The following is a 72,089-nucleotide window of genomic DNA, read 5'->3' on the forward strand; positions in this document are numbered from 1 at the left end:
ATCCTTAACTATTTCTCTAGACACTTTTACAGATCTATCAGCAAGTAAGAGAGTTACAGTGCATAGATCTTTCAAAAATTTAACATAAGAAGATATTTGTGTAATAGCATCCAACAAAGATATATTCATCCTTACCTGTTTGAAAGTTTCGAAGATTTTAGAGTTGTGATTGACTTTCCTTTGTTTCGGCATGGCATGAGGAAATGGAAGTGCTGGCAGGGAATCAGTCTTTTCTTTGCAATGTTAAGATTCAACCCCTTCCTTACCCTTAGAGATTAACTCATCATCTTTCTCACAAGGTTCAAGAATGAGTTTTTCAATAACCTTACCACTGCGGAGAGTAATGACTGATTTGACTTGATTCATGTGTTGACTTCCGGAGCTACTTGCATTTGCATTGTATTGCCCCTTGGGATTTTGTTATGGTTGAGATGAAAACTTGCCTTTCTCTTGAAAACTGAGAGCAGATGTGAACTTTGCAAGAGTATCTTTAAAATCTGTCATAGTTTGAGCAAGTTGAGTGTTGATTTTCTCTTTCTTTTCAATGAATTCATGCAATGTTTCCTCAAGATTTCTTCTAGGAGGTGGAGCATAAGTAGGTGCATATCCATGAGAATTTTGGAAATTATTGCGTGCTTGAAATGGTGGCTGTGAAATTTGTGCATTATTATGATTGGGCCTTTGCAAAACTGTTTAAAGCGTAGGCTTGTTCATGGAGGCATTCCTTGAAAGAAGGCAAAGTTGGACAGTCATTGGTTGCATATTCATTCATTTTACAAATTTGACACACAATGTCTTGAACAGATTTTAATTGACCATTCTTTTTAAATTTTAGTGCCTCGACTTTTCTAGCTAAAGATGCAAACTTGGCTTGGAGGTCATGATCTTCCCTAAGGTTGTACATACCTCCACTAGATGTATGAGGTTGAGTTTCACCCAGTGCCTCATAAGTGCCCGTAGTGTCCCAATTTTGAGCATTTTCAGCTAGCAAATCTAGGTACTCCATTGCTTCATCAGAGTCTTTATTTTCAAAAGTTCCATTGCACATCAATTCCACCATTTGTCTATCTTTAGGTGTTAACCCTTCATAAAATTGTGAAACCAATCTCCATGTTTCAAAACCATGATGAGGGCAAGTATTAAGCAAGTCTCGATACCTATCCCAACATTGGTAAAATGTTTCATGTGGTTTTTGAGTGAAAGTGGTGATTTGTCTTTTGAAAGAGTTTGTTCTGTGAGATGGAAAAAACTTCTTTAAAAGTTGTTGCATTTCATCCCAAGCACGAATGGATCTTGGCCTAAGATTTTGTAGTCATGTTTTAGCTTTATCTTTTAATGAAAAAGGAAAAGGCTTTAATCTAATGGTATTCATGCTACAATTTAAGTCATTATAGGTGTTACAAACTTCTTCAAATTCTCTCAAATGCAAGTATGGATTTTCGAGATCTAAGCCATGAAAAGAAGGTAAAAGTTGAATAATGTCTGGCTTAAAATTAAAATGAGATGCATCAGGAGGAAAAACTATGCATGAGGATGCACTTGTTCTTGTGAGATTCATGTGGTCTCTAAGTGTTCTAACACGGTTATTCTCATTATGAAGTGATTGGTTATCTTCTTCGATCATATTTTCTGAAAATGATGAGGATACCTTACAAAGTCTACCACTTAATGTACGCGACCAAACTCTCATGCACATGACCAAACTCTCATGCACGTGTAGGAAGAGAATTAATGGAAGAAGAAAGCAAAAGAAAAAGAAACAAAACAAAAGAAACAAAGTTAGATACACGAAAAGTGAAAAGAGAAAGTAAAATAAATATTATAATACCTCCTCGGGAACAACGCCAAAAACTTGATGTTGTTACTTATTTTTTGAGCCATACGTGCTAATGGAGATGGTGTATATCCCCTTTAAATTGAAGGCAGGAGTTTAGTTCAAGGTTGCTGGGAGATTGATAAAAACAAAGGAGAAGGAAATGTTTTTCAGACCATGTTTCAGCTGGCATCTGCTCTCCTTATCCTTCCCCTTTGCTGCTGAAATTGTCAGGATTCTTAGGCTAATTAGGAGTCTTTAAAATGCTAAATTTGTTCCTTTGTTATCTGGTCTCTAAGGTTGGATAAATCCCTCAAAAGTTGCACTAAAAAAAAACTGGTTCTGCCGTTGTCGCAATTTTTGGTTCCAACTTAGGCTTTGATTCTAATATGGTTTCGTGCAATATCCGACCATCCCGGCTATATTCTGTCACTCATGACATGTTAAATAATTGACCTACACATTTATTGGGTCCTAGGGTTCACTATTCTTATGGAAGACTCTCAGTCAAAGTAGGATGCTTGGCATCGTCAGTTTCTTGAATTAGATCAGAAGATCCTTTTTGACCAACCAAGTTGCAGCCAGTTTCTGTACTTCAAAATGAATTTAACTCATTCTTAATCCTGCATGAAAGTTGTAGTCCTATACGCGTAGATGAATTTGGGCTTTTGAATCGCTTGATTTCGATATCAGAAGTTCAAGATATCCCCGTTTGAATATCTCAACGTGAAAGTAGAGAATTTTACCGCGAGCAGGATTCTGACCCGAATTTTGCACTAAAGGCTTTGCTTCCATCATGATTGTGCTGGTCTTTATTCTTAGGTTATACTCTCAGTCATATCAGGACGCTGGGCATTTGTTAGTTTTTGAATCAGATCAGGAAATCCCTTTTTACCAACCAGATTGCTGCCAAATTCTGTTCTTCAAAACGATTTTATCTCATCTTGAATCCTTCATGAAAGTTGTAGTCCTACATGCGTAGATGAATTCTTGTTTTTGAATAGCTTGATTTCGATATCAAAACTCAAGATATTCATGTTTGAATATCTAATGAGGAAGTGAAAATTCTGCCGCAAGAAGGAGTTTGCCCCCCAAGTTTGCAGGACTGAATTGAAAAAATAAGGGAGTTAATTGCAGATAAAGATTGGAAGACACTTGGCTGGGTTTTGGGGAAAAAAAAAGAAAAAACAGGGATAGGATTAGAAAATGACAGAAGTTTTGCCACGATGGGTTGCATTTCTGCTGCCTTTCTAAACGACATCGTCTCTATCTTTTTACATTAATCCACTTCTTTAGCTAGACGGTGCCGTATGAGAACAACCCCATCCTGAAGATATAATTAGCATGGTACTGTACCCCGTCTGCTTTCCCTTCCCTCCTCTGCAACCTGTTCCTGCTAGTTTTTGAAATCTCTCGTCTTGCATCCCCTGCAACCTGGCGTGTGCAAGTCAGGATTTCACAAGGGAAACCGTTGCACCTCACTGTGCCAGCTGTGAAAGAAGACGCAAAGAGGAGCCTCATCATCATCTAAGGGCTGGGATTGTTTCCCTAAAACATACGGTAGAGATAAGAGAATGTGAAGGTGGTCTTCAGTTCTTGCATATATAATAGACTGCGTTGTAACAAAAGAAGAAAAGAAAGAGAGAGGAAAAAAAGAGAGAGAACAAGCATAAGGCTGAGGTTAGAGAAACAAAAAAAAAAGGAGGAGGCAGAGAAGAGTATAAAAACAGAGAGCTAGCATAGAAAAACAAAGAGAACAAGAGGGAAAATTATCCACGGTCTATCCTCCATTGCCAAAAGGAGTTCATCAAATCTAGGGGTTTTCTAAAACTCCCAACGGTAAAAAGAGGAAGGCTTTCTTCAGTTTTAGGAGTCAGAAAAGCAAAGGTTTTTTTTTTTCCACCTATCTACACCTCATCCTCTGCACTCAAACCAGCAGCATCCGCAGGTATAGTTTCCAGTTCTTTTTTTTATTCTTTTTTCTTCCTTGCTGTATTTAAACTTGGCATCTGTTGCTTAGTTCTTTTCCAAAATCTGTTTCCCGCTTTGCTCTAGATGTTCAGTTTTTTGGTTTAAACAAAAGGACATATGCTTGCCCATGGTTCATGCATGGCTTGGAGTTGAGATTTTTTTGTTCATGTTAAGGTTACGTTTCTTTCTTATTCTCCTGCCGTGAGGAACCGTGAGCTTTAAAGGCTTTCATTATCTTTCCCTTTCTTTGTCCGAGTGTCTCTTTGCCTTAGGATGCAGCGTTAGTTTGAGTTTGGCTCCTAAATAAAGCTCTATCTAGAAAGTGAAACACGAGGGAAGTCCCTTTACAGTCAAGGCGGTCTTTTAGCAGACTTTCGGTTCACGTTTTCATTTTGATTGTTTTTTCTGACAAACTAGCTGGCCGTTGGTTTGTGTTTGTAGTTCTGTAGTTGCTTCAGTATAAAGGTATTGCTCAAGTCGTTTCCTTTTGCATGAGATTAACGAGTGTGACAGTCTTTTTTTGTGATGCTTGCTTTTTAACAAAAAACAAATTAAAAAATATTTTTATATTTTGCACACGGTTAATATCCTAATATGTTTTTAACTTTTTTTTATATAAAAAAACAAATATTTGAAGTTTCAAAAATATGTTTTCCCATGGATTTCTTAAACACAATAAAAAATTTATTTTCTTACATTTCTAGATTTTACAATATGTTTGTAAATTCCAAAGGGTGTTGGTCAATATTCCAAAAATATAAAAATCTTATCTTTGAAAATTCATTTTTATTCACTATTAATGTTTGGATAAAGAAATCCCAAAGGGGTATATATCCAAAATATTAATAGGAATAATTTTTTATTATTCACTACAAATGTTTAGATAAAGAAACCCCAAAGGGGTTAATATTCAAAATATTATTGGGAATAATTCGTCATTGTTCACTGTTAATATTTAGATAAAGAAACCCCAAGTGTTAAATATAAAAAATATTTTTCTAGGAATAACAAGCCATTATCCCTTAATAATATAAGGGCAAATAAACCTATGAAAGGTAAATGTCCAAAATATTGTTAATAGGAATACAACTTGTTTATTTTTAACATAGTGGACACATTTATGCCTAAACTTTTATTTAGAACAATTTAATTGCATATCCTTGAAAGAAGCTTAAATTATAATTAGGACATTTCAATTTTGATTCCACAATTTATGAGTCATGAAAAGATGAAATACTAAGGCAAAAATAGGCTTTTAAAGCTTCTTGAATTTTCTTAGATTTCTAACATAGTTTTTTCTTTTCTTTTCTTTTCTTTGCGATTTACGAGTCGCGAACACTTGAAATACTAAGGGAAAAATGAGCTCTTAAGCACATTGAATCTCCTTAGATTTCTATCTTAACTGTCTCTAAATTCATAAATTCTGAATTCAAGCATAGACTTCAAAAGATCTGCACCGTTTCTCTTTTGCACTCTATAGACATATCTAAAGGTATGATCCATATTGGCCAAGGGTTCTTTCCCTTAAACTTTGAACCCAAGCTCGCACATCATAGCAGACATATCCTAGGAAACTGATGGGATTAGAGAACGTCAACACCATAGTAATTTTAGGCAAACCAAACACCAAGCAGCTTAACTTAGGTAGGGCGTACTAGGGATGCTAAAACCTTCTCTTTACGCAACCAGTCCATTGCCTTAGAATCTCTGAAAGACCAGTTATACCATATGGTTGGGCTATGAAAGTGCCAAGTATTTATTGTACCAAGGGTTATACAATATAAATTTAGATTAACCATTTAACAAGCAAAGTATTAAAAGTGAACAAGATAACAAATATAAAACATGTTAGTATCAAACATTAAGGTCCATGTTGAGTTTATATTATACTTATTCTTACACCATTAATGTAACCTTTTCACCTTGACATGATAATCTTAGCTAAACATAATGAAAGAGAGAAACATAAATAAACAAGGAAAGGAAATGAAAAGCATAAGGAAGAGATTAATATAAGCAAAATTTAAGCATTACAAAAATATAAAAAGAGAGAGAGCAAGAGCAAGATCTTGATCTGAACCACCCAAGCTCCTAAATGCATGACAAATGCCTCCTTTTATAGGTCAAAATTCAAAACTATTGATTTGTTAACTAGTTGTTGAGTGGGTGGCCGCATCTTAACTTGGTGACAATCCTTATCTTCTTGTCTGCCAAAAACGTCATAATTTGAACAGACTTAATTCATGAAAGTTCTAGGAAATTATCTCAGCTTTCTAGGAAAAAACAGCTGAGGTCATTTAGACTTCTAGAACTCAAGATATGGGTTGAACACTGAACAGTGTCTAGGCTGCAGGACAGATTCAGACTTCTCCGTTGTTGCTACAATTTGGACTTGAAAACAGCCTTTTTAAATCTTGGACTCCACATGAACGTTTTAGGCTTATGTCTTAGCTTTCCATCCATATAAAGCAGACCTAAATCCAAGATCTACAGCTTTAGATATGACCCGATGACCGAACAGTGTTCAAGTTTGGACTAAACTAGCATATCTTTTCTAAGCTTAACCCTACTCTTTGTCTTCTCAATTTCAGTAGTTAAACTCATCAATCAATCTTTTGATTTATATGATAGGCTTGCATTTAAAATGAACATTTACCATAAATTAAAGGTATCTTATATTATCAGACTTTTTATTATAAAATATGCTCTAGTTAAGGAGCTATTGATACTTCAAGTGCAAAATGATGATATAAAACCTTGATAAAAATGCACTTTTAAGTACTAATCAGTTTGCAGGAAGGTAAATAGGCAATACAAACATAATCTTTCATGCACAATGCACGATCACCGACGTCCATACTAACAAATTACAGTCCGTCGGCATTTCACAATAGCTTCACTAGAAATGCCACCATCATCACCTACGACTTTGCGGATGGATTACCGTCCATTGGCATTTCACAGTAGCTTCACTAGAAATGCCACCATCATCGCCGACGCATTTGCAAATGGATTATAAGCCGTCAGCATTTCACAGTAGCTTCACTGAAAATGCCACCATCATCACCAACGACTTTACGGATGGATTATAGTCCGTCGACATTGCATAATAGCTTGGCAAATGCCACAATCACCGACAACTTTGCAGACAGATTACAGTCTGTCGACCTTTATGGGCAATTAACCATTACCGACAAATTCACCGATAAACAATATGAATTTCAACGGACGGGTATTAAATGCATCTCTAACCACGTGCCATTGCCAACGAAATTACCAATGGACTGCAAAAAATCTAAAGGGTAATTAAAAATCCTGGTGCAAAATTCAAAATTTACCGACGGATTTTCGAAACATCACCGACGGAATCATTAAAAATAATATTATTTAAATTGGTCGTCAACAAGTCCGTCGGTAAAACTATGGTATAAATCCCAGCGACCGCCTCTTCAGTTCATTTCTTCATCTCCTTCATCTCATTTTCGCTTTTTTTCCTCTCATTTCTTGAAATCCCCTCTTCTTGATTATAATCTCTAGCTATATCTTTAACAAATTAAAAGGTATATATATCCTCTACTTCATTTCTTCAAGATTTTATTTTTTTTATTTGTCCTTTGTTTTAGCTATTGTTATTTTTGTTATATTTTTTTTGTTTTGGTGTATTTTTATAACGTAGATAAAGTATTGAAATAAACACATTATTAAGGTAAGCATTGTTCATTTCTAAAGTCTATAGTTTTTTTTTTTAATTTGTTCACTATATTTTGTTGTTTGTATTGCCATAATACTTGAACGCTTTGTTGAATTTTAATTGTTATTGTTGAATTTACCTTGTAATTAATAATTGAATATATAGGAATAAATGTAATTATTTTATCGCAATTTTATTCTATTATTGCATGATATGTGTTTAGGTATTTCCATTAATTTTAATTTTTATTGTTGAATGTAACTTGTAATTAGTAATTGAATATATAGGAATAAATTTAATTATTTCCATTAATTTTAATTGTTATTTGTATAGATATTAGGTTATATACAAGATTTTTTAATGGGGTCCATTGGTTGTGGCTATTGTCAATATTTGTAGGTTTGAAAACTTTAGGTAGTCTCTCCAATATAGGGGAGGTGCTGCTGAATTTTTTTTAACAATCGAATTTAATTATGTAATTATTCGTATAAAATTGTGTAGATGCATAGAACGAAATCAATAGCTCGTCGCTCACATAGGGTTGCAACTAGTTCTTCTAGTAGTGAGGATGACATGTCCTTAGGTGCCGATCAAGAAGAAGCAGCTGCGGCGACTCGTGATACTACCTCTTCAAGCGCGATTTCAGAGCGTAGAGGCGGTGTGCCTTCACAGCGGAATGAATTCACCCACAACTACGAGGCACATTGGAAGGAAGCCTATCAATGTAAGTTTGTTTCGGTTTTAGTTTTTTTTTAATTATAACATAATTTATGAACAACTAATCAATATTTCATTAATTTAATTTATTTTCAGGTTCACAAACATTGAGGCCACCCGAGTAATATCATCGGTGTTTAAATCGTCCATGAAAATTCTATTATTTCAATGGAGTCAGGTATCTAGACATCCTGAATGGATACCGAATATTGATACATGGTTTGGCAAATTTGAGGTTGGTGTTAATTTCTAATTTCCAGCTTATTTTTAATAAATTATTAATATAATTGTAAATAAATTATTATTTTTATTTTAAATAAATTACTTATACATAGCACAAATTCGAGTGGGATAACGCGCATGACAATGTTGTAAGGAGGGTGTGGGAAAATCACGCAGCAACTAGGTAACATAGAAAAACAATAAGATATTTCTTTTTAAATTATGTTTTTAAATCTAATTTGTCACTATGGAAGTAGGTTGCGTGATTTTTGGTATGAAGCACAAAAAAAGACAAAAAAGGTGAGAGATAGAGGTCTCCAAGGCTGAAACTACATTGCAGTTTGGAGGGATTTCAAACCGCTACACATCCCGGAAGATATTTGGCCATAATATATTGAGCACGTGATGCCTTTGCGGTTCACACGATGCTCACGGTCCGGTGTTGGCAACCGTAAACAGCAAATTCATGGTTCGCTGACAACGCATATCGGCGGCTCTGTTCTGTTTGCTGCACATGCGAAATAAATGGTAAGATTAATTGAAATGAAATATATCATTAAATAATTTTTTCTTACTTGATTTTTTTTTCTTACAGACAACGTCTCTTGGACGTAAGCCGAGCCCAATGGAGCTGTTTGTAGAGATGCACATGTGAAGTCAAGATCGCCAAAAGGGGGTGCAACAGTTCGTTGACAACCGCGCTCAACACTTTGTGGTATGTTCGTTCAACCATTTTATTTTGTAAGTATTATTTTTATTGAATTGAATATGATGATTTCTTTTTTCATTTTCAGGAGACCTATAATAACCGGTTGAAGGAGAGATATGGGGAAGATCTTTCGACCCATCTGGATTTCAATCCGGATTTATGGATGAAGGTAGGAACGTCTGGTGGACCCGATAAAAATCACGTGTACAAGTTCTCCAACACTACGGCTGAGAACTTGCGGGCAACCCATAGTGTCTCAACCATTGGGAGCTCCCAATCAATATCGAGCATCCAATCTAAGGAGTTCACGGCCTTACAGCAACACATGACTCATCTCACCAAGAAATACGAGCAACTATCGGCGAATTATGAATAACACATGGCTCATCTCACCGAGAAATATGAACAATTCTTGACAAATTATGAACAACTTCGCCAAATGGTCATGAACTTCACATCACATAGTGGTAATACATGTGCGCCCCCTTTTTGGTCGTATGGTCCCAGGAACAACCAGCCTCCTCCTCCTCCTCCTCCTCCAACTATGCCATTGTGCTAATTTAATATGTTTTTGGAAACACATTCAATTTGGAAATACATGTGCCACCATCACTGATGCATTTACAGACGGATAATGTCCGTCGACATTTCACAGTAGCTTGGTGCAAATGCCACAATCACTGATGACTTTACATAAGAATAAAGTATGTCGGTATTTCACAGAGAGTGGTTGAAATGCCACACTCTCTGATGACTTTACAGATGGATATATTCCGTTGGCATTTCACCGAGAGTTGAAAACTATTTACTAGATATGCCACTATCACTGATAGTATAAATCTCGGTATATTTCCAGTGTGAATTTTTTTTTTGGCTCCCATTTTCCGTCTGTGAAACCATAGGCAATATTTTTTTTACTGACATTTTTAGCAATATAATTTGGTATTACCGATGAAAGGGATGCCGATGGATGTTATTCATCGAGGAGTTAGTCAGTAAAACATTTACCGATAGAGTCTAAATCTCACACCGATGGAAAGTTTTCGTCGGTAAAACTGTAAAATCTTGTATTGATAGTTGGTGTAGTTGTGCTTTTTTAGAAGGATGTCAGGTGGCAGTGTTGTGCTACATTGAAAACAAGTCTTGAAATGGAGGAGATAAAAGAGATGATGGGTGTAAAGTGGTTGTGATGGCTAAAAGAAAAGGAAAGAAAAGGTGGCAACTAAAGTAAGATTTTTAACACGATCAAAAGATTGATGTCTTATCCTAAGTGCAGGAGTGTCGAAGTAATAAATAACCCGGCAAGACCGGGGTTGAACTTTAGAGAGGTGAACTATATAAAATTATAAATAACAAATGAAAAGGAGTTAAAGAGATCTTTGGAGATGTGATATTCATATAAGGATTAAACAAGGATAAAACAATTATCAAGGTTAGAGGAACCACTAATGGTATTTTAAATAAGTATAGTATAAACTCTTTTTATTACTCAACTGGAAACCACACACAAAGGAGGTTCCAATTGGATTCTAAATTATTAACATGATTATATTAATTATCTTATTTGAGCAATGTCAATACTTGTAAATGTAGTCAGGTATTCATGGTGCTAACTTATGTTCACAACAAATCAAGTTCTTTTCATAGCACAAGTGTCAGTTATACCATACAGTAGGCTATGAAAATGTCAAGTATTTGTTGTACCAAGGGTTGTACAACACAAATCTAGATTAGTCATTTAACAAGCAAGGTATTAAGAGTGAGTAAGAAAACAAATACAAAACATGTTAGTATCAAACATTAAACTCCATATTGAGTTTATATTATACTTATTTTTACACCATTAGTGTATCCTTTTCACCTTGACATGATAAACTTAGCAAAACATGATTGAGAAGAGAAACATAAACAAACTAGATAAGAACATAGTTATGATGAAAATCATAAACAAGAGATTAATGAGAGCAAAACTTAAACATTACAAAAATAAAGAAAGAAAGCAAGCATATGATCTAGATCTGAAAACCAATATGCCTAAATGCATGGCAAATGCCTCCTTTTACAGGCCAAAATTCGAAACTATTGATTTGATGACTAATTGTTGAGTGGGTGACCACCTCTTGACTTGGTAACAATCCTTATCTTCTTGTCTGCAGAAAACGTCACTGCTAACATCAGAATTTGAATAGATAGTCTTCATGAAAGTTCTGGGAAATTGTCTCAGCTTTCCAATAAAACAAGAATGAGGTCATTTGGATTTCTAAAACTCGAGATATGGGCTTAATACTAAATAGTGTCTGGGCTGCAGGATAAATTTCAACTTCTCTGTTGCTACAATTTGAACTTGAAATGGTCATTTTGAATCTTGAACTCTTCATGAAAGTTTAAGGCTTATGTCTTAGCTTTCTATACATATAAAATAGACATAAATCCAAGTTCTACAGCTCCAGTTATGATCTAATAGTCGAATAGTGTTCCACTTTGAATTCAACCAGCATCTCTTTTTTAAGCTTAGCCCTCTCTTTGTCTTCTGAATTTTAGTAGTTAAACTCATCAATCAATCCTTTGATTTATGTGATAGGCCTGAATTTAAAATGAACATTTACCATAAATGAAAGGTATCTTATATTTTCAGACTTGTTATTATAAAACATGCTCTAGTTAAGGAGTTATTAAAACTTCAAGTGTAAAATGATGATATAAAACTTTGATAAAAATGCACTTTTAAGTACTAATCATACCCCCCAACGAGCTTATTACTAGTCCCTAGTAATCAAAGTGTTAAAATAGAAAAACAATTTGGAAGTTCCACAAAGCAAGACATTCATCATTCAACTTCCATTAATCTATCTAAATAAACAAACTCTCATTAAATTTATATATCTACTTCATACTGTTGAAACAAGATATTAATAAACCTTCTTTTTATGTGCTCAATGCATGAAAACATAGATGATGGGGCTTTTATTGGAAGAAAATAATATTCTATTCTAATGTTTTTCTAAGGTTAACTCTTTTGGTTGGGATTATTATTATCTTTTTTTATTAGTTTTCTTTTTTTAAATAAAACATAATGCATCCTTAACCCATATAGCGAGCTTTAGGCTAATGACTCCTAGACCAGTTGGTCTTAGGGCATTGAGTGTTGAGACACCCCTTCGAGCTTAGTAACTCGGGTTGCAGATACTAATATATAGATAGTTCAATGTTTGATTTCCTTAAGCTTTCTCCTCAACCCATGTAACAAGCACTAGGCCAATAGCTCCCAAGTCAGTTGACTTTAGGGTACTAGGTGTTAAAACACCCTTCAGGCTTAATTGCTTAAGTCAAGGAGGCTACAAAACCAAACTTATCTATTTTATTTATTTATTCAATTTTATTTATTATTATTTATTTATTATTATTATTATTTGTTTTTTTTCAAATTATATACTATCACTTTCCCTTAATTGTTACCTTTAACAAAAGAACATAAATAATGTAATAATCCAATATGCAACCCACAATCATATATTAAAGTGTGTCTGTGAAAATGAAGGTTTATGAATACTTGTTAGCTAGGTATATGAGCAGAATCAATTGATAATAATGCGAGAGTTTGTAAACCTGAATACTTCAAGAAGTATTCTGATAGACCTTGTTAAGAATGTTTACTAAAATGCTTCTTAAGAGTCACTAAAATTCCTCCTTTACTCTGTCATCCTAGTAACAACAATTTTGCAAATGGTTTTAATAATAGAAAACAAAGTTAGTTATTATTATTTTTTTAATATCAACTACTACCTTCTCCCGCCAACCTAAATGGGACATTGTCCTCAATGTCCTAAGGTAGAAACATAGAGTATAGAAGACATCACCTGAAACAACGAACACTGACAAACCTGAAACACACTTAAATAAATATAAGAAATAACAAAACAAAATAATATGCTATTAATAAAATCAAAAGACACAAGGTTTCATAAATGAAGGCTCAAATCCAATCTAAGCTTTTTACGGCTTTCCATAGTTGACCAATTTATGCAAGTCATGGAGGGATTAATTACAGGAATGAAAGATTATAGTTGGTCAATCAACTGTTCAGCAGCAGAGATTATGATTTGTCGTGTCAAAGATGTTAGAAATTTCTGTTCCACAGCTTGATCAAGCAAAGACAATAAATTATAATAAAAACCGTTAACATTTAACAAACCTATAGGTTTATGGTGAATGTGCAGTTGGGCCCTAGAGGAAATATGAAAGATCTCTTTCAATGTGCCAGACCACTTGGTTAGGTAATGAAGGCTTCAATATGGCTAAACATTGCATTCATTCAATCAAACATTGTGGAGACATATAGTTCCTCTCCAATTGTTTTTCCAATGATGTCCCCTTTTGCTAAAACTTTGGGGACGACCGCTAAAAACTTGACTGCATCCTAAAAATGCAGCTATTGACACACTCCCAATTAACCCAAGGCTGCCTCCCCCATACACTAAATGAATCTTTCTCTCAGCTAGTACCTGACCAAGATGATTTGCTGATTCTAAAAACTCTTTTTCTTTTCCAGGACTGGATCCACCAAAAAAACACAAATATTTTTTATTTGATGACTTGAGGAACCTGCCATTTCTACATACTTCTATGTCTATTGAATGTATGGGTTGAGTAGAAATGAAGGGAAGGAAGAGAAGATTTTATAGAAGAGAAATTGAAAAAGCAATCATACCACCTATATGTAGGCCGACTAGAGTCTCTCTCTTTATTTATTTATTTATTAACATGTGTATGTACAGGTAGTTGTGATTGTTTCTCACATTTTCCTTTGGTTTTACAAGAACAACTTAAACGCCCTCTATGGGTTGGGAATAAGCTTCCCATCCAATTTTCTTAAAAACTGACAAACAGGGTCTTTTTTAGTCGGATTCCCAAGACTAAGTCGATCATGTTCTTTATGAAAATGGAGCCATAAATCTTGAATTGAATGATGCACATCTCCACTAGGATGCATCTCAAGAGTTAATAGAATTTTATCTAAAGACTTCTTACTTAGTCCATCCTTAATGAATTGTATTTTATCTTCACAATTTATAGATACCATTCCTAAAGAACGACATTGTGCATTATAAGTCCATTTGGTACATCGATGACAGACTTTTAATCGTTTTACAAGACGTTTCTTTGCAAAAGTGCTTTTACTTGTCCCAGGCATGTATGAAATAAAAGAATTGGAAGACTCACCTGATAATCAAACCTTTGCTTTAATCATTGAGCGAATATCTTCAGGAATTTCATGGTTCATTAACAACTCAATCTTTCACACCTAGCTCGGTAAATTTTTGTAATCGCATTTTGAGGCAAAGCGGGAAAATACTTTTTCAATTTTTCAAGAGTGGTGTCCATTTTTTTAGATAAGAAGTGGAAAAGAGATGCAAAGAAAAGAGAAGGAACAAGGAATTGAATAAATATATACACATATATCAGTTATCATGGGAAACTGAAAGAACCGATTAAGAGTCACGGAGTATCATTATCCACCATTTGACCGGGATTGGAGAAAGACTAGCAAAACAAGAGTCACACAAAAAAAAACACAAAAACAATGTGAGAAAAACAAAATAATCAACCTTTATATACAAGATCATTCAAACCAATAGATTCATTTTCACTAGGAAAATTATCAAAGTAAGCTTTCAAACGATGTCCATTTACCTCAAAAACATTGTTATTATTTGGATTCTTAATATCAAAGGCCCCATAAGGATACACATGTTTCACAATAAATGGACCGCTCCATCTTGATCTTAGCTTTCCAGGAAATAAATGGAGTCGAGAATTATAAAGCAAAATGTTTTGACCAATATCAACTTTTTGATAATTTTCAAAAGTTTTGCAGAATGCATGCGTGTCTTTGAACATGGTGAGCCAATAAAATCCACATTGTAAGAATTTTGTAGTCGTCTTCTTTGATGATAAATGACCCCCACATGCCTCAGAATAACAAAATTTAATGACACTACTTACCTCATTATCAGGAATGCATCTTCAAAATATTTGATCAGGATAATATTTGAATAAGTAAGGATCATCCTAATAAAAGTTCTATAGTTTGTTCAAAAACTTTCTTTTGTCTTGGGTACTCCAATGAGCTGGCAAATCTCCTGTTGCAAGAAAATTTACAAAATTAGCAAACCAAGGCATTGAGCTAAGAGAAGGTAAGGATTTGTTAAGAAAGTAATCATCAATTGGTGTGATATCATATGTCAAATCTATTGTCAATTGATCCACGATAACATTTTCGGTGCCTTTCTTGTCCTTAATTTCTTTATGAGAATAAAGCATTTGCAAATTTTCAGATTCATTAAAGTTAGTTCTACTCAAAGTAGTTTTAAATTGATCATAAACTAATTCTACAATAAGATCTACTTCTTGAAAATCATTATCATCACCAGGTTGCTTGCAAATGTTGAAAATATTCATTTCCAGTGTCATGTTTCCAGATGATAACTTCATCAGTCCATTCTATAATTAATCAATGCATTAGAAGTTGAAAGAAATAGACGTCCTAAAATAACTAGAATTGAATTACATTCTTCAACAGGTTGTGTCTCTAAAACAATAAAATCCACAGGATAAATGAATTTACCTACTTGTACTAACATATCTTCAACTATTCCTCTTGGCACTTTTACAGATCTATCAGCAAGTAAGAGAGTTACAAAAGTTGGATTTAACTCACCTAGATTGAGACTCTGAAAGACTGAATATGGAAGTAAATTCACACTAGCTCCAAGATCAAGTAAAGCTCTTTCAATTTTATGTTCTCTAATAAAGCAAGAAATTGTAGGCTAACCAAGGTCTTTATATTTCAAAGCATTATTGTTTTGAAGAATGGCATATACTTGTTCAGTTAAAAAGGCTTTATTTTTCACATTCAGTTTTATCTTCACGGCGCACAATTCCTTCAAAAATTTAGCATAAGAAGGTACCTGTTTAATAGCATCCAACGAAGATATATTGATCCTTAACTGCTTGAAAGTTTCAAAGATTTTAGAATTGTGATTGACTTTCTTTTGTTTGGTCATGGCATGAGGAAATGGAAGTACTGGTGGGGAATCAGACTTTTTTTTTGCAATGTTCAGGTCCAACCCCTTCCTTACCCTCAGAGATTAACTTATCATCTTTCTCACAAAGTTCAAAAATGGGTTTTTCAATAACCTTACCACTGCGGAGAGTAATGACTTATTTGACTTGATCCATGTGTTGACTTCTTGAGCTACTTGCACTTGAATTGTATTGCCCTTTGGGATTTTGAGATATGGGCTGAACACTGAACAATGTCTAGGCTGCAGGACAGATTCCGACTTCTCTGTTGTTGCTACAATTTGAACTTGAAACAATAATTTTGAATCTTGGACTCCTCATAAAAGTTTTAGGCTTATGTCTTAGCTTTCTATACATATAAACTAGACCTAAATCCAAGTTCTACAGCTCCAATTATGATCTAATAACCGAATGGTGTTCCAATTTGAATTCAACCAGCATCTCTTTTCTAAGCTTAGCCCTCTTTTTGTCTTCTCAATTTCAGTAGTTAAACTCATCAATCAATCTTTTGATTTATATGATAAGGCCTGCATTTAAAATGAACATTTATCGTAAATTAAAGGATCTTATATTATCAGACTTGTTCTAATAAAACATGCTCTAGTTAAGGAGTTATTGATACTTCAAATGCAAAATGATGATATAAAACCTTGATAAAAATGCACTTTTAAGTACTAATCAATTTTTAGTAGCTATTTGTTTTAGAAAAAACTTGTTGGCAACTTATTAATTTTAACACTACAAGAGTTTTTTTAGTCCTTAAATGAAATATAGTGATAATCTCGTAAATATTTTATAATTTTTGTTGATTATTTTAGCATGCTATAAAGTGTTATGAATTCATAAATTTTAAAATGTAAATTGTAATTTTCAAAAGAATAGAGACAAAGGAAAAAAAAATAACTATTAGTTTTCCCAAAAGTATTTGACCAATTAATATTTTCAATAACTGTTTGGTTGCTAGAAAATTACAATACTATAGTTTTGGTTATACAAATCCAATTCTTTCATTTTCCCCTCTAACACTAAAACATTATGCTAACAACCTCTATAAACTCATTTTCAGTCTCAAAATACATCTTAAATGGCAAAAAAAACTTTCAAAACCCAATCAAATAAAAAAAACTCAATATATTATTGAAGTCTTGATCTTTTTTCTTCAGTCATGTTAAGGATTGTCAATTGAAGACATAAAAACCAAGTTTAACAATTTCATGATTGGAAAATACCTTAATTGGAGTATTTTCCTCTCCTTTCGTTTCTCTTACAACTATTTAAAGATAAAAACAAGAATATAATGAAATATTGTTACTTAATTGGAAAGATTATTAAAACTAGGAACTCAATTGCAAATATTAACCAGAGCTACATAGAAAACTTAAAAAATGGCGTAGTGAATGGATAGTATTTTAATTAAGGATGAGAAAAAAAACCAAAAAACTTATTAAACTAAAAAAACCAAAAAAAAAAACCGAAAAACCAAACAAAACAACACTTATTAGAAAACCAAAAAAATCAATTCTGTTTAGTTTTGGTTTAAAAAACTTGAAACCGATTGAACTAGACCGAACTAGAATTATCGAACCACAAACATTAAAATATTATTAACTTAACAAAAGTATAAATAGAAAAGTGTCTTAAAAAACTCAAATCCAAAAATTCACTCTCAACCTACACCTCCTTCCTCCTCTCAACCCTTTCTCTCTCGATGTCCACCAAAGCCCTTTTCATAGCCAACCCCGCTTCAGCCTCTCTGGTTGTCTCCCTTTTTTCTTCTCTCGCAAGTCTCTATTTTGAAAGCACGATTCTTCAAGTTTTTGGTTCTAGGATAATATAGAGTTATGGAAGGCATGTATAGTTCCACTTGTAGATATTCCCAAGCATGGAGAAAGAGCATTTTATCCAGCTGAGGGTCATAATGGACAAGTAAAGATTGGATTTTGAATATTTTTCTGTTTAGTGAGTGATGAAGTAAATGGGTATGGTTTAAGTGGAATCTTTCAGTCTTGGAGTGGTTTTTTATCTTTTATTTTTTCAATGACCGAAGTGTAAAAAAAAGGGAGAAACTTTGTAATTTCTCATACTATGTTACCTTCTCTTTTCTTAATGGTTTTTTATCTTTAAACCAAAGTGTATGAATAAAAATTTAACTGTCACCCTCACACCATGACTCTTGAGCCATGTGTTTGTCACCCTCACACCATCACACCATGACTCTTGAGCCATGTGTTTGTCACCCTCACACCATGACTCTTGAGCCATGTGTTTGTCACCCTCACACCATCACACCATGACTCTTGAGCCATGTGTTTGTCACCCTCACACCATGACTCTTGAGCCATGTGTTTTGAATATATGCATAATGGTAAGTAGTGGACTCGTTGTTCATAGACTCATGAAATGCATCCCTTTACAAAGATCAAATCATCACACTAGACGAGATCCCTCGCATTTTATCATCTAGAAGGTCGCATGGAACAATTAGACTAGTCGCAAAATTCTTTGCATTTTTTCTTTACCATCAGGCAGATCGCTTGGAATAATTAGACCACTTGTAAAATCCCTCACAGTTTATCATCAGGCAGGTCGCCTAGAACAATTAGACAACTCGTGAAATTTTTCACATTTTTCATCATCGGGCAGGTTGCTTGGAACAATTAGACCACTTGTGAAATCCCTCACATTTTATTATCGAGTAAGCCGTCTATAACAATTAGACCATTTCAAAAAAAAATAATCAAAAGAAAAGAAGAGGAAGGCTTTTTATGCTTATTTTTCTTTACAAAACTTATTATACAAAGTCAAAAGAAAATGATTTTTCTAATGCCTTTGCACCGTAAGCATTGTAGAAAGAAGACAACTGTTATAACTCAATTTTGGCTCATGAGCTTTTAATTTAGTTTTACGAGTGTTAAAATGTAAAATTAAAAGATAAAAGATTTATTTCGATGAAAAGTGTGATATGTCAACTTGCGTGAAAACTAGGGACTACAATGTGCTTTTGGCATTCTATCCTTATCATTAAGAAAATGTTAGTTATTCACATTTGAATTTAATTCTTAATTAAATTCAAATTTCAAAAAAAAATTGAGTTTGTTTGAGATTTTATTTCTTATACGCGATGAAACTCTTACATTATAAATACAGATCCCAGCAAGCACACATGAGCGAGACATTACAAGAAAAAAGAAACACATAAAAAAAGGGGTGGCGAACCCTAAAGAATCACTGTCTCTAAGACCAACCACCGCCCTTTGCCTTTTTTTTCTCTTCGAGAATCAACCAATACCAATACCAGCCAGCACCTTCTCTCTATGAATATCTTCGCCACTAACACCAAGAAAAGAGAAATCAGCTCCATCTTTTTTTCCCGGTAACCCCTTCTTAGGTTGAACTCTGCTACATGCTATTAAGTTATCATGCCTGGTCCTCATCAAGGTAAGATATCACTAAACCACCAGGCCAGAAAGGTTGCATCATGGATAAGTCTTCTTACCAGCAACAATATTGTAAACTATGTTTTCTATTTCATAAACCATTTGCAAAACTATTGTTACTAGGATGGCAGAGTAAAGGAGTTGTTTTTACTCTTGAGACGCATCTTAATAAACATTCTTAACAAGGTCTATCAGAATACTTCTTGAAATATTCAGGTTTATAAACTCTCACATTGTTTTCACTTAATTCCACTCATATACTTATTTAACAAGTATTCTTAAACCTTCATTCACATACACACTTTAACATATGATTGTGGGTTGCACATTGGATTATTATATTATTTATGTTCTTTTGTTAAAGGTAACAACTAAGGGAAGGGGATAGTATATAAAAAAAATGATGATAATAAAAACGTAGAAAAGTTTGGTTTCGTAGCCTCCCTAACCTAAGCAATTAAGCCCGAAGGGGTGTTTTAACACCTAATACCCTAAAGTCAACTGACTTGGGAGCTATTGGCTCAATGCTTGTTACATGGGTTGAGGAGAAAAGCTTAAGGGAATTGACACGACAGAAAGATTGATGTCTTCTACCAAGTGCAGGAGTGTCAAAGTAATAAATAACCCGGCAAGACCGGGGTCAAACCACAGGGAGGTTAATTGTACAAATTATAACCAACAATAATACAACAACAACAACAACAATAACAACCATAATAAGTTAAAGAGAGCTTTGAGATGTGATATTGATTTAAGGATTAAACAAGGATAAAAATAATTGTCAAGGTTATTGTTAACATGATTACATTAGTTATCTTATTCAAATAATGCTAATACTTGTAAATGTTGTTAGGCATTCATGATTATAACTTATGTTAACAACAAATCAAGTTTCTTTCATAGCTCAGGTGTCGGTTATACCATACCGTATGAGCTATGAAAGTGCCAAGTATTTGTTGTACCAAATGTTATACAACATAAATCTAGATTAACCATTTAACAAGCAAAGTATTATAAGTGAACAAGATAACAAATATAAAGCATGTTAGTATCCAACATTAAGGTCCATGTTAAGTTTATATTATACTTATTCTTACAACATTAGTGTACCCTTTTCATCTTGACATAATAAACTTAGTTAAAATAATGAAAGAAAGAAACATAAATAAACAAAGAAGCATAAGCAAGAGATTAATATAAGCAAAAATTAAGCATTACAAAATATAAAGAGAGAAAGCAAGAGCATGATCTTGATCTGGAAATCAAGATACCTAAATACATGGCAAATGCCTCCTTTTATAGGCTAAAATTCAGAACTATTGATTTGTTGACTAATTGATGAGTGGGTGGCCACATCTTGACTTGGTGACAATTCTTATCTTCTTGTCTGCCAAAAACATCATTGATGACGTCATAATTTGAACAAACTTAAATCATGAAAGTTCTAGGAAATGGTCTCATATTTCTAGGGTAAAAATTTGAGATCATTTGGACTTCTAGAACTTGAGATATGGGCTGAACACTGAACAGTGTCTGGGCTGCAGGACAGATTCGGTTTTCTTCTTTATTGCTACAATTTGGACTTGAAAACGGCCTTGTTAAATCTTGGGCTCCACATGAAAGTTGTAGCCCTATGTCTTATCTTTCCATCCATATATAATGGACCTAAATCCAAGATCTACAACTCCAGAAATGACCCAATTACCGAACAGTGTTCTAGTTTGGACTACACCAGCATCTCTTTTCTAAGTTTGGTCATCTCTTTGTCCTTTCAATTTCAGTACTTCAACTCATCAATCAATTCTTTCATTTATGTGATAGGCTTGCATTTAAGATGAACATTTACCATAAATTAAAGGTATCTTATATAATTAGATATGTTATTATAAAACATGCTTTAGTCAAGGAGTTATTGATACTTCAAAAGGAAAATGATGATATAAAACCTTGATAAAAATACACTTTTGAGTACTAATCACACCCCCTAACTAGCTTATTACTAGTCCCTAGTAATTAAAGCATTAAAATAGAAAAACAATTTGCAAATTCCACAAAGCAAGGCATTCATCATTCAACTTCCATTAATCTATCTAGATAAACAAACTCTCATTAAATTTTATATATCTGCTCAATATCTCTTAAACAAAATATTAATAAACCTTCCTTGTTATGTGCTCAATGTATGAAACATAGATGATGGGGCTTTTATTGGAAGAAAACAATATTTTGTTCTAATGTTTAAGGTTAACTTCCTTGGGTTGAGATTATTTTATTTTATTTTACCCTTTTTTTTCTTTTTTTTTTAATATCTATACATATAACTTAAAACACAATGCATCTTTAACCCATGTAACGAGCTTTCAGCTAATGACTCCCAGACCAGTTGATCTTAGGGCATTAGGTGTTGAGACACCCCTACGAGCTTAGTAACTTGGGTTGCAGATACTGATACGTAGATAGTGCAATGTTTGATTCCCTTAAGCTTTTCTCCTTAACCCATGTAACAAGCTTTGGGCCAATAGCTCCCAAGTCAGTTGACTTTAGGGTATTAGGTGTTAAAACACCCCTTCAGGCTTAATTGCTTAGGTTAGGGAGGCTACGATCTTATATAATTAGATATGTTATTATAAAACATGCTTTAGTTGAGTTATTGATACTTCAAATGCAAAATGATGATATAAAACCTTGATAAAAATGCACTTTTAAGTACTAATCAGGAATCAAACATTGCACTATCTACGTATCAACATCTGCAACCTGAGTTACTAAGCTCATAGGGGTGTCTCAACACCTAATACCCTAAGACCAACTGGTCTGGGAGTCATTAGCCGAAAGCTCGTTACATGGGTTAAAGATGCATTGTGTTTTAAGTTTTATGTATATATATTAAAAAAAAAAAGATAATAATCCTAACCCAAGGAAGTTAACCTTAAACATTATAACAAAATTTTTGTTTTCTTCCAAGTAAAGCCCTATAACTATGTGTTGATATATTAAGCACATAAAAAGGAAGGTTTATTAATATCTTGTTTAAGAGGTATTGAGCAGATATATAAATTTAATGAGTTTGTTTATTTGGATAGATTAATGGAAGTTGAATGATGAATGCCTTGCTTTGTGGAATTTGCAAATTGTTTTTCTATTTTAACGCTTTGATTACTAGGGACAAGTAATAAGCTGGTTGGGGTGTGATTAGTACTTAAAAGTGCATTTTTATCAAGGTTTTATATCATCATTTTGCACTTAAAGTATCAATAACTCCTTAACTAAAGCATGTCTTATAATAACAAGTCTGATACCATAAAATACCTTTAATTTATGGTAAATGTTCATCTTAAATGCAGGTCTATCACATAAATGAAAGGATTGATTGATGAGTTTAAGTATGGAAATTGAAAGGACCAAATTTAGAAAAAAGATGCTGGTTCAGTCCAAACTGGAACACTATTCGGTCATCGGGTCATATCTGGAGCTGTAGATCTTGGATTTAGGTCTGCTTTATATGGATGGAAAGGTAAGACATAAGCCTAAAACTTTCATGAGGAGTCCAAGATTTAAAAAGGCCATTTTCAAGTCCAAATTGTAGCAACAACGGAGAAGTCTGAATCTGTCCTGCAGCCCAAACACTATTTAGTGTTCAACCCATATCTCAAGTTCTATAAGTCCAAATGACCTCAACTATTTTTTCTTGGAAAGCTAAGACAATTTCCTAGAACTTTCATGATTTAAGTTTGTTCAAATTATGACGTTATCAATGACCTTTTTGGCAAACAAGAAGATAATGATTGTCACCAAGTCAAGATGCGGCCACCCACTCAACAATTAGTCAACAAATCAATAGTTTTGAATTTTGGCCTATAAAAGGAGGTATTTGCCATGTATTTAGGAGCTTGGGTGGTTCAGATCAAGATCTTGCTCTTGCTCTCTCTCTCTCTCTCTCTTTATATTTTTGTAATGCTTAAGTTTTGCTTATATTAATCTCCTGCTTGTGCTTTTCATTTCCTTTCCTTGTTTATTTATGTTTCTATCTTTCATTATGTTTAACTAAGTTTATCATGTCAAGGTGAAAAGGTTACACTAATGGTGTAAGAATAAGTATAATATAAACTCAACATGGACCTTAATGTTTGATACTAACATGTTTTATATTTGTTATCTTGTTCACTTTTAATACTTTGCTTGTTAAATGGTTAATCTAGATTTATGTTGTATAACCCTTGGTACAACAAATACTTGGCACTTTTATAGCCCAACCGTATGGTATAACCGACACCTGTGCTATGAAAGGAACTTGATTTGTTGTTAACATAAGTTATAATCATGAATGCTGATAACATTTACCAGTATTAATATTATTTGAATAAGATAACGAATGTAATCATGTTAACAATTTATAATCCAATTGGAACCTCCTTTGTGTGTGGTTTCCAGTTGAGTAATAAAAAGAGTTTATACTATACTTATTTGAAATACCATTAGTGGATCCTCTAACCTTGACAATTATTTTATCCTTGTTTAATCCTTACATCAATATCACATCTCAAAGCTCTATTTAACTTCTTGTTGTTATTGTTGTTGTTGTTTATAATTTATATAGTTAACCTTCCCGTGGTTCGACCCTTGTCTTGCCGGGTTATTTATTACTTCGACACTCCTGCACTTGGGAGAAGATATTAATCTTTTGGTCTTGTCAGCTCTCCTCCTCTAGATTGTTGCCATGATTTCCTCTCCTCTGATATAGCAGCAACACTAGTTTCAACAATTTGATTTCCAGTCACACCATCAGCAACAAATGCCAGCCGCTCCTCAAAATTAGCTGCCACTATGAGCAGGAGAAATCCTTTTCTCAGTAAGATGCCATCGTGAGCAGCAGAAGGTTTCCTCTCAGACATGCAATCTTTCATTTTACAATGAACAAGCAATAGAAGTCTCTTCTTTAAGTAGTGCAACAGCAGCATCAACCGTCCTATCTTCAACTGAGAGCATAATCCATCAGAGGTTCCCATTGCCAGCTGAAGGTAAGTTTCAGTCCAACCCCAAGTAACATCGAGTAACTTTTCACAACACCGACTCTCCTCCTCTAGATTGTTGCTGCGATCTCCTCTCCTCTACACCAGCTGTGAATAGCAGCACGCAATAAGCTCTAACAGGCGCTCCTCTCTCCCTATCGTGCTCCTCCGATCAACAGCTCCATTCCCTTTCCATAACAGAGAGGAGCAACAGAACCTAGAAAGGAAAAGGGAGAGAAATTAAAAAAAAGGAGACCAGAGAGAAAGGAAAAACACATAAGAATGAAGGGAAAGTCGAGATGTTTGCCTAGCCATCGATCTCCAGCGTCATCCAGATGTCTCCCTCAACTTCGCCTCCAGCAGAAGCACATCCAGGGAAGTTTCCTTCCTTGCTTGCTAAAATAATTAACTAGTTATTGTTGCATGCATAAGTGAACCATTCACGCATGCGTGCAACAGTGGCCAGTCGGGTTGGGTCGGGCCAATGACTAGGCCTGGCCATTAGGTCTAGCCCAATCCGTACAGCTGGGCTAGATCTAGCCACCCAAAAAACAAATAATAAAAAATACAAATAAAAATAGCTTTAAAAAAAAACTCAAATTTTGCGGGTTTATTCACTAGCGTCAAAGTCATGAGTTCTATATTTTTAGGTTGTGCAATATTTACCAACACCAGAGTTGATAATATTTGTAAATAATTATTCACTGACGCTAGAGTCAGGAACATCGTAGGAACAAAAAAAGAGGAAAACAAATTCTTAGCAATTTTAGACAAAACCAGCAATGGAGTCTACTTCATGCAGGACGCTTAAGAGGTGATAGCATCTTTCCTTTCGCGTAACCAATCTCGTACCATAGAATCTCTATTGACTAGTTAGGGTTCTTGTGATCATAATACTAGGTAGCGACTCCTTGAACTAGACATTTTTCCCTAAAAAATATGATGTCAAATATCTGTTTTTTTTCCAAATATTTTTAACTAGTCGTCGTGATGTCCTTGTGTGATAGTGAAAATTATTTTTACATATAAGGTTGTAATTCTCGGGTTTTGTTGGTAAGGGCTTGTTTTCCATCATCTTAAATTCTTAATTAATTGTTTCTTCTTTGAATTTAGTATCTATTAGAATTGATTTGGAGTCTTAAAGAATTGGTGTTTTTTATTTCCTTTTTTAAGATTGTAAACTAAAGGAATGAATTTTTCCCTTTTATCACTTGTCCAAGACTTGTAAATTTGTAGTGTTTTGATGTGAATTGATGGTCAGGATGTTCTTTTTTGATAAATTGAATGTCTGAAGAAAATATTTTTCCCTTCTTAATGAGAAGAGCCAAAAACTCTACTATCTCTTACAACAAATATTGAAATGAGAGTGTTCAAGTGTGGAAGTGGTTTATCTTTTAGCGAGGGTGATAACACAAGTTCAATTATTACTTGCTCTACATAGTACAAAGATGTGAGGTGGTTGGTGTAATTGTGTGTGTGTTATTACAGAAGGATGTAAGGTGGCTTCTATATTGGGCTACATTGATATATATGAAGGTGTAGATAAGAGAGATGATAGATGTAAGGTGTTTGTGGTGGCTAGAAGAAAACAAGAGAAGAGATGGAGCTAGGGTAAGATTTTCAGCAGCTAGTTTTTTTATAAAAAAAAATTGTGGCCATTTTTTAATTTTAACATTCTAAGAGCTTTTTAATCATTAAATAAAATATAATGACAATCTTGTAAACAATTAAATGTTTTTTGTTGGTTTGTTTTGGCATGCGGTGAAGTGTTATGAACTGATGAACTTTTAAATGTAAATCATAAATTTTTAAAGAATAGAGGCAAAAGAAAAATTAAGATGACTAAACTACAAAAAGGTCAGGTTAATTTTTCAAAATGTTTTGACCAATTAATAATTTCAACAATCATTTGGTTGCTAGAAAATTACAAGATGGTAGTTTGATAGTTTTGGTCATGCAAATCTAAATCTTTCATTTTCCCCTCCAAACACCAAAACATCATGCTAACAACCTCTATAAACTCATTTTCAATCTCAAAATACATCTAAATTAACCAAAACCAACCTTCAAAACCCAACTAAATAAAAATGTCTTTATATTATTGAATTCTTGATCTTCTTTCTTCTGCTATGTTAAGGCTTTTTATTACCATTGCCACACCCCGATATCGCAACGACCAATTAAAAATTAATCTCTTAATAGAAAAAATGGATTTCTAGCATCCTATTATTTGATGGGGAATAGTCTTGTTCGAAGAGTCGCCACCTAGTATTATGGTCACTAGGAACCCTAATTAGTTAATAGAGATTCTATGGTCCGGGACTGGTTACGCGAAAGGGAAGATGCTATCACCCTTTAACGTCCTACCTAAGACAGGCTACATTACTGATTTTGTCTAAAATTGTTAAAGGTTTGTTTGTGTTACATTTTTATGGTCATCCTGTAATATTCTCGACTCTGACGTCAATAAATATTCACCTATAAATATTTTTAACTCTGGTGTTGGTAAATATTGTGCAATCCACAAAATACGATATAATTCTTGACTTTGACGCCAATGAATAAACCATAAAAAATCTGGATAAAAAAAAGAAAAAAACTATTTTTTTTTATTATTTTTTTTAATTTTGGATGGGTCTGACCCAGCATGCATGACTAGGTAAACCTAACCTTCCTAGTCTGGTCACTCGCTTAAGCCAGTGATCCAGTCGAGTAGCAGTCATGCATCACAACACACGCCTGCTACAGAGACAAGTGAATTATAATTCACTTCCTACAGTAGCAAGTGAATTATAATTCACAACTACAATAGCGTGAATTATAATGCAGGAGGAGGGAAGGCAAAGAACTTACCTGATGCTGGCCATGGAGACGCTGGTGAAGGAAGACTGGTGCTCACAGTTTCACGGTGGAGAAGAAACTTCTCATGACTGAGGAGCCGGTGGACGCTGGCCTTAGGAGCGCGATGAGGAGATAAAGGGTTGCTTATTGGAGTTTGTAGTTTGCTGGAGTTGTTGGAGCTGTTGGAGCTCTTTTGCTGCTACTGGCTTGAGCTCGTTCACGGCTGCTGGATCGAAAGAGAGCTTCTAAACGTTGCTTCGATGGAGGCTGGGACAGTCCATGACTGCCATGCTGGAGCCTCACGGTTTTTGAGCATGAAGAAGCTGCACCGCGGGAGGAAGGAAAAAAAAAGAAAAACTACACTACAAGACTTTTGCTCCTGCAGCTGAGTTTTGAGGAAGACTCTTCTCTGTTTTGCCGCTGCCTGTGGCTGGAACCATTATGTCTTCGGGTGCTGCTTCTCTGTTGCTCATGGTAATCAGCTGGGGGAGGAAAGAGAAATGTTGATGGGGGAAGAAGACCGTGTGTGGCCAGTTTGAGGGATCGATCGGTCGCGGAAAAAGGAAGTGAAGGGGCGGTCTGTGTATGTGTTTCCTTCGGTTTCCCCATGGCTGAGGATTGATGGGTGGAGGCTTGTGTTTTCGGTGAGGAGGCTGAGATGAAGGATGATGGTTAACGGGGAGAGTGAGAGCGGGGAAGAGAGGCTGGAGGTCGGTGACTGGGAGGGAGAAAGACTTTTTATTTTTATTTTTTTTATGAGGAGTTGCAGCTCCTTGAGTTGAGATTAGAGATTAAATAATCGGTGTGATGGGGAAGAGACTGAGACCGGGGAAGAAGAGAGGAAAAAAACTGGGAGGGAGAAACGACTCGCCTTCTTCCTCAGGAACCGTTCCAGCAGTAAATGCACCAAAACCGTTTTAATTATGGACCACGTCTCCCAGCGGCTATCCCTGGCCCCCACGATGCACGAACGCTTGGCATTCTCTGGCTATATAAAAGCCAGAGAAAGGCCACGAATGAGGGGGAAGGGGAGAGGATAGGAAAAAAAACCAGTAGAGAGAAAAGGGGATGAACGAGCAGATACAGGAAGGAAACGAGCGAAAGAACAGAAAAACCAAGGGAGGAGAGGACAGGAAAAAACCAGTAGAGAGAGAAGGTGACGAACGGGAAAATACAGGAAGGACGAACCAGAGAAAAAAAAAACAGAGGCAGAGTGAAACAGAGGAAAGGGACTGTACAATCTCCTTCAAAACTCCAGCAACCGGGAGCAAGCTCAAGCCAACATAGAACACAGGAACAAAAAAACACAGACGAACAGACGACACATACACTGAAGAGAAAGGAAGAAAACCTGAGAACAGGATGAGCACCACAAGAATACCAGGCAGACACTAAGGGAGACAGGGAAACAAGATAAGAAAAAAGAAGCCAAGCAAAGAAAAGCAAGACCAGAGGAGAAGCGCACAAAGAACAGAGGCAGAGGGGAAGAAAGTAGCTTTGGCCAGTCCTCCATCACGTCTTTTGTTTTTTTTTTTTTTTTTTTTTTTGTCAATCCAGACCTAGTTATGTAAGATCTAGGGTCAACTTGGTAATTCACTAATTTGAGATATGATATGGGTTTGTTTATGATAAAATTTAGGTTTTTTCTTTCAAAACCATATTGTTTTAGGTTTATGTATCATTTAAAAAAAGTCTAAAATGACAATGATTTTTTACCATATGGGTCTAGTTGTTTTTGTTCATCTACTTCTGGCAACAAATCTAAGAAACCATTGTAGTATTCAAATTCAAATACGGTCCATTAGTTGAGCATCTTGAAAGAAAAAAGAGAGAACTCACAGAATACTAACATAGAAAGAGAAAAAACAAGAAAAGGCAAAAGGAAAAAAACGAAAAGAAAAGAAAATGGTAGCATATGTCCTCTCATCACCATGATCAGTCAGCGACAAACTCAATCTTGACATTAGCAACGGTAACAGAATCACCACCAGTCCGAGGCACTAAAGTCACCACAAGGGTATCATCTCCTTCAGCTTCCAGATCTTCCAACAATCCTGTAATCCCCAATACCATAGTTGTCTTCGATTTTTTTGCATGCTTGTGAGGCACATTGACGAAACTTCCTGCAAACTCGGACTTGTCTGGTCCACCAGGTGAATCAGGTTCATCGTTGACGAGGACATCGAACTTAATTAATTGATTTTCTTCATACTCAATCCCTTCAATTACTAAAACTTCATCTTCATCTTCTTTCTCCGTCGCGCTTCTTGATTTCTTTGGCCTGGAAACCTCCACACTTATGACTTTATCCAAGACAACAGGGAATGCACTAATTGGTGTTAATACAACGCTTTTTTCAGCTGCACGACGTGATTTTTCCTGCCTTGTTAATTTTGGTGTTGCTCTAGTTTTCAGCCAAGGAATAGGAACATCTTGAAAGCCATATCTTAGCTTCTTGGTGTCAAGAGTATCTTTAACCTTTACTCGAACCAGCTCTTTATTCTCATCCCAGAAAAGAAACTCTGCATTAAGCCAATCAGGATCCTCGATATCTTTTCGCTTGCCTCCAGGTATTTTCTTCCACAAGTCCCACATTCGGTCGACGTTCGAGTGATGACAATAAAATATGGGATCTCTCCCTGCTGAGTAGAAATTGCCCATATTTTCCCCTTTAGTCTGATTGGGGTCGCCGGTCCAGATGTGAATCTGAGTGTGTGGGGTGGTCTCAATTGTACCCATTCCAGGACTTGGATCATCACCAGCACGATATGGTTTTCCAAAAAAGAGAGTAGGCTTCGTGGCACCGGACACCATTTGCCTGTACATTACGTTAAGATTGCTTGCATACAATTCCGCTGCTTTTGCAGGGTCTGGATTCGCATCTCCTTTCGCGTAATTAAGATCAAGCAATGTCGGAGGTTGGTGATTCGCGTCGCGAAGGGGGTCATAAAGTGGTGATTTGGGGTCAGTAAAAATGGCTGGTATTTGCATGCCGGCAGGGGCATCCCAATTCCAGAAAGGCAAAGCGAAAGTTGGATCATCAATCAGTTTACCCAAGATTCTTTCGAAGTAGTATAAATAGGCTCTATGCCAGGGAAAGAAGAGCCACGAGAAGTGAATTTGAAGTTCTAAATCAGGAAAGCCTGCTTGGTGATAAGCACCATCACAATAAGCACAATGAACGTTGGCTTGGCTCTTGAAGCTACGTGGATCATCGTCAGGAAGATTTTTCATCAGTGCAATGGCTTTGGCATATTTAGCTAAGTAGGCTTTATCAAGTAAATGAGCAGCAGGCCTAATGCGCATTGGGGTGGACGCAGAAGGGAATTCGAAGTTTTTGATCTTTGTGGATGTTTGAGGGCAACAGTTCGTGGGATTACTTTCGGATGGCAGGGTAACTAGCTCACATTGGGTTATGTCTGGGGGTGCAATGGGGTTAGCATAGGCAAATGGATCACTAAGACTAGTTGCTCCATAGAGTCCACCGAGACCAATGAGCAGATCTCTTCTGGTGGCAGGGTTTTGTTCATGATCATTCTTGCCTGATTTGCGAGAAACAATCGGGATATTGGGACGGTTTGGCTTTTTAACTCTGGAAACTCGGTGTGTTTTCGGGAAGGAAGGCAAGAAAGAGGAGGCAGCTAAAGGGATGCTACTGGAAAGAGAGATACAGGAAGCCATAGTTTGGTTTGGTGTGGGGGTGAAGGATTCTTGGATACCTCTTATAAGAAATGTCTATGGTAAAGCGACTACTGCAGCTTCCATTAAAATAGTCTCAATCCAAGTGAAAGTGATCTGTAAATCTTTTTATTAAAAAAATATTCTATTTGAATTGAAAGAAGCTAAAAGAGGCAACCAGTCAATACAATTTTGGGAGTACCATAGTTTTCATTTTTAAAAAAATATATTTATATAAAAAAATTTAATATTTTTTTATATATATATTTTTTTAATTTTAATGTTTTAATATCAAAAAATTTATGTAATATATTTTCAAATAAAATCACTTTTACAAATACATGACACAACCTCACAGGAACAGACACGAAATTATGCATCCAACATGTTATGTTCTCGTTGTCCTTTTGCAGCCAGCTTATTGCATTTATGTTGTCGGATTCAAATGTGCATTGAACCTTCTAAGCATGTGGACAATGTGCATTAATCTTCGATGCCTTTTCCACAGCTATAGCCTTCTGAGCATGTGGAGACGAGAAAAGGCACTCGAACCTTGTTTATCAAAAGTTACACCATCTGTATTTCATTCTATGTTTGTTTTTATATTTTAAAAAAATTATTAATTTTTATTTTAAATTAATTTTTTAATATTTTTAAATTATTTTAATATGTTGGTATTAAAAATAAAATTTTTAAAATAAAAAAAATTATTTTATTGTATTTCTAAGTGAGAAACAATTCAAAAAAATTATTACTACACTCTTAAATACCTTTTAAATTTTTTGTACGAAAATTTTAAAAACACATCCAGTAAGTTAGCCTACTACATAAATTTTTTTTTTAATATTGATTAAGATTTAAATCCATAAAATCAAATAATAGAGCTGACCTCTATAATCATTAAACCAATGTCTTAACATTAATAATTATAAAACATAATTAGAAAGAGGTCGACGCTAAGATAAAGGCCATAACAGTACACATTTTGTTATATAATGGATGAAGCAATTTTTTATTTTTTTTAACATTTTGTCGACACTAAGCACGTCACGAATCGAATCTTCTGCAAGGGTCAAAAAAGATGTCGTAATTTGAACACCGTGCACGGGTGTAATAGGGTTGAATAGTTGGAACTATAATACCTCAAATTTTTTTAAAAAAAAATTACATTTTAGCTCTAAGATTTTAAAATTTTGTAATTGAACCCTCCAACTCAAAGTTTATTTTATAAAAAATACATTTTTTCACCTAAAAATCATAGATTATCCAATAGGAACCCCAAATACTATTTTTGTGGTTTGTCTCTAAGTGTAAATTAACAAGATCAATTGCAAAAGCATGTTTAGATCGGAAGTTGTATATCCGACAACTTTCTCAAGGTTTGACTTTCAATGACTATAATTCCTCAATTATAATTACGTAATAGGAACAAGCTATCTCTATTATTTAGCTTAAGAGGTTATTGTTAAGGAAAAGGCAACTATTGAAAAACTTAGGGTGAGGGTTAAGATTTAGATATCGAGAGTAATGGCCCAATACATATTGCTTAAGTACACACTTGAACACTCTTAGTACCAATTTGCTTTGATATCTGGATATTAACGGCCCATATATTGTGGTCAGGATGTGCTTTTTTGATATTTCGATGGATGTTTGAAGGAAATACTTTTTTATTCTTAATAAGAAGAGCTAAAAGCTCCATTATCTCTTACAATAGATGTTGAACTACTACTTGCTTTGCATCATAGATTGAAGGATATGAGGTAGTTGATGTGGTTGTGCGTATTCAGATCGAAGGATGTCAGGTGGCATGCAGTGCTAGGCTATAGTTTTGGTCATACATATCCAAATCTTTTATTTTCCCCTCTAAACATGTTTTCAATCTCAAAATACATCTTAATTGGCAAAAAAATCCTTCAAAACCCAATTAAATTAAAAGAAAATCAATATATTATTGAAGTCTTGATCTTTTTTCTTCAAGCCATGTTACGGATTGTCAATTGAACAAATAAAAACCAAGTTTAACAATTTCATGATGGGAAAATACCTTAATTGGAGTATTTTCCTCTCCTCTCCTTTCTCTTACAGCTATTTAGAGATAAAAACAAGAATATAATGAAATATTGTTACTTAAATGCAAAGATTATTAAAACTACGAACTCAATTGCAAATATTAACTAGAGCTACATAGAAAACTTTAAAAAAAATTGCGTAGTGAATGGATAGTATTTTAATTTGGGATGAGAAAAAAAAATCAAAAAACTTATTAAACTAAAAAAACAAAAAAAAACCAAAAAAACCTAACAAAAAATAACCTACTAAAAAAATCAATTCTATTTAGTTTTGGTTTCAAAAACATGAGACTGATTAAACCAGATCGGACCAGAATTGTTGAACAAAAAATTAAAAATATTATTAACTTAACAGAAGTATAAATACAAAAGTGTTTTAAAAAAACTCAAATCCAAAAATTCACTCTCACAACCTACACCCCCTTCCTCCTCTCAACCCTTTCTCTCTCGATGTCCACCAAAGCCCTTTTCATAGCCAACCCCGCTTCTGCCGCCTCTGGCTGTCTCGCATTTTTCTTCCCTCGGAAGTCTCTATTTTGAAAGCACGATTCTATTTGAATTGAAAGAAGCTAAAAGAGGCAACCAGTGAATACAAATTTGGGAGTACCATATTTACCCGAGGGTCATAATGGACAAGTAAAGATTGGATTTTGAATATTTTTTCTGTTTAGTGAGTTATGAAGTAAATGGGTATGGTTTAATTGGGATCTGAGTCTTGGATTGGTTTTTTTTCTTTTATTTTTTAAAGATCAAAGTGTAAAAAAAAAAAAAGAAATTTTCATTCTCTTTTTGTTGTATTTTTTTCATTATCATAAGTATTCAAAATAGTTTGTACATATCTTTATTAATTTTATAAATTTTTAAGTTAATAATCGTATAAATCTCTAATAACTTTAAAATTTACAAAATATAAATTAATAATTTTTAAAAAATAAATCTAAAATTTCACCTGTCTGTGAAATGCTAACATGTGAACCTTGTTTCAAAATCTTTTGCAGTTATATGATAGTGTTGCCCCACCGAATAATAAAAAAATCTTGCTATCTTATTCCTCTCTTTCTTGCTTTTATTATTGTTTTTTTCCTTTTTTTTATTATTTTATTATTGGAATTTAATTAAAGTAAAGGATCAATAAAATATAATATAGTAATCAATTTGATTCCTATAAATTTTAGAGTCACTGAAAAATTTATATGGTTATTAATTTTAAAACTTATAGGATTAGTTGACGTGCGTACAAACTAACTCAGACATTTATATTAATCTAAAAAAATAAAAATAAAAATAATAACATCATATTGTATATTTGAATCCATTAATTTCTTAAAAACATTTGATGTGCTACGTTTTATTTTTGTTCTATAACATTTCCTTGGTGTCAATATTAGCATTTGAAAAGGTTATACTTCCTCTCTTTGTTTTCCTTTTACTATTCTTTTTGACTCCCATAGAATATTAAAACAAGTTAAAATGGATAATATATATATATATATATATATATATATATATATATATATATATATATATATATCCTTCTCTGCTCTCCTTTTCTTTTGCACCCCACATCTTTTGTCCTCTTCCTTTCCTTCGTCCGATAAGATTAAAATGAGAGGTACTTTTAATTATTATTTTATTGAATAGAGAAAGCATGTGAAAAAGCAAACAAAAAGTGGGATACGGTCCAATAATTGAACCTATGATAGAAGAGTTAATAATGAAGCTCACCAATGAGAAAACAGTGGGATACGGTCCAATAATTGAACATTTTCAAGTAGAAACATAGCATATGCCCCCTATCTGCCATGATCAGCCAGCAACAAAGTTATGCCTGCTTCTTCTTCTTTTTCTTTTTCGTTTTACCATCAACGGTAACAAGTTCATTTCCAATAATTGAACGTTTTCTCCCTGTTTATAAATAATTATCTTGTTTTATATTTGATGTTTTGTGGATTATACTAGATAATTTGTTTTATTTTGTGTTTGTTAGACATTAGACAAACTCGGTTAACCTTAGATTTAGACCATTGGAATGCAGCTCACAATACAACTAAAAATATCACAAAAATAAATTATATAGGTTGCTTCCGATCTAATGACCCAGTTCACGAGTTTGAAAAGTTAACTCGGGTTTACATAGTTTTTTTTATTATGTATTTTCTTTGCAACTTTTATCATTTAACATTGAATTTTTTTCAAAACAAAAATGAGCTTTATGATTTTTTATATTTTTTTATATCAGATTATTTTGATCTCATGACCGGTGGCGCGAATTTAGCGAGTTAACCCTAGTTATAGGTTTGCTATGATAACTTGGGTTGAATTGAAATGAATTTTTTGGCCTTTTTGTGTTAACCTAATTTTGTCCTTTAATATTTAATGAGTTGAAAATTGAGTTACATTGTTTGTTTTATTTTTTAAAAATATTTTTTTAGGTTATTAATGTGATCATGTTTTTTGTTTTTGTTAATTTGATTCATCTATTATTGTTGTCTATTTTTTTATTTTTTAATTAAAATAAAACCAATTTATTTGATCTAATCAAGTTCATGACTCGAGTCGTGAATTTTTTATCATGCTTTAAAACATATTTGGAGCACCTGGACATTATTTATTACACAAAATAAGCTTTAAGCATGCAGTGTTGCATGGATTCACAGCTATAATTAAACCTCCATGTTATTTTGAATGCTTCAAGAAATGATTATAAGAAATAAAATATTCACAAACTTCAAAGACTAATAACATTTTGATCAAACCACCACCATATTAACACGATATTTTTATTACGATAACATTTTGGTTTTGGTCTTGAGTTGAGTTGCTTAGTTCTTGCCGTTGTTTTATCAATAATTTTTTTTTAATATAAGTTTAAATTTTTTATTTTTTTGTAAATTTTAATACACAATTTTTAAACATGACTCGTAATAAATTATAGGATATAAAAAAGATAGGTTAATCAAATAATTCTAGTTTACCCAACTTTTTATATATTATAAAAACATAAAAAATATATATTATTTTAAAAAAATATAATAAATTTTAACTAAGTTTACTTGAGTTTTTACCACATTAATGTTTTTTTTTTAAACATTGGATATGATCTAGAATCTGAATCACTCAAATTATTGAATCAACTCAGGATCCTGTTTAAAACAGTGATGTAATAGGTTTTTTTTCTTAAAAAAAATATTATTAGCAATCATCCTATTAACTAATATAAGGAAACATTTCTGTCAGATTCTGAAAACATTGCATGATATATGTTTTTTCAAGTCTTGTGATATTCTTGACTTTGCCCCCAAATAAGTTAATCCATCCTCTATCATTGCATAAAAAGATATTAATTACACACATTAATAGATATCAACACAAGTTTACTAAAATTATAGATAAAGTGTGTCTAACAAGAACTTTAAAAAATAATAGATATCAGCTAAAGTACTTAAATAAGATTTCAAATCAAGCATGAGGCATAGAGGTTGATGGTTAGATTATCATAGCTAACTTTTTATCATAGCTAACAAAGTTGGAAAAACTTCTATTGAATATGGCCTTTCCATTGATTGGTTTTGAAGGATATTTTTTTATGTTGTGCCTAGCACATTTTAGGACCCTTACAAAAACAACTTCTAAATTGGAATAACGAACCCGCATGTGCTTAACTTAGTAAATTGTATGAGAAAAATAATTATAATAAAAAATAACAATGTAGAATAGTGTATATTATAATGGTTGTTTGTGGTTATGTATCATAATCTTATATTAATTTAAAATATTTATACATCTTGATCGATGAAATTATCTTATAAAAAAGTAAGGTTGTAGATATATCGTGCATGAGTAATTATAGAAAATAACTAGCTTTACTGCGCAGGTAACTTATAAAATGAGTTGTTGGTAATGTGTTTTGCTATTAATTTGTGACACATGGTAGCATCGTACTAGTCATTGATGAGACATGTAAATGCTCATTTAATAATTCATGCACTCGCACAAATAGCTCTACAATAAAGAAGTGGGTGTCAATCGCGTAATACTAGTAGGTGGTGGTTGTGTATTAATGAAGAAAATGTGCCCATAAATTCTACAATAAAAAATTAGGTGTGAGCAGTGTAATACTAGTAAATGGTGGTTGTGTAGTGTCATACTAATAAGGTGTGCACCTATAAAATCTGTAAATTAGATATGTAAGGTGTTACTGATTCATACCATTTTTTTTCTAACCTATTGACCATATATTTAAGCTTATTTTTATTTTTATTTTTATTTTTATTTTTTTGCTATTATTTTATTTTTAAATTTTTATGGATTTACAGTTTGGACTAATTTTTAGTTTTGTCCGATTATAAAATTTAAAATATAAAATTTAGTAGTAAATAGCAGGTAATCTTCTAAAATTTTCAAGTTCTTTTTAATAATAGATATTAACAATTGAGCACACATTTTATTTTTTATCCAGTTGTCGACATTCTCGTACAATCGTTTTATACTTCGATTACTCTAAAATTTTAATCTAATATAAAAAATTATGTTAGGAGATTCCTTGTAAGATTTCAACATGATCTGATGGTTGTATTGAGAATTATACTCAATAGTATAAAACTAGTTGATAGGTGATTTTACATAAAAATCTGAATTTTCTTGTGCCATCTTTACATGGATCATATTGGTTATCACAATAAATTCTTGGGGCAATTTTTTTATTTCAAAATATATTTATTTTATCTCTTAGTTCATTTACATATATTATTGATTTCAACCAAGTTTACAAGAACACTTTTCATACCATTATTTCTTTTCCTTATCTATTGATAACATATTTAAAATTATTTTAATTTTTATTTATTTTATTTTTAAATTCTTAAAGGTTTATAATTTAAACTGATTTTCAGTTCGGTCGATTATGAAGTCTAAGATATAAAATTTATGGTTTGATTGCTGTTTTACCCCAAAACCTAACAAATTAAAAAGGGAGACATCTTCCAATTTCTCATAAGATCATTCACGAGGGAGGAGGTACCTTTCGGGTTCTTGCACTCTTATTCGTCTTCTTCTTGCTTTTATTTTTGTTTTTTATCCTTCACGGTGTTGCTGGGTTTTTAATTAAAGTAACGATTCCAAAATGTAATGTATTATCCATGCTCAAAGGCAAAGTATAAATTAATAACACCATACATATTTTAAAATGGAGAATATATATATATATATTATTTTTTTTTGTTCTCTTTTCTCCTTTTCTTTTCCACCCCATATCTTTTGTCCTTTTCCTTCATCGGATAAGAACGAGAGAGGTTTCCTCATCAGCAGCATGATCAATCAGCAACAAACTCAATCTTCTGGTCCACCAGGTGAATCAGGTTCATCGTTGCCGAGGACATCGAACTTAATTGATTTTCTTCATACTCAATCCCTTCAATAACCAAAACTTCATCTTCATCTTCTTCCTCATCAGCAGCATGATCAATCAGCAACAAACTCAATCTTGACACTATCAATGGTATCAAGATCACCACCGGACTTGTCTGGTCCACCAGGTGAATCAGGTTCATCGTTGCCGAGGACATGACATCGAACTTAATTGATTTTCTTCATACTCAATCCCTTCAATAACCAAAACTTCATCTTCATCTTCTTTCTCCGTCGCGCTTCTTGATTTCCTTGGCCTGGAAACCTCCACACTTATGACTTTATCCAAGACAACAGGGAATGCAATAATTGGTGTTAATACAACGCTTTTTTCAGCTGCACGACGTGATTTTTCCTGCCTTGTTAATTTTGGTGGTGGTCTAATTTTAATTTTCAGCCAAGGAACAGGAGCATCTTGAAAGCCATATCCTAGCTTCTTGCTGTCAAGAGTATCTTTAACCTTTACTCGAACCAGCTCTTTATTCTCATTCCAGAATATTAATTTTGATTTATCTTTAACCTTTCGCGTAATTAAGATAAAGCGATGTTGATTTATCTTTTTCTTTCTTTCTTTTTACACTACAACTTCTGGACCATGTTGTTAAGATTTTCTTTATTGTTGTTATGATATTAATTTTTTTTTTCTATATTTTCTTTTAAATTTTTCATGTACCTCTTCTCTTCTAAGATTAATTGATGATTGTTATTATTTATTTCCTCCATAATACGGTGTTTATGATATAATCGGTGATTTAATATTTTTTTTGGATAGTGAGAGCTGATTTTTTTAATGCAAAAAATAATGTTTAGCTATTGATAGATTTTAAAAAAAATATGTGATTTAATTCATAAACTTAACTAGGTAAAATAAACTGATTTTAATTTAATTAATAAAAAAAAACAATAAATGGATCCACAACTCATGTAAAAGAACAAAACAAGTTAAAAAATAACATATAAAAAATTGTTTTTGTCAATCCAAGTTAGGACGTCAAATCTATAATCTCGATAATTAGGGTCGAACTAATTCGAAATATCCTACCAAATCTGCAGATCAGATAATGAGACTTGAATAACCTCATAAAAAAATAAAGAGGATTATAAAGCTTTTTTTTTAAAAAAAACATATTAACTTTTTAAACTCGTGACGTAGGTTATTAAATCTAAAACATCCAATTTAAAAAAACCATGAAGTTCAATTATCAATTAATTAAATATTGAAGGATAAAATTAAAAATAATAATTTAATTATACTAAAGAATTTTAAAAACAATTAATTAAAATAATAAAGATCAAAATTAAAAAAACAAAATAATTTTTTTATTGGATTGAATGGTGAAATTGAAAGGAAAAATCAATTTAGTAAAAGAAAAAAAATCAATACAATGAAAATCAAAATTGACAAAAAAAAATAATATTTTAATTAAAAAATAAACTAAAAAGAATAATAATTTTCACAAAAGGTTCATATTAAAAAAACATAATATCATCAATTTGAATTGAAGGATAGAGTCGTTGCACCACACATGTTTAAATAATTATTATGAAAAAAAAATTGTAAAATTATGAATGAGCCCTTGAAGTCAAGATTTGAGAATTTTAATTTTACACATAATAGAGTCATTACACTATTCTAAAAAAAAAGAAATATAAAAAAAAATTCCTAGACCATAGTTAAGTGTTGTTTTGCTTCTAAGAGCAATCAAATAAATTAATCTTGCAAAAGAATTGTGAAAAGACAATGTTGTTGCCCTTAAAAAAACTTAAGAATAACAAATGAACCATGTTAAAAAATCTAATTACTGTTCAAGGTCAGTTCATTTATTCTTTTGTGAAGGGAAAATGTATAATTTCACTATTTTAAATCATAATAAATTATAGTATATGGACAGTACTTTTTCTACATGATTTGTGTTATATTAATGTATCAATATTGAATCAAAAAATGTTATTGTTATGTAAAATATATTATTATTAAACTCGATTCAATAGATTAATCTTCGAACCACAAACTCATTGCTAAACTTGTAACACCCTCTAATTTATTGGGTATACAACATTAATACTTAAAACTAAACCACACAATATTAATACCATGGAGTCAACATTTACATATCATGTACAATTAAACAGTTCATTCTAAGTTGTATTTTTAAGGTATAATTAAGCTAAGTCATAAAATAACCTACAATGATTACAACATTAATACTTAAAACTAAACCACACAATATTAATACTATTGAATTCATTTTTACTACCTTACAAATAGTCAATTTAATCCAATAATTTTAATGAATGCTAACAATTGCGGTAATCTCATCTGATTACCAATTAATTCTAGCTAGCAACCCTAACAGAGTGCCCATGAATCCGACATTCTTATATGGAAGTACATAATTTTAGTATTCTCCCTAAATACTAATTACTTTGGCAATCTGGATGCTAAATAATCTGGTATTGTTATTTGGAAGTCAATCAATCTTGTATTTCCAGTTGAATACCCACACTCCAACGATCCCTCTTTTGGATGTCATTCCTTCATTCATTTTTTTTATATGTTTTTTAAGATTCATACATGTCACAACATATTTGAGCATTTAAATAAATTCAAATTATTATTAATTAATAACTTACTAAATCATATTGAGGTGAAAATCACCTATCGAATGCTTTTTGTGTATTTTTTATGTGAATCGAATACTAGATAATGATTCTTAAATCAAGCAAAACAAACAAAAATTACTATTAATGCCATACGGGTAATATGTGACAGTCATCATTTAAACTCTTTTCAGATTAAAAAACCTTTCCATAAAAAAAATTTCTTTTTTTTTAAATTTCCACTCATCCCATAATTTATAGATTAAGAGACTTTCAAATCTTTAAACACTAATATTCTTTTTCATCAATTAAACTTTATTCATTTATTCCAATTAACTTAATGTCTCTATTGATTCTCATTATTCAAACATCACTGTCAACATGTTTATTTTATTCTCCAATGCCAAAAATTCAATTTAAAATAGTAATGATTTCTTGTTCAATTCTTCATTTATTTTGAATCTTTTTAAATTCACCCCCTCATATTTTCCTTCCTTTTATGTTAAATTTATCTAATTTAATCCATAAGCTTAATAGAATTCATCCTCCTTTTTATTATTTCTTTGGTCGACAATAAAGATTAAGGAAAATGGATTTTCTTTTCAAATTCCCAAACTTTTTATGTCTTTTGACCATTTTTCATCTGAGTTCGTTTAATTCATACAACAATTCAAACAAATGTCCTCAAACCCAAAATCTCTACTTTGGCCGAGTAGTTTAGTAGTAATCAAGGCAACGCTTTCTAAATTTCTCCTCAATTCTCCCTTCATTCTATCAATTCACATTCCAACTAACATAATTCTATTCATGAATGACTAAATTCAATCAAACAAAACCCTCCTCCCCACTCTTCCTCACTTAGCCGACCATTAATGGCTTCTAGAGGAAGCCATTCATGTATTTATATATGCGATTTTGGCTTATTTGCAACTTTTTCTGGAATTTCTTTTTATTCTGGTGGTCCCTATTTTCTCTTTTATCTTTCTTATTTATCAAAATGCTCTTTTTAATTTCAGTTTTAGGTCCCTCATTAGCTAATCAAAATATTACTTTTGATTCAATTTCTTCTTATTCTTATTATTCCTAAATGAACCTCTCTTTTTTTCTTTTTTCTTTTTTCATTTAGGTCAGTTTATATTTCTTTTTATCTTAAAATATATATTTCTCTTATTTATTATTTTATCTTAGCTTATTTGATTTTATTTTATTTTCTACCAACTCAAAACTTCTAATTGGTGGTTTACAAACCCAATCCATTTAACTAGACAGAAGCAACCTGGATCACTTGTAAAAATATAATTTAGCTATACAAATAAATGCAAAATAACAATTTTTTGAATATTAAGATGGTGAGACATTGAATTGATTCGAGTTTCATAGCTTAATCCATTAAACCTACGATTCAGATTATAGATTCTATTAGGTTTAATAACTTTGTGTTTTTATAGGTCAGACATTAATAAGCCAGAAGTAAAAAGCTAGGTGAGTTTGGGCTTATAAACCCATGCCCATGCCTTTTTTATTTTTTCATTAAGAGCAGGTAACATGTTACGTTTTCAGCTCATAAGGTTTTTTTTAAGGAGGCAACTTCTCAAAATCTAGTGGTAGCTGAAAAACAAAGGGGAGGGGTTTTTTGTCCTAATATTTATTTTCTAGCTATTTTCATATAAAAAACCTCAAAATACCATAAAAATATCAATAAATCACCCGCCAACCTAAAACATCCAAAAATTACTCAAATAAAAAAATCAATTGAATAAAAAAAATCCAAACCAAGCTTAATCTATTTTATCAGACATGTTTAGGAAAAATCCACCATCATTGAACTTGCCTTATTGAATGGAACAATTGTCACCAAGAAAGACAAGTTTCATTACTAAAAAGTAATTATTCACTAACTTTGTCTTTCCTTCATTATTTTTAGTAGACTTTCTCTCTTATCTTTCTAATTGAGGAACTAATATGTTAAGAAATTAAATTTTTAGACCAAAATTAAAATGACAAAAACTAAAGGGGTTGTAAAGTAAGAAAAAGAAAAGTAGGTGGACTAAAAAGAACCTTTTTTTATTGAATTTAAGATTGGCCATCAAGTTTCTCTTTATTTTTCATTTTGGTCCTCTATTGCTGGATTTTTTTTCTTAATAAAAATTGACAAATTTGTCATGAAATTGAGTATAAAAGACTGCATTAGAAAAGAAACTCTGAGAATGAAAATGAAAATAAAAATAAAAATTTGAATACTATGAATTGCTATAATAATTTACCTAAACCTTTTATTAGATTTTTATTATACTATATGGAAAGCATAATTAGCCATATTTCAATTATATGATCATTAATTTAAATTTTACATTACAATTTTTGTTTTTGTAAATGATCATGTTAAGCATACTAATTTTTTTTTTGATCTGTGCAGTTTTTCTCAATGACAAAGCATATAGAAATTTATTTCGATGAAAAATATGATTTGTGAACTTGCGTGAAAACTAGGAACTATAATGTGCTTTTATTATTTATTCTTATCATCAAGATGATAGTTATCTGCTTTCAAATTTAAATTTTAATCAAATTTAAATTTTAAAAAGAAATAAATTTATTTAAAACTTTATTTTTTATACGTGATGAAACTCTTGTATTATAAATATAGATCTCAGTGCATCTAGGTAAGATAATAGGGAGACATTACAAGAAAAAAAAACATAAAAAAAAGATTCATAAAAAAGGTGGAGCCAACCCTAAAGAATCACCTTCTTTAAGACCAACCACCGCCCCCGCCTTTTTTTTTCTCTCCGAGAATCAACAAATACCAATACCAGCCATCACCCTCTCTCTGTCGATATCTCCACCACCAACACCAAGAAAAGAGAAATCAGCTCTATCTTTTTGTCCTGGTAACCCCTCCTTCGGTTGAACTTTGCTGCATGCCGTTAACTTATCAAGCCTGGTCCTCATCTCATCAAGGTAGGATATCACAAAACCACCAGGCCAAAAAGGTTGCACCATGGTCACCTCTTCTTCCTAGCAGCAGTAGCAGCAGAGTCACGAAGACAACAATGGGGTCGCTCCTCCTTTCCTCCTCACCGAAAACACAGGCTCTCCTCCTCCAGATTTATGCTGTTATTTCCTCTCTTCTGATCTAACAACAACACTGGTTTCAACAACTTGATTTCGACTCACACCATCAGCAACAAACGCCAGCCGCTCCTCTCAATAAGCTTAATTAAGTCTCAAAACTTATCAATCATGTTGCCCTTAACCCAAATTTTAATTCATTCTTCATTTTACTTGTTTTTCATCATTATTATTTTTTTATCATCATTTTTTATCCTTTTCAGTAAATAAAATAATAATAATAATTAAAATAAAAATGATCAAAATTTGGGTTATGACAGTTGCCCCCTCTTTATAATATTTACAATGCAAAGATATTGGAAAATTTCATTTTCTTTTAGCTTTGTGTAGTAAATTTATAAAGAAAAGTAGATAAAGAAAGAACCTCTTTTTTTCTTTTTTCTTTTTTTCTTTTTTTGAAAACTTTGAAAACAGTAGATTGACACACGACCTTTACAGAGAGATGTAGAAATCAAGAAACAAGTCATTTGGAAGGCGATCCACTTTTTTTTTGTTTTTTTTTTAATGGATGAAACTGTTTAGGGCAACCTGCCCGATGATAAAAGAACATGAAGAATTTCACGAGTGGCCTAATTGTTCCAGACGACCTGCCCGAGTTTGAAAAATACATGGATTTCTCAAAAATGGTCACATTGATAGGTTACTTGCCCAGTAGAAAAATACGAGGATTTTTCAGGATGGTACATTGTAATGGGTTACCAGCCCAGATGGTCACATTGTAATGAGTTACCGCCCAAATGAGAAAAATACAAGGATTTTTTTTCAAAAGTTGTCACATTGTAATGGGTTACCTGCCCAGGGGGAAAAATACGAAGATTTTTCAAAAGTGGTCACATTGTAATGGGTTACCGGCCCACTTAGAAAAATACAAGAATTTTTCAAACGTGGTCACATTGTAATGGGTTACCTGCCCAGTGGGAAAAATACGAGGATTTTTCAAAAGTGGTCACATTGTAATGGGTTACCAGCCCATTGGAAAAATACGAGGATTTTTCAAAAGATGACATGATAGGGCTCGAAAGCACACTATTCAAGAGATGGAAACTCGAAGGAAATGAGGGCTCGAGGGCGCACTCAAAAGGAGATAGGGTAGGAAACACATTACCTTTAATGGTTGAGGGCTCGAAGGCGCACTCAAAAAGAAATGAGATGAGGGCTCGAAGGTGCACTCAAGTGGAGGTAGGATAGGAAATGCACTACCTTTGATGGTTGAGGGTTCGAAGGCGCACTCGAAAAGAAATGAAGTGAGGGCTCGAAGGCGCACCCAAAAGGAGGTAGGATAAAAAATGCACTACCTTGGAAAATGAAAGATGGTGGAAAAACACAGAGATTTTTTAGGTGGCTTAATTCTCATAGGCGGCCTGCCTAGTTTGAAAACTTCTCAAAAGTGAAAATTTTCAAAACCAATTTCAATCTTTAGCCATTTCAAGTTGGCCTTCCACTTGATGGATTTCGCCAGAATTTTCTCTTATGATACGAAACTCATTGTCCAATGTCTCAAATTTTAGATGATATGCATGCATCTTTACCTAATTTGAAATATAGGCCCCCATTTTTTCTTAATCTTCTTATCGTTTGATTGATGAGGACTTGCTACCACTGATTTAGGTCCTCTTTGTTGCTTGGCTTCTAGCCTACTCGAGTTAACTTTTGTAAGTCCTTTCCAAAATATTTATAATTTACACAGCTCATCCTTTACGGAGCCCATGATGACCCTTTCACTTGCTGGAAATTTGATCAATTTGAGACGATCAATCAATAATTCCTTATCTCACTGTCAACAACATTCGATGTCACTTGTTGAAAAGATCAAGATGCCTTTTGCAAACAAGAATGTCCCTTTGACTGATTGTAGGAAATTTTCCTACCTCTTTTGTTCCCCGAAAGGAACAAATCCCCTTTTAAGCATAATGTTGCCCCCTTGTACGAGTCATTGTTCCAAAGTGTGCTCCATTAGAGACTCAGACAAATGATGGTTTTGAGTAACCCTTCTCTCCTCTTTTTTTTTTTTAAAAAAAGAAACCTCATCTAGAATAAATTTTGAAATTTTGATCTTGCATTTTGAAAATAAAAATTATTTCGATGTGAATCCAAAATAATTTGCTTTTGAAATCTTGCAACTCGGTTATTTTCTTTCTTGGAAAAGAGATTATTTGCTCTTATATTTGACAATAAGGTCTTCGGTGGAAATATGTCATGAGATGACCTTTTGTTTTAAAGTAAAGGGCTTGAGAAAAAGCTCGAGATTTTGTATGAGAAAAACTTGTCTCTTTTTGAACATTCATTTTTATCAGCATGAATAATAATGAGTAGTTTATTCTTAATGTCATGAATCTTATGAAAAAGTATTCTTTGCATTTTAAGAGCATTGTTTATTATTCTAGGTTGGTTGCTTGCTTGCTTGATTAGAAAGGACTTCTACAGGCACGTAATGTAGGCTGTGGTTTTTGGCTATGAAAGAAAAGGATTTATAAGGCTCAAAGAGTGTTTCAGGGTTTCAAAGACTGAGGATCACTATCAACAGTTTGACTATTGACATTATTCATATTTATTTTTATTTTTTTTGCCGCTCTTCTTTGATTTGTTGCTTCCTTTTTTTTATTGCTTTGCTAGGGTATACTCACTTTATCTTGGATGTCACTTTTTCTAGTGATTTGGGCATGCCCCTATCATTTGAGTTTCTGAGCTCTTATGCCTTTTTGGCTTTCTCACAGCATTTTCTCTTTTCTCATTGAAATTTTCTCTTGCCCCCAAGTGTGGGGTGTGATCATAGTCAGGATTTTTTTTTCATGAAAGAAAAATTATTCAGGCTAAAAAAGGGATTGCAAGGGATGTACTTATTTCAGAATGTGAAAGGAATAACAAAGATGACCTTTCCTCATTTCAAGCGCATGCAGTTAAGATCAATAAACTTTGACCTCATCCAGTGTGATGGTTTGGTATTTGCGAAGATGCATTTCATGAACCATGAGCAACGAGTTCACTACATACCATTATTCATACATTTAAAAACACATGATTCAAGAGTCATAGGGTAAGGGTGTTTATTCATTTTTTATATATATAATTTAGTCACCTCAATGATGGAGTTGCTTGGTTCACTTGTCATTCTACAAGTAGAATGTTAAAAATATCATTTTGGATAAACATCAAATATTTTTTAAAAAATCAAAATGCCAGATCAATTTTTCAAAACTCCAATAGGGAAAGGGATTTTTTGGTAAAAGATATCAATTATGTCTATGAGATCATGCGAGGTTGTAAGGGTATATTTTTGGGTTCTTTGGTTTTTTTTAGGCACCTTTTATGAAACAAATATGCAAAGAGAAATTATTGGCCCAATCTTATTTATTGATTTGATAAAGACTTATACATCATGGATAATATTTCTTTACAGAATCAGAGTTCACAGGCCTAACTACGTCTTCCCCATCCATTCTTGTTAGCATCAATGCCCCTCCTGAAAATGCCTTCTTCACTATGTAGGGTCCTTCATAATTGGGCGCCCATTTACTGTGATCTTCTCCTGGTAGTGATAGAACTTTCCTCAATACTAAATCTTCTTCTTTGAACTCTCTTGGCCGAACTTTTCGGTCATATGCCTTGGCCATCCTTCCTTGATACAAGTGGTGGTGACAAATTGCTGCCAACCTTCTCTCGTTGATCATATTTAGCTGCTCGTATCGTATCTTGACCCACTCAGTCTCCTCGATTCCAGATTCCATAAGGACCCTTAAAGAGGGAATTTCGACCTCCAATGGTACCACTGCTTCCATTCCATATACTAAAGAGTATGGTGTAGCCCCAGCTGATGTCCTCACCGCTATTCGATACACATGGAGAGCATAAGAAAGCCATTCATACCAATCTTTGTAAGTAATCACCATTTTCTGAACAATCTTCTTTATATTTTTATGAGCAGCTTCTACGGCACCGTTCATCTTAGGTTTGTAAGGGGACGAGTTGGAATGCTTGATCTTCCACTTTATGCATAGCTTCGCTATCATCTTTCCATTGAAGTTTTGAGCATTATCAGTCACTACTCTCTCGGGTACACCGTATCTACAGATTAGATCTTTCTTGATGAACCGCTAACCACTTTCTGAGTCACATGGGCATATGAGCAAGCCTCTGCCCATTTGGTGAAGTAATCAATCGCTACAAGGATAAATGATTACTACTTAAAAGTGCATTTTTATTAAGGTTTTATATCATCATTTTTGCACTTGAAGTATCAATAACTCCTTAACTAAAGCATGTTTTATAATAACATATCTAATTATATAAGATAAATTTAATTTATGGTAAATGTTCATCTTAAATGCAAGCCTATCACATAAATGAAAGAATTGATTGATGAGTTAAAGTACTGAAATTGAAAGGACAAGGAGATGGCCAAACTTAGAACAGAGATGCTGGTGCAGTCCAAACTGGAATATTGTTCGGTAATTGGGTCATATCTGGAGCTGTAGATCTTGGATTTAAATTCGTTTTATATGGATGGAAAGATAAGACATAGGCCTACAACTTTCATGTGGAGCCGAAAATTTAAAAAGGCTGTTTTCAAGTCCAAATTGTAGCAACAACAAAGAAGTCCGAATCTGTCCTGCAGCCCAGACACTGTTCAGTGTTTAGCCCATATCTCAAGTTCTAGAAGTCTAAATGATCTCAAATTTTAACCCTGAAAAGATGAGACAATTTCCTAGAACTTTTATGATTTAAGTTTGTTCAAATTATGACGTCATAAATGATATTTTTGGCAGATAAGAAGATAAGAATTGTCACCAAGTCAAGATGTGGCCACCCACTCATCAATTAGTCAACAAATCAATAGTTCCGAATTTTGGCATATAAAAGGAGGCATTTGCCATGTATTTAGGCATCTTGGTGTTCAGATCAAGATCATGCTCTTGCTCTCTCTTTTGTAATACTTAAGTTTTATATTAATCTCTTGTTTATGCTTTTCATTTCCTTTTCTTTACTTAATTAACTTCTTTCTCATTTATGTTCTTATCTTGTTTATTTACGTTTCTTTCTTTTATTATGTCTAGCTAAGTTAATTATGTCAAGGTGAAAAGGGTACACTAATGGTGTAAGAATAAGTATAATATAAACTTAACATGGACCTTAATGTTAGATACTAACATGCTTTATATTTGTTATCTTGTTCACTTTTAATACTCTGCTTGTTAAATGGTTAATCTAGATTTATGTTGTATAACACTTGGTACAACAAATACTTGGCACTTTCATAGCCCATACTGTATGGTATAACCGACACCTGAGCTATGAAAGGAACTTGATTTGTTGTTAACATAAGTTATAATCATGAATGCCTGACAACATTTACAAGTATTAGCATTATTCGAATAAGATAACTAATGTAATCATGTTAACAATTTATAATCTGATTGGAACCTCCTTTGTGTGTGGTTTCTAATTGAATAATAAGAGTTTATACTATACTTGTTTGAAGTACCATTAGTGGATCCTCTAACCTTGACATTTGTTGTTATCATTGTTTAATCCTTACGTTAATCTTCCATCTCAAAGTTCTCATCAACTTCTTCTTCTTCATCTTTATTATTATCATTATTAATAGTATTATTGGTATTATTATTATTACTACTACTACTACTATTACTATTACTATTACTATTACTAGTATTACTACTACTACTACTACTACTATTATTGTTGTTGTTGTTACTATTGTTGTTGTATTATTGTTGCTTATAATTTATACAAGTAACCTCCCTGTGGTTCTACCCCGGTCTTGCCAGGTTATTTATTACTTCGACACTCCCGCACTTGGGAAAAGACATCAATCTTTTGGTCGTGTCAAGTTTTTGGCGCCGTTCCCGGGGAGGTAAATTCTTGTATAAATTATAGTATTTATTTTATTTTCTCTTTTTACTTTTCTTGTATTTAACTTTGTTTCTTTGGTGTTGTTTCTTTTTCTTTTGTTTTCATCTTCCTTTTATTCTCTTTTTACATGTGCATGAGAGTTTGATCATGTACATTAAGTGGTAGACTTTGTAGGGTATCCTCATCATTTTCAGAAAATATAGCCGAAGAAGACAATCAATCGCTTCATAATGAGAATAATGAGAATATTCGGGTTAGAACACTTAGAGACCACATGAATCCCACAAGAACAAGTGCACCCTCATGCATAGTTTTTCCACCTGATGCATCTCATTTTAATTTTAAGACAGGCATTATTCAACTTTTACCATCTTTTTATGGCTTAGATTTAGAAAATCCATACTTGCATTTAAGGGAATTTGAGGAGGTTTGCAACACGTATAATGACTCAAATTGTACCATGAACATCATTAGATTAAAGCTTTTTCCTTTTTCATTAGAAGATAAAGCTAAAACATGGCTACAAAATTTGAGACCTGGATCCATTCGTGCTTGGGATGAAATGCAACAACAATTTTTAAGGAAGAGTTTTTTCCATCTCACAGAACAAACTCTTTCAAAAGACAAATAATTACTTTCTCTCAAAAACCTGGAGAAACATTTTATCAATGTTGGGATAGGTATCGAGACTTGCTTAATACTTGCCCCCATCATGGTTTTGAAACATGGAGATTAGTTTCACATTTTTATGAAGGATTAACACCTAGAGATAGGCAAATGGTTGAATTGATGTGCAATGAAACTTTTGAAGATAAAGACCCTAATGAAGCAATGGAGTACTTAGATTTGCTAGCTGAAAATGCACAAAATTAGGACACCACAGGTACTTATGAGGCACCAAATAAAACCTAACCTCATACATCTAGTGGAGGTATGTACAACCTTAGGGAAGATCATGACCTCTAAGCCAAGTTTGCATCTTTAGCTAAAAAAGTCGAAGCACTAGAATTGAAAAAGAGTGGTCAATTAAAATCTGTTCAAGACATTGCATGTCAAATCTGTGAAACCAACGAACATTCAACCCATGACTGTCCAACCTTGCCTTCTTTTAAAGAATGTCTCCATGAACAAGCTCATGCATTAAAAAGTTTTCAAAGGCCGAATCATAACCCATATTCGCAAACATATAACCCTGGTTGGAGAAATCATCCAAATTTCAGTTGGAAAAGTGAGAACAATAATGTTCAAACTTCACAGCCACCGTTTCAAGCACATCATAATTTCCAAAATTCTCATGGATATGCACCTCCTTATGCTCCACCTCCTAGAAGAAATCTTGAGGAAACATTGCATGCATTTATGGAAAAGCAAGAGGCAATTAACACTCAACTTGCTCAAAGCATGACAGATTTTAAAGATACTCTAGCAAAATTGACATCTGCTCTCAGTTTCCAAGAGAAAGGTAAGTTTCCTTCTCAACCACAACAAAATCCAAAGGGGCAATACAATGTAAATGCAAGTAGTTCTGGAAGCCAACACATGGATCAAGCCAAATCAGTCATCACTCTTCGCAGTGGTAAGGTTATTAAAAAACCCATTCTTGACCCTTGTGAGAATGATGATGAGTCAATCTCTGAGGGTAAGGAAGGGGTTGAATCTGATCATTGCAAAGAAAAGACTGATTCTCCGCCAGCACTTCCATTTCCTCATGCCATGACTAAACAAAGGAAAGTCAATCACAACTCTGAAATGTTTGAAACCTTCAAACAGGTAAGGATCAATATACCTTTGCTGGATGCTATTAAACAGGTTCCTTCTTATGCTAAATTTTTGAAAGATCTGTGCACTGTGAAGAGAAAACTGAATGTGAAAAAGAAAGCCTTTTTAGCCGAACAAGTAAGTGCCATTCTTCAGAACAATAATGCATTGAAATATAAAGACCCTGGTTGTCCTACAATTTCTTGCTTTATTGGAGAACATAAAATTGAAAGAGCTTTACTTGATCTTGGAGCTAGTGTGAATTTACTTCCATATTCAGTTTTTCAAAGTCTCAATCTAGGTGAGTTAAAACCAACTTCTGTCACTCTTTTACTTGCCGATAGATCTGTAAAAGTACCTAGAGGAATAGTTGAAGATGTGTTAGTACAAGTCGATAAATTCATTTACCCTGTGGATTTTATTGTCTTGGACACACAACCTGTTGAAGCATGCAATTCATTTCCTGTTATTTTAGGGCGTCCATTTCTTGCAACTTCTAATGCATTGATTAATTGTAGGAATGGACTGATGAAGCTATCATTTGGGAACATGACATTGAAGATGAATATTTTCAACATTTGCAAGCAACCTCGAGATGATAATGATTTACAAGAAGTAGATTTTATTGAAGAATTGGTTTATGATCAATTTGAATCTACTTTGAGTAATATTGAGTTTGATGAATCTGAAGATTTGCAAATAACTTATTCTCAGGAAGAAATCACGGATGAAAAAGGCATTGAAAATGTTGATGCGAATCTTTTGTCAAGAGTGACAACAGATTCGATATCTGACATCACACCAACCGATGATTACTTTCCTGATAAATCCTTACTTTCTCTTAGTTCAATGCCTTGGTTTGCTAAAAATATCAATTTTCTTGCCTCAGGAGATTTGCCAACTCATTGGAGTACCGAAGACAAAGGTGAGTTTCTGAACGAAGTGAAGAAATTTTATTGGGATGACCCTAACTTATTCAAACATTGTCCTGATCAAATATTTCAAAGATGCATTGCAGACAATGAGGTAAGTAGTGTCATTAAATTTTATCATTCTGAAGCATGTGGGAGTCATTTCTCGTCAAAAAAGACCATTGCGAAAATCTTTCAAAATGGATTTTATTGGCCCACCATGTTCAAAGACACACATGCATTCTGCAAAGCTTGTGAAAATTGTCAAAAGTCAGGATTTATTTCAAAACATAAGGAATCATTCGATAATCTTCTATTGACTTTGAAGACATATCCTGGTGGAGATGTGCATTGTGCATTTCAAGACTTATGACCCCATTTCCATAAAGAACGTGATCGACTTAGTCTTGGGAATCTGACTATAAAAGACCCTGTTTGCCAGTTTTTAAGAAAACTGGATGGGAAGCCTATCCCCGACCCATAGAGGGCGTTTAAGCCGTTCTTGGACGTAAAACCAAGGGAAGATGTGAGCCACAATCACAACTACGATTTGAGTCTTAGTTTGTAAAAATTTATGTCTTTTGATTTTATTAATAGCATAATATCCTTTTGTTTTGTTATCTCTTATATTTGTTTAAGTGTGTTTCAGGATTGTTAGTGTTCGTTGTTTCAGGTAATGTCTTCTATACTCTATCTTTCTACCTTAAGACATTGAGGACAATGTCTCGTTTTGGTTGGGGGGAGAGGGTAGTAGTATTTTTTTTTTTTAAAAAAAAAAAAACTAACCAACTAACTGTTTTTGTTTTAAAAACCATTGGGCAAAACTGTTATTACTAGGATGGTAGAGTAAGGGGGAATGACTCTTGAGACGCATCTTAGTAAACATTTTCTAATGGTTATTTGCAATATTCATAACAAGGCCTATTAGAATACTTCTTGAAATATTCAGGTTTATAAACTCTCGCATTGTTATCACTTAATTCTGCTCATATACTCATTTAACAAGTATTTGTAAACCTTCATTTTCACACACACACTTTAACATATGATTGTGGGTTGCACATTGGATTATTACATTATTTATGTTCTTTTGTTAAAGGTAACAACTAAGGGATAGGGATAGTCTATAATTTGCAAAGAAAAAAAAAGAAAAAAAAAGAAAAAGAAAAAGAAAAAGAAAAAGAAAATGATGGTAATAAAAACGTAGATAAGTTTGATTTCGTAGCCTCCCTAACCTAAGCAATTAAGCCCGAAGGGGTGTTTTAACACCTAATACCCTAAAGTCAACTGACTTGGGAGCTATTGGCCCAAAGCTTGTTACATGGGTTAAGGAGAAAAGCTTAAGGGAATCAAACATTGTACTATCTACGTATCAGTATCTGCAACCCGAGTTACTAAGCTCGTAGGGGTGTCTCAACACCTAATGCCCTAAGATCAACTGGTCTGGGAGTCATTAGCCGAAAGCTCGTTACATGGGTTAAAGATGCATTGTGTTTTAAGTTATATGTATAGATATTAAAAAAAAAAGAGTAAAATAAAATAAAATAATCCCAACCCAAGGAAATTAACCTTAAACATTAGAACAAAATATTGTTTTCTTCCAATAAAAGCCCCATCATCTATGTTTCATACATTGAGCACATAACAAGGAAGGTTTATTAATATTTTGTTTAAGAGATATTGAGCAGATGTACAAAATTTAATGACAGTTTGTTTATCTGGATAGATTAATGGAAGTTGAATGATGAATGCCTTGCTTTGTGGAAATTTGCAAATTGTTTTTCTATTTTAACGCCTTAATTACTAGGGACTAGTAATAAGCTGGTTGGGGGGTGTGATTAGTACTTAAAAGTGCATTTTTATCAAGGTTTTATATCATCATTTTGCACTTAAAGTATCAATAACTCCTTAACTAAAGCATGTTTTATAATAACATATCTAATTATATAAGATACCTTTAATTTATGGTAAATGATGATCTTAAATTCAGGCCTATCACATAAATGAAAGAATTGATTGATGAGTTGAAGTACTGAAATTGAAAGGACAAAAAGATGGCCAAAGAGATGCTGGTGCAGTCCAAACTGGAACATAGTTTGGTAATTGGGTCATATCTGGAGCTGTAGATGTTGGATTTAGGTCCATTTTATATGGATGGAAAGATAAGACATAGGCCTACAACTTTCATGTGGAGCCCAAGATTTAACAAGGCCGTTTTCAAGTCCAAATTGTAGCAACAAAGAAGAAGTCCGAATCTGTCCTGCAGCCCAGACACTGTTCAGTGTTCAGCCCATATCTCGAGTTCTAGAAGTCCAAATGATCTCAAATTTGTACCCTGGAAAGATGAGACAATTTCCTAGAACTTTCATGATTCAAGTTTGTTCAAATTATGACGTTATCAATGACGTTTTTGGTAGACAAGAAGATAAGAATTGTCACCAAGTCAAGATGTGGCCACCCACTCATCAATTAGTCAACAAATCAATAGTTCCGAATTTTGGCCTATAAAAGGAGGCATTTGCCATGTATTTAGGCATCTTGGTTTTCAGATCAAGATCATGCTCTTGCTCTCTCTTTATATTTTGTAATGCTTAAGTTTTGCTTATAATTAATCTCTTGCTTATGCTTTTCATTTCCTTTCCTTGTTTATTTATGTTTCTTTCTTTCATTATGTTTAACTAAGTTTATTATGTCAAGGTGAAAAGGGTACACTAATGGTGTAAGAATAAGTATAATATAAACTTAACATGGACCTTAATGTTGGATACTAACATGCTTTATATTTGCTATCTTGTTCACTTATAATACTTTGCTTGTTAAATGGTTAATCTAGATTTATGTTGTATAACATTTGGTACAAAAAATACTTGGCACTTTCATAGCCCATACTGTATGGTATAACCGACACCTGAGCTATGAAAGGAACTTGATTTGTTGTTAACATAAGTTATAATCATGAATGCCTGACAACATTTACAAGTATTAGCATTATTCGAATAAGATAACTAATGTAATCATGTTAACAATTTATAATCCGATTGGAACCTCCTTTGTGTGTGGTTTCCAGTTGAATAATAAGAGTTTATACTATACTTGTTTGATGTACCAGTAGTGGATCCTCTAACCTTGACATTTGTTGTTATCATTGTTTAATCCTACGTTAATCTTCCATCTCAAAAGTTCTCATCAACTTCTTCCTCTTCTTCTTCACTATTATTATTACCATCATTATTGTTGTTGTTGTTGTTACTATTGTTGTTGTATTATTGTTGCTTATAATTTATACAAGTAACCTCCCTGTGGTTCGACCCCGGTCTTGCCGGGTTATTTATTACTTCGACACTCCTGCACTTGGGAAAAGACATCAATCTTTTGGTCGTGTCAGTGGACTATTACTGACTTGAAAGGAATTAGCCCTCTTTTATGTACACATAGAATCTATCTTGAAGAAGAGGCTAAAACTGTGAGGCAAATGCAAAGACGATTGAACCCAAACATGAAGGAAGTAGTAAGATGTGAAGTGCTTAAGCTACTTGATGCGGGTATCATTTACCCCATTGCAAACTCAAAATGGGTTAGTCCAACCCAAGTTGTCCCAAAAAAATCTGGAGTCACGGTAGTGAAAAATGAAAATAATGAGCTAGTACCAACTAGAATCCAAACTGGATGGCGTATGTGCATTGATTATCGTAAGTTGAACATGGTGACTAGGAAGGACCATTTTCCACTTCCATTTTTAGACCAAGTGCTTGAAAGAGTAGCCGGAAGAGCTTTCTATTGTTTTCTTGATGGATACTCAGGTTACAACCAAATTGAGGTTTCTTTAGAAGACCAAGAAAAAACCACTTTCACTTGTCCTTTTGGTACCTATGCTTATAGAAGAATGCCTTTTGGCTTGTGTAATGCACCAGCCACTTTTCAAAGGTGTATGATGAGTATCTTTAGTGACATGGTGGAAATTTTTTTGGAAGTTTTCATGGATGATTTTTCAGTTTATGGGGATTCTTATGAGTTGTGTCTAATGCATTTAGAAAAAGTTCTTGAAAGGTGTGAAGAGAGCAATCTTGTACTCAATTGGGAGAAGTGTCATTTTATGGTGACACATGGCATTGTCTTAGGTCACATTGTCTCTTCAAAAGGGATAGAGGTAGATAAGTCAAAGGTTGAAGTCATTCAAAAATTACCTACCCCTAGGACTGTGAAAGATGTGAGATCCTTTTTAGGACACGCTGGTTTCTACCGAAGATTCATTCATTCTTTTAGTACCATTGCCAAACCATTGTGTAACTTGTTGTCACAAGATGTTCAATTTGATTGGACATCAAAATGTCAAGAAGCTTTTGAAAAGCTTAAAGGGTTGTTGACCACTTCACCAATCATGCAAGCTCCTGATTGGTCTTTACCATTTGAACTGATGTGTGATGCTAGTGATTTTGCGGTAGGGGCTGTTTTAGGACAAAGAAAAGATAAGAAGCCTCATGTCATTTATTATGCTAGCAAGACTTTGAATGATGCTCAATTGAATTACACTACAACTGAAAAAGAACTTTTAGCTGTAGTATTTGCATTGGACAAGTTTAGGTCTTATTTGGTTGGATCTCTTGTTATTGTTTTCACTGATCATGCAGCATTGAAATACTTGCTCACAAAACAAGACGCCAAGCCACGTTTGATTCGATGGATCCTCCTACTCCAAGAGTTTAACCTTGAAATTCGAGAGAAAAAGGGAGTAGAGAATGTAGTGGCTGATCATTTGTCCCGTCTTTCAAGCTATGAGACCACAATTGATAAATCTCCAATAAATGAATTCTTTGCTGATGAAAATTTATTTTGTGCAGGTACTGTTGCCTACATTGGCTCTCCATGGTATGCTGACATAGCAAATTACCTAGCCACAAGTCAGATTCCTTCTCATTGGTCTAAACTTGACAAACAAAAATTCTTGCGCAACGTGCGTACCTTTTTTTGGGATGACCCCTACCTATTTAAATACTGCCCTGACCAAATTGTTAGGCGGTGCATCCCTGATCATGAAATTCCAAGTGTCATTAATTTTTGTCATGCATTAGCCTGTGGTGGGCATTTCTCTTCCAAGAAAACCACTGCCAAGATCTTGTAGTGTGGTTTTTATTGGCCCACCATGTTCAAAGATGTCCATGCCTTCTGTGTTGCATGTGACCGATGCCAACGACTAGGTAACCTTACTAGGCGTAACATGATGCCCCTAAACCCCATTCTTGTTTTGGAAATATTTGATTGTTGGGGGATTGATTTCATGGGACCTTTTCCAAGTTCATTTGGTTACCAATTCATCCTTGTACCTGTTGATTATGTGTCTAAATGGGTGGAGGCCATTGCATCTCGAACTAATGACCATCGAGTTGTGGTCAAATTCTTGAAAGAAAACATTTTCTCTCGTTTTGGCATGCCCCGAGCTATGATTAGTGATGGTGGTAAGCATTTTTGTAACAAGCCCGTTGGGATTTTGATGAGAAAATATGGTGTAATTCACAAGGTCAGTACCCCCTATCATCCACAAACTAGTGGCCAAGCTGAGTTGGCAAATAGGGAGATCAAGAACATTCTAGAGAAAACAGTCAATCCAAACCGTAAAGATTGGTCCCTACGACTAGTTGATGCTTTGTGGGCATATCGCACTGCTTACAAGACCTCTTTAGGAATGTCTCCTTATAGGCTAGTTTATGGAAAGCCTTGTCATCTCCCTGTTGAGATTGAGCACCGTGCATATTGGGCCATCCGGCAATTCAATGATAATGAAAACGAGGTTGGCAAAAATAGAAAGCTTCAATTGGATGAATTAGAGGAGCTGAGAAATGATGTGCAAAAATTTCAAAACATAAGATGAAAACCTTGCATGATAAACATATTCTTAGAAAATCCTTTCATGTTGGTCAAAAGGTTCTCTTGTATAATTCACGATTACATCTCTTTCCTGGGAAGTTGAGGACAAAATGGATTGGTCCATTTGTGATTAAATCCATATTTGAGCATGGTGCATTTGAGGTAGAAAATCCTAAGAATGGAAATGTTTTCAAAGTAAATGGTCATCGATTGAAACCTTATCTTGAAAACTTTGTGGCTGAATTTGAGACATTGGATCTTGAAGATCCAATACCATTGTAGTATCAGAAGTAATGAGTTTTTGTTTTTATTTTTTTCATTTTTATTTTTATTTTTTTTCTCTTTCTTCCATCTCTTATATTTTCTTGTTCATGCATTAGGGACAATGCATTATTTTAAGTTGGGGGGTGTGAGGTTCTTTATTTTCAAAAAAAAAAAAAAAACATCAATGTTTTCTTTTAGTTGTGATATGCAGGTAAAAAAAATCAAGCAAGAAGTCAGCTCATGTCCAATTCAATCAGACATTCATCCTTGAGAACAAAAGGGGAGTAACAGTTTTCTAATCTTTATACTTTTCTTCTCTTTCTTTTTTACATTGAGGATAATGAAAAACTTAATTTTAGATATTTGATTATGTTGAATGCTTGAGATAACCATGCTTGTTAAAAAAAAAAACTTGCATTCGTATGTGAATGAGACTTGTTTAAGATCAACATTACATTTTTGGATTCATTATTGTGTTGAACATTGCATGCTTTAATTTGGGATAGATAATATCTTATAAAGCAAGATATAGCATATTTTTTTCTTAAGATTATTGAAGTACATCTTTCCTTGTAAAAGTTGTGTGAGTTGTGTGATTATGCATGAAAGATGAGTGTGATGCTTTACTTGTGATCATCCCTTTTGATCTAGTCCTAAACAAGTTTTAAGTAAATAGAGTAATCATTATTACACAAATGTGTACAAAGTTCTATCTACTCCAATGTTTTGAGTTGCTCAGTAACTAGGGGTATTCATCACAAATGTTTATCTTTACGTCAAACGGCAGCTTGAAATATGAGTATGCAAAGCACTTTAAGTTTGTGACTTTGTGAGTAACCGGGTGCATTCATCACAAATGTTTGTATTCGCGTCAAAAGGGAAGTGACCACTTAAAGAAAAAAAGAATGAATAATATCATAAAAAAAAAGAAAAGAAAAAGAAAAGAAAAAAAAATATAGATACTTCTCTAGTTTGCTACCTTGTTTGTAGTAGTGAGAAGGGAAGATTACAAGTTGAGTTTTCGCTTGAATTAATTATGTTGGTTGCATGATAAATACGATTGAATTTGGAATTTTGTATGGATGTTTGATTTAGAGAATGTGAGTATGCTTATTTTTCTTTATTTGCTATTGTGTACACTAAGTTAAAGATACCAATGTTTGCATGATAGGTCCTTTAAGTGTGATGAGTCAAGCCTAATTATGTTATTATTATTCTTTTTATTTCAAAGGTTTTATGTTTTGTTTTGCTTGACGACTAGCAAAATCTAAGTTGGGGGGTGTGATTGTGCATCAAAAGTATCATTAAGTCTCTTATTTTACATATGTATTTATTATTTTTATTTGGGTTTTTTATAATAATTGATGTGCCTTTTCGTAATGAAGTTTCTTTTAATGTCTCGATAGGTTTTTGGAGCTTAAATGAATTATTTCAGAAAATTCAACGTCGGAATTCGGAACAAAGAATTGAAGAGAAATTTAGTTGAAGATTGAAGCAAATCTTGGTTCAAATAAGTGCTCCAAATTTGCCCCAAAAATCAATTCTAGTCCAATTCTAGAAAAGAATATCATATGATCTATTTCAAGCCCAAACATGCCTTATGTTGTGTACAAACTTCAACCATCAAACACTCAAGGTTTTAATGTCAATCTTAGCCCAAATAATAGGTACATTTTTATCCTTATTTGATGCTTAAATTCAGCCCCAAATCAGCCTCCAAATTAGCCCATGCACCATCCATGATCTTACATGTCCACACAACAAATAACATTTGATTTATTTTGGATAATTCATTGATCCAAGAGGGCAAGCACATGGATGGAAAGCTGGAGGGGACATTGTGACATTATTTTGGGTCAAAAGAAGAAAGAGACAGCTCATAAAAGAGGAAGAAAAACGTGCATCAAAGTGTTCTCCAAGCTGGCCTGATTTGATTTTCCAGAACACCTTTCGGTGTTATGTCCATCACGTTTGACTCAGATGTCCAAATGAGCTGTTCTTCAATGATCTGGAAAGATAACAGAATGGCCTATAAATATGTCTCTAATAGCCATCTCCAGGGGAGTCTTCTAAAAGGGTCGAATTGCTGTCCAAAGTTAGAGTCAGATTTGTGTCCGAATTTTTACTGAAATTGTGTTGTGTTCTTCTTTATAGATTTCGGTTCTTTAGCTTGTAAAACTCATTATTTCAGTTTGATTCAAGTCATTTTATGTTTATTAAAGTGTTATTATATATAATCATGGTTGGCTAATCTTCTTCTTGGATCCAAATCAAGGATGATGGTGGTTGAGGTGAGTTCTTTAAGATATGAATGAATCTTAATGTCTATCTTTTCATTTTCTTCATGAATGTTTATTATTGCAAAGAAATTTTAGAAATCATTTAGGTAATGTTATAATCTTGAATTTTTATGCACAAACCTTAGTTTTGGTATAGAGATTGCTTGATTCAATGTCTTACTTAATATGAAAATACTTGTTCATTCTTAAGCAATAATCAATCTTCATCCTTTTAAACTTCATTGTAATATCTTCCGATCTAATATCACCATCGTTGATATTAGGTTGAGTTATCTTATATATGTTGAAGGAATCACCAATACATCACCATTAAAATTGATTTGGACCAAGACTTACTTTTTTCTTGTCATTTAAAATATATTTACACTTTTTCATCTTTGAAAACAAATCCATCAATCATTTTCAACCAAGTTATTGTTAATTTAATTTCTCTTGAGTTTTGTTTTGTTACCTAGCTTAATTTCCAGATCTAGCTCTCTGTGGATATGACCTCGATCTTACCGAGTTAATTGCTACATCGCACACTCGTGCACTTGTGAGTTAAAACAAGCCGAACATAAAAAGCTGTCAAGCACTAGTCTATAAGGTGACATACCTAATGATGTTTTATAAGCAGTTCGATAAGCCCAAAGTGCATCATTAAGTCTTAAAGACTAGTCTTTCCTATTAGGGTTCACTGTTTTCTCTAAGATTTGTTTGATCTCCCTATTTGCAAGCTCTACCTGTCCACTAGTCTGAGGGTGATAAGGGGTGGCAACTTTGTGAGTGATTCCTTATTTCTTCATTAAAGACTCAAATGGCTTGTTGCAGAAATGTGTTCCACCATCACTTATCATGGCTCGAGGGATTCCAAATCAACTCAAAATATTTTCTTTCAAGAATTTTATCACTGTTTTGTGATCATTGTTTCGACTTGGAATTGCCTCTATCCATTTTGAAACATAATCTACTGCGACTAATATGTACACAAAACCAAATGATGAAGGAAATGGACCCATGAAATCTATACCCCAACAGTCAAAGATCTCAATGACAAGAATAAGATTTAAAGGCATCATGTGACGTTTTGAAATAGATCCTAACTTTTGACAATTTTCACAAATCTTGCAGAATGCATGTGAGTCCTTGAACATGGTGGGCTAGTAAAATCCGCATTGTAAGATTTTTGCAGTTGTCTTTCTTGATGAGAAATGGCCCCCATATGCCTCAGAATGATAAAATTTAATGACACTACTTACCTCATTGTCAGGAATGCATCTTCGAAATATTTGATCAGGACAATATTTGAATAAATAAGGGTCATCCCAATAAAAGTTCTTCACTAACGTCACACATTATTTCAAAAGTTAAAGACCAATCAGGAGGTTGAATGACTGGAGCAGAAGTAAGCAGATTTTTAAGTTTAACAAAGGCTTCTTCACAATGTTCAGTCCATTCAAAGATATTATCCTTTGTTAGAAGGTTACTCAAGGGCTTAGATATTACGCTAAAATCTTTGATGAACCTTCTATAAAAACCAGCATGTCCTAAGAATGATCTAACATCTTTAATAGATTTTGGTGTTGGCAAGTTAACAATTAACTCGATTTTAGATTTGTCAACCTCAATTCCTTTTGATGAAACAATGTGACCAAGTACAATGCCGTCTGTTACCATAAAGTGACATTTTTCCCAATTCAGTACAAGATTCTTCTCTTCAAACCTGCTCAAAACCTTTTCTAAGTTAGTCAAACAATCATCAAATGAATCTCCAAAAATAGAAAAGTCATCCATAAAAATCTCAAGAAAACGTTCAACCATATCACTGAATATACTAAGCATGCATCTTTGAAACGTGGCTGGTGCATTACATAATCCGAAAGGCATCCTTCGATATGCAAAAGTACCAAATGGACATGTGAAAGTAGTTTTCTCTTGATCTTCCAATGCAATTTCAATTTGGTTATAGCCTGAATAGCCATCTAGGAAACAATAAAATTCATGACCTGCAACTCTTTCGAGAATTTGATCCATGAAAGGTAAAGGAAAATGATCTTTTCTAGTCATTGAATTAAGTTTCCTATAATCAATGCACATGCGCCAACCAGTAATAGTCCTAGTTGGAATTAACTCATTTTTTTCATTTGTTATCACATTGACTCCAGACTTCTTAGGTACCACTTGAGTAGGACTTACCCATTTGCTGTCAGAAATAGGATAAATGATTCCATTATCTAGAAGCTTAATGACTTTATTTTTCACTACTTCTTTCATATTAGGATTAAGCCTTCGTTGCATTTCTCTAGAGGGTTTAGCATTTTCCTCCAAATAAATCCTGTGAGTGCAAATCAAAGGACTAATTCCTTTTATGTCAGCTATGGTCCATCCTTATGCATTTTTGTGCATTTTCAAAGTTTGTAATAACTTACCTTCTTACTGTGCATTAAGTTTGGAAGAGATTATTACCGGAAAAGTTTCATTTCCTCCTAAAAATAAGTATTTGAGATTGAGGGGTAACGGCTTCAAATCAGGTTTTGGTGGTTGAACACTTGAAGGTATTGACTCAATTGATCGTGGCGGCAATTCCTCAATTTGTGGTCTCCAATTACTTGCCTTTGATTCTTCCTGAAAATAGACTATTTGCAAATCATCAGATTCATCAATCTCAATTTCACTAGAAGTGGTTTGAAATTGATCATGAACTAATTTTTCAGTAAAGTCCACTTCCTGTAAATCATTATCATCTCCAGGTTGCTTGCAAATGTTGAAAATATTCATCTCCAATGTCATGTTCCCAAATGATAGCTTCATCAGTCCATTCCTACAATTAATCAATGCATTAGAAGTTGCAAGAAATGGACGCCCTAAAATAACAGGAAATGAATTACATGCTTCAACAGGTTGTGTGTCCAAGACAATAAAATCCACAGGGTAAATGAATTTATCGACTTGTACTAACACATCTTCAACTATTCCTCTAGGAACTTTTACAGATCTATCGGCAAGTAAAAGAGTCACAGAAGTTGGTTTTAACTCACCTAGATTGAGACTTTGAAAAACTGAATATGGAAGTAAATTCACACTAGCTCCAAGATCAAGTAAGGCTTTTTCAATTTTATGTTCTCCAATAAAGCAAGAAATTGTAGGACAACCAGGGTCTTTATATTTCAAAGCATTATTGTTCTGAAGAATGGCACTTACTTGTTCGGCTAAGAAGGCTTTCTTTTTCACATTCAGTTTTCTCTTCACAGTGCACAAATCTTTTAAAAATTTAGCATAAGAAGGAACCTGTTTAATAGCATCCAGCAAAGGTATCTTGATCCTTACCTGTTTGAAGGTTTCAAAAATTTCAGAGTTGTGATTGACTTTCCTTTGTTTGGTCATGGCATGAGGAAATGGAAGTGCTGGCGGAGAATCAGTCTTTTCTTTGCAATGATCAGATTCAACCTCTTCCTTACCCTCAGAGATTGACTCATCATCATTCTCACAAGGGTCAAGAATGAGTTTTTTAATAACCTTACCACTGCGAAGAGTGATGACTGATTTGGCTTGATCCATGTGTTGGCTTCCAGAACTACTTGCATTTACATTGTATTGCCCCTTTGGATTTTGTTGTGGTTGAGAAGGAAACTTACCTTTCTCTTGGAAACTGAGAGCAGATGTCAATTTTGCAAGAGTATCTTTAAAATCTGTCATGCTTTGAGCAAGTTGAGTGTTAATTGCCTCTTGCTTTTCCATAAATGCATGCAATGTTTCCTCAAGATTTCTTCTAGGAGGTGGAGCATAAGGAGGTGCATATCCATGAGAATTTTGGAAATTATGATGTGCTTGAAATGATGGCTGTGAAGTTTGAGCATTATTGTTCTCACTCTTCCAACTGAAATTTGGATGATTTCTCCAACCAGGGTTATATTTTTGCGAATATGGGTTATGGTTGGGCCTTTGAAAACTGTTTAATGCATGAGCTTGTTCATGGAGACATTCTTTAAAAGAAGGCAAGGTTGGACAGTCATGGGTTGAATGTTTGTTGGTTTCACAGATTTGACATGCAATGTCTTGAACAGATTTTAATTGACCACTCTTTTTCAATTCTAGTGCTTCGACTTTTTTAGCTAAAGATGCAAACTTGGCTTGGAGGTCATGATCTTCCCTAAGGTTGTACATACCCCCACTAGATGTATGAGGCTGGGTTTTACTTGGTGCCTCATAAGTACCTGTGGTGTCCCAATTTTGTGCATTTTCAGCTAGCAAATCTAAGTACTTCATTGCTTCATTAGGGTCTTTATCCTCAAAAGTTCCATTGCACATCAATTCAACCATTTGCCTATCTCTAGGAGTTAACCCTTCATAAAAATGTGAAACTAATCTCCATGTTTCAAAACCATGATGGGGGCAAGTATTAAGTAAGTCTCGATACCTATCCCAACATTGGTAAAATGTTTCTCCTGGTTTTTGAGAGAAAGTAATGATTTGTCTTTTGAAAGAGTTCGTTCTGTGGGATGGAAAAAACTTCTTTATAAATTGTTGTTGCATTTCATCCCAAGCACGAATGGATCCAGGTCTCAAATTTTGTAGCCATGTTTTAGCTTTATCTTTTAATGAAAAAGGAAAAAGCTTCAATCTAATGGTGTTCATGCTACAATTTGATTCATTATACGTGCTGCAAACCTCCTCAAATTCCCTTAAATGCAAGTATGGATTTTCTAAATCTAAGCCATGAAAAGATGGTAAAAGTTGAATAATGCCTGTCTTAAAATTAAAATGAGATGCATCAGGAGGAAAAACTATGCATGAGGGTGCACTTGTCCTTGTGGGATTCATGTGGTCTCTAAGAGTTCTAACCCGAATATTCTCATTATTTTCATTATGAAGTGATTGGTTATCTTCTTCAGCTATATTTTCTGAAAATGATGAGGATACCCTACAAAGTCTACCACTTAATGTACGTGACCACACTCTCATGCACGTGTAAGAAGAGAATAAAAGGAAGAAGAAAAGAAAAGAAAGAGAAACAAAACAAAAGAAACAAAGTTAGATACAAGAAAAGAGAAAAGAGAAAATAAAATAAATACTATAATTTGTACAAGAATTTACCTCCCCGGCAACGGCGCCAAAAACTTGACACGACCAAAAGATTGATGTCTTTTCCCAAGTGCAGGAGTGTCGAAGTAATAAATAACCCGGCAAGACCGGGGTCGAACCACAGGGAGGTTACTTGTATAAATTATAAGCAACAATAATACAACAACAATAGTAACAACAACAACAACAATAATGATGATAATAATAATAGTGAAGAAGAAGAGGAAGAAGTTGATGAGAACTTTTGAGATGGAAGATTAATGTAGGATTAAACAATGATAACAACAAATGTCAAGGTTAGAGGATCCACTAATGGTACATCAAATAAGTATAGTATAAACTCTTATTATTCAACTGGAAACCACACACAAAGGAGGTTCCAATCGGATTATAAATTGTTAACATGATTACATTAGTTATCTTATTCGAATAATGCTAATACTTGTAAATGTTGTCAGGCATTCATGATTATAACTTATGTTAACAACAAATCAAGTTCCTTTCATAGCTCAGGTGTCGGTTATACCATACAGTATGGGCTATGAAAGTGCCAAGTATTTGTTGTACCAAATGTTATACAACATAAATCTAGATTAACCATTTAACAAGCAAAGTATTATAAGTGAACAAGATAGCAAATATAAAGCATGTTAGTATCCAACATTAAGGTCCATGTTAAGTTTATATTATACTTATTCTTACACCATTAGTGTACCCTTTTCACCTTGACATAATAAACTTAGTTAAACATAATGAAAGAAAGAAACATAAATAAACAAGGAAAGGAAATGAAAAGCATAAGCAAGAGATTAATTATAAGCAAAACTTAAGCATTACAAAATATAAAGAGAGAGCAAGAGCATGATCTTGATCTGAAAACCAAGATGCCTAAATACATGGCAAATGCCTCCTTTTATAGGCCAAAATTCGGAACTATTGATTTGTTGACTAATTGATGAGTGGGTGGCCACATCTTGACTTGGTGACAATTCTTATCTTCTTGTCTGCCAAAAACGTCATTGATGACGTCATAATTTGAACAAACTTGAATCATGAAAGTTCTAGGAAATTGTCTCATCTTTCCAGGGTAAACATTTGAGATCATTTGGACTTCTAACACTCGAGATATGGGCTGAACACTGAACAGTGTCTGGGCTGCAGGACAGATTCGGACTTCTTCTTTGTTGCTACAATTTGGACTTGAAAACGGCCTTGTTAAATCTTGGGCTCCACATGAAAGTTGTAGGTCTATGTCTTATCTTTCCATCCATATAAAATGGACCTAACTCCAACATCTACAGCTCCAGATATGACCCAATTACCAAACTATGTTCCAGTTTGAACTGCACCAACATCTCTTTGGCCATCTTTTTGTCCTTTCAATTTCAGTACTTCAACTCATCAATCAATTCTTTCATTTATGTGATAGGCCTGCATTTAAGATCATCATTTACCATAAATTAAAGGTATCTTATATAATTAGATATGTTATTATAAAACATGCTTTAGTTAAGGAGTTATTGATACTTTAAGTGCTAAATGATGATATAAAACCTTGATAAAAATGCACTTTTAAGTACTAATCATCCACCCAATTGCTTTTTTGTGTTTTCTCACCACTCTCAAAAGTTCTTGTTCCTGCTCTATGCTAAGTTTTGATGAAATCACAATAGGATATGATTCATCTTCCCCTAGAAATGCATACTTAAGATCACTCGGTAAAGGCTTCCTTTCTGGTTTATAAGGTTGGACAAGAGATGCCTCAGCTTTCACTTGGGGTGAAATCAAAGGCTCAAACGATGGGGTCCATTGACCTATTGACATAAGAGGCATTGGATCTAGATAAGTCTCGAGTTCTCTTACTTCCTCATCAACACATTCCAAAGAATAAAATCTTTCATCATGAATTAAAGTTCTCTCCAATGGATCCTTTATCCATTCTCTCTCAAAGTGTTCTTGACAAACTGTTTGGATCAAATCCACCTCTCTAATGTCCTCGTGTTCACCAATTTGTTTGGAGACATTGAATATGTTCATCTCCACAGTCATGTTCCCAAAAGACAATTTCATCACCCCATTCCTACAGTTGATTAAAGCATTGGATGTAGCTAGGAAAGGTCTACCTAAGATGACTGGGATGGGAGCATTAGAACCTTGAATAGGTGCGGTGTCCAACACTACAAAATCAACAGGAAAGTAGAATTTATCTACTTGGACCAACACATCCTCAACAATACCCCTGGGAATCTTGATTGACCTATCAGCTAATTGAAGGGTGATTCGAGTAGGCTTGATTCCTCCTAAACCTAATTGTTCGTAAACAGTGTAGGGTATCAAATTCACACTTGCTCCTAAATCCAACAAAGCTTGGTCTATCTTATGATTTCCAATAATGCATGAAATGGTAGGACAACCAGGATCTTTGTATTTGGGAGGGGTCTTAAACTGGATGATGGCACTAGCATGTTCAGTTAGAAAGGCTCTTTCTTTCACATTCAATCTCCTTTTGACTGTGCATAAGTCCTTGAGGAACTTTGCATAAGATGGGACTTGTTTAATTGCATCAAGGAGTGGAATGTTGACTTTCACTTGTTTGAACAATTCATAGATTTCTGAGTTCATAAGATCATGTTTAGGTTTCCCTAACCTTTGTGGAAATGGTGCTCTAGGAACAAATTCTAAATCACTCACTTTGACTCCAATTTCTCTTGAATCATCTCTTTTCTCACTCATCTCTTTCTCATTTATCTCACCTTCTTTGTCACTCAAGCTCTCATTTGTCACTTGTGTTTTGATTTCCTCTTCACTTTCCTTAGATTTCTCCTCCATAATACCTCTAGGAATCTCAAAACCTATAGCTTTGTCAACAATCTTTCCACTTCTAAGGGTAGTGATGGCTTGGACTTGTTCATGGTTTGAAGGTTCACTAGATGAGGATTCACTCATGTGTACCTGACCTCTAGGATTTGGCATTGGTTGAGCTGGGATCTTTCCCTTCTCTTGAATGCTTAGTGATTGAGTCAACTTGGTTAGTTGACTTCGAATGTCATCTAAAGTCCTATTGGTCTGGTCTTGAAATTTATAAGCTTGGTTGTTGATTCCTCCTTGTGTTTGCATGAATTGTTGAAGAGTATCCTCTAGGGATCTCTTATGAGGTGGTTGGTATGTGTTATGTGTGGGAGCATGAAATGGTTGGGGTGGAGGTTGAAATGTTTGAGGTACTGAAGGGCCCTCATTTCTCCATCCAAAATTTGGATGGTTCCTCCATCCAGGATTGTAGGTCTCAGAGTAGGGATTGCCTACTTGGTTTGAAAATGGCTTTCTAACATTACTTGAATCAGAAGTTTGGCCATATAGCACTTCCTTGAAGGCTGGAATGGTAGGACACTCAGTTGTCCTATGCCCTTTGCTCTCACAAACAACACAACTTTCCTCTTGTTGTTCACTCATGACATGCACTTTTTTAATCTCAAGAGACTCTACTTTCCTAGCCAATGAGGCTAATCTAGCATTGAGGTCATCAGTCTCTTTCAATTGGAACTTCCCACTTGAATGAGAAATGGTGTTTCTAGACTCAACATGAAGTGGGAGAGAAGTCTCCCATTGCTTTGTGTTTTCAGCCAATTGATCAAAGAAATCAAAGGCTTCACTTGGTTCTTTGTCATAAAACTCACCATTACACATGGTTGACACTAGCTTTTTAAAATCTGCGGTAAGAGAGTCGTAGAAGAAACTCACTAACCTCCACATCTCAAAACCATGGTGAGGGCATGCATTTAACAAGTCTTTGAACCTTTCCCAAGCTTGGTGAAATGACTCATTTGGACTACAAGAAAAATTCATCATTTGACGTTGTAAGGCTGCCGTCCTATGAGTGGGGAAGTATTTTTTCAAAAATTCAGCTTGCATTTCTCTCCATGTACCTATAGACCTAGGACGCAAGGAGTTTAGCCAAAGCTTGGCTTTATCCTTTAGAGAGAATGGGAACAATTTAAGACGAATAGTTTCCTCGGTGCATGTTCTATCAATAAAAGTATTACATACCTCTTCAAAGTCTTTAATGTGTATGTATGGATTTTCAGAATCCATGCCGTGAAATGTGGGAAGAAGTTGAATCATGCCCGGTTTCAAATTGAAAGCTTGTTGGTTAAGAGGTAAGATAATACACGAAGGTGTACTTTGTCTAGCCGGGTGAAGATACTCTCTAAGAGTTCGAAAATTAGGTTGATCATTGAATTGTGGAGGTCCATTACCTTGAACACTCACTTCACCCTCTACATCTTCAACATTAGCCATGATAAAAAAAAACAATAATATAACAATTATATGAATACGAAAGGAAAGGAAAAGAAAAAGAAAAAGAAAAAAAAGATTGCAAATAAAAGTAAATGAAATGTAAAAGATAAAGTAATAGCTCAAAAATAAAAATACAACAAATTAATAAATTCACTCTCTAACTAATAAGCAATATTAACAACAATAAACATTAAAAGATAATTATAACAAGCATGAATAAAAGGCGGTAATACCAGCCAAGCACTTCAAACAATAAATATAAGAAAAATAACAACAATAAACAACAAAATAAAATAAAATGAACAAAAGGCGGTAGTACCGGCCAAGCACTTCAGACAATAAATATAAGAAAAATAACAACAATAAACAACAAAATAAAATAAAATGAACAAAAGGCGGTAGTACCGGCCAAGCACTTCAGACAATAAATATAAGAAAAATAACAACAATAAACAACAAAATAAAATAAAATAAACAAGAGGCGGTAAAACCAGCCTTATAATATAAACAATAAATATTATAAACTAATTAGAATAGACAATAAAAGAAAAATGGTTGAACCAACAAAAATCCAACAATTAATAGTCCAGTCCACAGTCCAATATCCGAAAAGTTGAGGTCAAATTAATTTTTTTTTTAGGCGGTAAAACCAGCCATTTGATTTTTTATTTTTATGTATTTTTTTTGTTTTCCAATAATCAAATAGAAATTTGTTACCTTTGCTTGCTAGCTCCCCGGCAACGGCGCCAAAATTGCTTGACCGCTTTTTATGTTCGGCTTGTTTTAACTCGCAAGTGCACGAGTGTGCGATATAGCAATTAACTCGGTAAGATCGAGGTCATATCCACAGAGAGCTAGATCTGGAAATTAAGCTAGGTAACAAAACAAAACTCAAGAGAAATTAAATTAACAATAACTTGGTTGAAAATGATTGATGGATTTGTTTTCAAAGATGAAAAAGTGTAAATATATTTTAAATGACAAGAAAAAGTAAGTCTTGGTCCAAATCAATTTTAATGGTGATGTATTGGTGATTCCTTCAACATATATAAGATAACTCAACCTAATATCAACGATGGTGATATTAGATCGGAAGATATTACAATGAAGTTTAAAAGGATGAAGATTGATTATTGCTTAAGAATGAACAAGTATTTTCATATTAAGTAAGACATTGAATCAAGCAATCTCTATACCAAAACTAAGGTTTGTGCATAAAAATTCAAGATTATAACATTACCTAAATGATTTCTAAAATTTCTTTGCAATAATAAACATTCATGAAGAAAATGAAAAGATAGACATTAAGATTCATTCAAATCTTAAAGAACTCACCTCAACCACCATCATCCTTGATTTGGATCCAAGAAGAAGATTAGCCAACCAT

At 33.6% G+C, this 72,089-nt stretch overlaps 1 protein-coding gene across 1 annotated transcript; it reads right to left on the bottom strand.

Annotated features, from left to right (window-relative positions):
- Positions 1-29,307: 29,307 nt before the first annotated feature.
- Positions 29,308-31,189, bottom strand: LOC133697364 (polyphenol oxidase, chloroplastic-like). The gene has a single exon (XM_062119847.1). It carries the CDS (start codon positions 31,172-31,174, stop codon positions 29,429-29,431), a length of 1,746 nt encoding a protein of 581 aa, XP_061975831.1. The 5' UTR covers positions 31,175-31,189; the 3' UTR covers positions 29,308-29,428.
- Positions 31,190-72,089: the final 40,900 nt, after the last annotated feature.

The sequence above is a fragment of the Populus nigra genome, chromosome 1 (genome assembly GCF_951802175.1).
Source record: "Populus nigra chromosome 1, ddPopNigr1.1, whole genome shotgun sequence".
Classification (NCBI taxonomy): Eukaryota; Viridiplantae; Streptophyta; class Magnoliopsida; order Malpighiales; family Salicaceae; genus Populus; species Populus nigra.

Excerpts from the sequence above, each read along its gene's own strand:
- LOC133697364 (XM_062119847.1), bottom strand. The coding sequence starts at position 31,174 with ATGGCTTCCTGTATCTCTCTTTCCAGTAGCATCCCTTTAGCTGCCTCC.